Source organism: Aythya fuligula, chromosome 3, assembly GCF_009819795.1.
Source record: "Aythya fuligula isolate bAytFul2 chromosome 3, bAytFul2.pri, whole genome shotgun sequence".
Classification (NCBI taxonomy): Eukaryota; Metazoa; Chordata; class Aves; order Anseriformes; family Anatidae; genus Aythya; species Aythya fuligula.
This window is the reverse complement of record NC_045561.1, coordinates 13,183,768-13,250,065: the sequence shown is the minus strand read 5'-3', so window position 1 is coordinate 13,250,065 and position 66,298 is coordinate 13,183,768. Positions and strand designations below refer to the sequence as shown.

The following is a 66,298-nucleotide window of genomic DNA, read 5'->3' as shown; positions in this document are numbered from 1 at the left end:
AATAAAATCTTTATTTTTATTTTTTGAGAGCTCTTCTTTTTCAACTTTTTATCATTGCTCCAGTCTCACTTTGTCTCTTGTTTTGTTTCCCAACTCTGAGTTGGGAATTGAGTTCTGAGCTGTGAATTTCACAGAATCACAGAATGGTTGAGGTTGGGAGGAACCTCTGGAGATCATCTGGTCCAACCCCTGTGCCGAGCAGGGTCACCTAATTTCATCCTGAATCTCTTCTGGTTCATGCTTCTTACCCTTTGGGCTTTCATGTTTCTGTCTGGAGACTTGCATTTGGTTTGATGTTCACTTTGGGTTTGGTGTTTTCTTCCTTTCCTTATTTTAGCTTCTTCATCCTGTCTGTCACTTTCCAGCTTTGTTTTGAGCTGGTGCTGGAAAATTCCACCTTGAGCAGTAGTGGTGGTGCACCTGGATATTGCCTTTTATCGGCTAAGCACGTGATATTTTTGAGTGCAGTGCAGCTCAAAGTCATATTTGAGCTCATCTTCTCATGACTGGGGAAGTTAGTGACTTGTTTTTTTTTTTTTTTTTTTTTTTTCCAGAGATGACTGAATTTTTGGTGAACGGCACACACGTTGCAGGAATTCATGGAGATGGAGGTTGAGTTCTCCAAGCAGAACTGGCCCTGAAGGTCTGTAGGGGGCTGCACAGCTGAGAAAGCTGTTGGATGGTGTGAGGAGTTGGAGGATGAAAAACAAGGAGATCCTTCTCTCTCTGATCCCCTACTTGCATGACATGGGAGTAATGACTGTAAATCTTCATCTGTGTTGCAGCTGATAGTGCAGGTTGTTCTTGCACACCATTCCTGGAGCTAAAAGATCATTTCAAGCTGAGATGCTTGGCCCCAGGCATGGTGCTTTCTGAAATTTGGAAGATGCAGGTGTAAACATGCTTGCTGCAAGCCTATGATCTTGCTTCTGGGAGCTGACTGAATTTGGCACAGCCCAGTCACTGCAGCTAACCTAAGCCTGGTTCTTCCAGCATAGGTATTTCACGCCCAAGCCGTGGTCACCTTTGCAGCCTGTAATGAGAACAGAAACCCTGCTGTGTCCAGGGCTTAACCCTGCCCATTATCTTGCAGAAGAGGTTTCGTTTCTGACCCTCCTGACTGACTCCGAATTTCATATGGGGAAATGTATTCCCTATTTGCAGTATGAAAATAAAGGGTCTGCAAAGCACTGCTTGTTGGAGTCCCAAGGAACAGCAGTGGAATGAATGTGACAAACACAGGAAGCTCATGGCAGGAGAATTGGGGAAATCCTGGCCCAGGGAAGGTGAGGAACCAGCGTGTAGCATTGTCCAAGGCTCACAGCCCATCTGAAGAGGATCCTGAGGTGCGTATGGCTGCTGTGAGTGCAGGAACAAAAGAAAGAGAAGATGAAGTTTTGTCTCTCAACAAAAGAAAGAGAAGATGAAGTTAGTTATCTCTGCATCGCCCATCTGCACACGACATGGTTTCTTTGAAGCCAGTACAGCTACCAGCTCTTGTCCAGAGACCACTGTCCTGCTCCAAAACCATCTGTTTTGGAAAGGGTATGGTTTCTCTCCTAGACTGTGGGAGGCAGATTGCTGCCCATGTGTCTGCATTTCGGGACAAAACCAGGGGTGGGAGGTAGCACTTCCACCCAGTATTGAACTCTGTGACTTGCTGACTGCTGCCTCTCAGCATCCGCAAGCAGTCAGGCTCCATTTAGGACTATTTCCTCCTGGGAGGATGTGGTGCCACCAGGCTTTCTGTGACTTCTGTCAGTACCTTCCAGCAGCTCTCAGCTGAAACTGCTTGGCTCAGACAGGCAGGGTAAGGTAGAGGTCAGCATGGCCAACTGCTAAGCTGCCGTGCTTAAAAAAAATAAATATCTTCAAATTTCAATTAGAAATGGTTAAAAAATTATTCTTTTCAGCCTTTCCAAAACCAGGCTCTCATCCCTTTCTGTGTCATGATAAATATTACATTTTTTTTTCCTACTTCGATGAGAAGCATTTTAAAAAACTTGTTTGTATTTATTTGCACCTCTATATATGGAAACTTTGTTTTGGGAAAAATGATTCTCTTGTTGTATGTCTTTAAGTTAACTGCACATACAAACATCCATAGGTGAAATGAATTTTTTAGACCACGACCTTAAAATGTTTAAGGTGAGACAAAGATACTAGTTCTGCTGTGATTTTTCTTTTCCAGATGTCTTTCCCTATTTTGTTAAGGTTAAATATACTCAGAATAAGATCTGCAGCTGTGAGCGTCATACATGAGACAGAACTAAATGTCTGTCACCACACAGGCTTGCTAGAGCTTATTTGTCAGAGTCCTTGTCTTCAGAGCTTGAGTGTCTGTATCTGTCGTCCTGTAGGAGACCCATGGCTGTTCAGGACCTTAAGGCCACGTGGAGGACTAGCAGTGAAGCTCTCTTGCTCAGGCCTTTCCCAGTATTATTAGCCTCAAATGGCCCTGGATGGGCTGGGTGGTGTATATGTGTACGTCAAGGGCCTGCCCATTCATTAAGCAAGGTATACCACAGGCTGCCAGAGGCAGCTTTATTCCCACTGTAAAACGAGAGAGAGCAGTGCCTCCAAGGTTTAACAGCCATAGTAGATGGGACAAGACCCTGAGTAACCTGGTTGAGCTGGATCTGATTCAAGCAGGGAGCTGACCTCCAAAATCTCTTCCAAAACCTATATTACTCCATGATTAAATCATCCCCCTGCATCCTAGGGTAGGCTGAGCTATCCCAGCTCCTCCAGCATCTGCCTAACAAATAAAGAAAAGTACAAGTGGAATAGCTGGGGAGAGAGGTCTGGGGAGAGGCATTCCTTGGAGCTACACCTCAAGTCATACCTCATAGCACAGACTCGCTTATCTGTGTTTGCCAGCCTTCGGTAAGTGGTGTGTGTGCACATTATGGAGGAAGCTGCTTAAATAGTGGCAAATAGTGATTAGAAGCACTTGAGCAGGCAGCAGGAGACACAGAAAGTTAGGGGTGGCATGGCCAGATCTTTGAAGGTGCTGTGGCACGGCTGATCTCCAGAGCAACTGGCTGCCCTCTTATTAAACACTCCTTTCTGAACTGCTGCTTAAAATTCCTAAGCAAGGACTTTGCACAAAGCTTGAGCATAGACTGGGGCTGGTGGGAGTTCACATGCTTGCAGGAGCAAGAGGCACCTTCAGTGGTAGAAAAAAAAACGAAATATCCTAATTTTTATTTTTCTCTACAGGCTTTCTCAGCTTCTCAAACTCCAAAGTGTGCGGCAGTTTGACCATCAGAGCCCAGATATGTGAGCTGTGGTCTGTTCTGATCACGTTAGATCTGAGAGAAGGGGTTTCTGGCAGATCTGATGTTTTCGGAGCTCACTTCTCCTTCCTTCTCCCTGCCCAGATGGGGTGTTGATGCAAGGTGACTCTGGGCCTTTTCAGTGTTATTTTATTTTATTTTATTTTATTTTATTTTATTTTATTTTATTTTATTTTATTTTATTTTATTTGCCTGTGCCTAGTCATGGGGTTCATTTGGGAGCAGCTTGCTGGAATACTCTTATCTGAGAAACATCTCCCATGGGATACTTGTTCTCCATGAGGAGTCTGGTATTTCTTACCCTATTAAAACCAGGTTTGCAGTGTAAGGGCCCGCAGAAAATCTGTATTTTGGCTTTTTTAGGTAATATCTGCTTGCAATTGGCTTGTACTGTAAATCTTCCTGCCAATAAACTTGTGAGAATCAACAGAGAGAGCAAAGTTCTGTCATTTGGTATAGTTAGAAACTTTCTCAACATTTGGGTATAACAAATGCTGTGACATGCTGCCAAGTTCACTGAAGAGAGTATAATGCTGTGAAAAGTTATATTTATGTCCCCGTTACTTGTCTGGGTTGTTTTTTTTTAAGCCCCAGGTTTTGCAAGTTTTGTGTTGTGCAAAAGGAAGGGAGGGTATCACTCCTTCCTAAGGCTAGGAGATGTCTTCCTGTCCTATGTAATACACATAGACCTAACACATTGCCGTGTTTTTCATGATGTCTCCACCACCCTTCCTTCCACCTGTCCTCTACACGCCCCTCTGCTATGTCTTCTGCCCCTTTTCAGTTCAGGAAGCTCAGAGGTAGCCCATGTGTTTTTTTTTCAGAGTATCCTGGGCTGAGAAATGAGTCCTAACCAGTAGGTTTGCTGACAGGTATTGGATGTTCTGGGATTTTGGAGATGGGGGCTGGCTTTGTGCTAGGGACAGCAGGGTGGGAGTAACCTTGACCATGCAAAATCAGGAGGCTGGTGATGTGGAAGATGACAGCTGTGGGTTGCTACTGATGAGGAGACCAAGTGCCACCTGGTGAGCAGGGCCTATACCCCTCAGCAAAAGCAGAAAATAACAGAGGAAGGTGAAGCTACAGCTTTCTGTCTCGTACTAAACACATGTAACACAATGATTTTTACATCCCAGGGTCCTTCTGTTGTCCTTAGATTGGCATCAATAGGTAGGAAGATTGTTCTCAATCTTCTGAAGTCTGAGAAACCTGAGGAAAAACAGGCAGAGGACTGGACTTGTACCAGGAAAGAAAAGAAGTAGAGAAAAACAGTTTGAAATCTATTCCCACCCTCACTTCCAGTAAAAGTCTTCAGGGTGAAGTCTTTTTGGGAAGAGGAGATGGGTCCCTGGCTGTTGTGTCTCCTGGTGGCCCCCAGAGCACTGTGGTTATAGGGCAAATGAGGCTGGAAATGTCAGGGTGGGGGCTGTTTAACAACCCCATGTTGTTAAACATGGGGTTAATGTTAAACAATCCCTTCCACGTCTGTGTTTCTGAGGTGTAGCCTGAAGGAAAAACTCCCCAGCTGAAGAGGAATTGGCTCCGCTTCCTTCCTCACCTCCATCTCAGTCACCAGCTGGATGTCACCTGCCGGGGTCTGGGGAGCTTCCAGGCCAGGCCTCTGCCTTCAGTAGTGTGTGTATTACACACACAAACCCCTACTATTTAAGCGTGGGTGGTAGTGATGGAGAAGACACCCCTTTTTTTATAAGCAAGGGCCTTGGATTAAGCAGGCCGTGTGTTCTCGCAATGGAGATTGCTTTGGTCCTGTGGTATCTGCACTGACTGAATTATTTACTTGCAGTGGTCATTGCATCCCTCTGCCTGGACTTCTGCCACAGGGCGATCATATGGGCCTGCTGTGCCTTTGTTCTCCCAAGAATGTCAGCGAGAGACTCGGAAAACATTGGCCTTGGCATAGCTGTGGCGGGCCTGTGGCTGTGGGGGTGTGCAAGCAATGGGATGATCCTCTCACGACTCACCCCAGATCCCTTTGCAGAATTTGGCATCTTCCTCAGTTACCTTCCCGAACAGCCACGCATTTTATATCTTGTGTCCAAGACATTGTGATCCATTGCTTTGCTTCATGTCGTGACAGAATGACTGTCCTCAGTCCTGTGGGAACTCGAGCAGTGGAGTTCAAAAGAGAGCTCCCTGGCCATGCAGCCTGAGGAAGGGTGGGATTTGTGCCCCAAGTTGATAAACAGAATTAAGGTAGGGATTGAACTGCGAGCTCGGCCAGTGTGTTTTTAGGAAATGAAAGGAAAACACGACTTCCCAGCTTATATCAGGTATGTGTGCTTGCAAGCAAATGTGGGATGTCTGCAAAGTTTTATAGGACTGGTCTGCTCCTATTTATCTCAGGGAGAAGTCTCTGAGTAAAGGTGATGAAATACAAGCGTGGTTCTGTACGCACCCTCACCCCTTCTGTTTTTGTCCACTCTACGTGCTGTATTCCTGCATACGAAGCACGGAGCTTGTGGTAGGCACTATTCATTTGAGTGGCTTAGCAGCTTCTCCTGGCTGTTACAAGGGTTAGATTTGCACAATATCCTTGACAACCATCTTTTGCAGGGTCACTCCTCACAGTACTTTGTATCTCCAAATTGGCATGGATCAGAACAGCTCCCAGGCCTTGCAGCCTGGCTGGGATCCTCTCATCTAGGAAATGGAGGCCAGATCGCCTTACCTCAACCGAGGCCATACGCAGGCTGGTGGCAGTGCTGTGTAGTACAAAATGCACAGGGCTGGGATTTGACAGATCCCAGGTCTCAGCCCTGCCTGAAAGCCCCAGGCAAATCGTCTCACTTCTTTCTTCCGTTTCTCTCCATTTGCTTGTGCTGGGAGCTCCTTGAGCCAAGGATTGTCTCATGAAAACAGCAGCCAGCCAACCACCCTCATCTTAGGGCTCCATTCCCAAATGTCCACATGGTCCGGAACGCCTCACGATACTGAGACCAGCTATTGATTTACTTCTGCTTGTTTCCTTTTTTTTTTCTCTCTTTTTTTTTTTCCACAATCTCTAATGCCAACTGGTCGATGACTGAATGACTCCTAGCGTGGCAGGATGCTTTCACCACTGACATCCAGCGGTGAAGACTTCACAGCAGAGGACAGCTTGTTGTGGGGGCTGGCTGGCCGGCGGCTCTCTTGAGCACGAGTGAGAGGGTTTTGGAGAAAGTGGCTTTCATGTGGGCTCGGGGTCAGAGGCAGGACTGCAGAGGCAATTACTCCCATGTTCAGTGGAACTGCTCCCGCTTGCCGCAGGCTGCAAGTTGGCTCACCCCAGCAGTGAGTCAGGGTGGCAGGAGGAGCTGGTCAGATCCAGGCAGGGAAGGGGGAACAGCAGGGATCAGAGGTGGGGGTGTCCCCATGCCCGTCTGATCACCAGGATGGAGGCAGGAGGGGAGCAGAACGGGGGCACTTAGAGGTACCTCGTGTTTCCTTCATCACGTGGCCTCTCCCTCAGCCTCCTCTCTTCTGTGGAAGAGACTGTGGGGGTGACCTTGAAATGCTGGACCCTTTAACAGCCCAAATCCTTTGGGGTGGGGGAAAGAGAGCCGGCATTCCTGACGTTATTAAACTGGACATGGTTAATTATGTGTGAGGGTGGATTACTGTGTGGCATGCAATGAGTTGTTAATGCTAATCAATCAGAATTACAGGGAATATGCCTTTTTCTTTATTAGCAATGGCCTCCTGGAGGGACTTCCCCCTGCGGATGAAGGGAATTATGCTGAGGGGAGAAAGAAAGAACTAATGATGGAACTAAATGAGTGGTATCGAGGCTTATTTCTGGTCTCCCTCTCCTGAAGCTGGGCCCTGATTCAAAACTCATTCCGTGTATTCAGCTCCTTTGCATGTTCTTGAGCACTAACCTGCAGTTGAACTAGAAGTTTAATAAATGGGCATATTGATGGCTCCCTGAATTCATAGTTTGCTTCTCCAGGAAAGATCTAATCTTCAAGAAGGATGTTGAAGATTACACAGGACAAGTCTTCACTCAGTGCAAGCTGACTTAGCCCATTGAACCCCAAATGATTGGTGGTGTCGTGGGACCTAAGCACTGTGTCAGCAAGCTCTTGCTGCTCAGAGCTTCAAATTGCTGTGTGACATGAATAACTGGACCTACACAGAGGGAAACAGGGGCAAGTAGCTGAAGGACAGAGCTTTAATGCACTGGTTTCCTACCCAGTACTTTTTTTCTTTATTTTTTTTCCCCCCTCATCAAAGCAAAGCAATGTTTTGTCCTGGAATTTGAAGGAAAATAGGGAGGTGGCCTTGGGAGTAGTTTAAATGAGTACTTTTGGAGAAGAAACACATTTTTCCCTAGGGAGCCAACAGTGGGTTCAAGAGACATACCCTTGAAAATTATGGAGAGCTAAGGAGTTGGTCCCCCTTCCACTGTTTGCATCAAGAAAACATTACCCAAACCTGGCAAACTGATGTTATTTGGTTGCCTGTGTGTTTTCAAGCCCAGAACTGGAGTGCTGGGCTGTAGTGCCTGCAGGCTTCTTGCTCTGTACAGACTGTGCTGGGCACAGCGGGATTCCTGGGCAGATAATGCTGCTTGATGCTGAAGTGGCCGTGGCATGCCTGTAATGACTGCCTCAAGGCTTGCTTAACCACTCTCTATTTTTGTAGTGCAGTGCAGCCACGGCAAATAAGGCCTGCCTGTTGTCGAGTGATTTCCTAATAGGTAAAGAACTGCTGGGTTGGAGTCCTGAAGCTTAGTGGACAGTAGCTAAGTGGAATACTTTGACCTGACACAAAATGGTTCAGGATGACTGGAAAGAAAATATCAAATGTCAGTGCGGTGAACTAATTCCACGCCAAGCTGCCTCACTTCTCTTTATTCTGTCCCCTCTGATGTTAGAGCTCCCTGGCTTTCAAAAAGAGGAAGTGTTGAAGTCGTAATTTCGGTCAATTCTCCAAATGAGACCGCCTGTTTGATCAGGAAGGAGCTGTTTCAAACATCTCCCTGGCAATTTAGCTTGTTAATTCTTAAAGGTTTTGTCTCCTCCAAGAGATCTCAGAATAATTTGTAGATTTTGTTCGAGCTCCAGCCTCTGGATTGACGTGAACGTATGCAAATCCTGCTACTTCTTATATTGTGTTTGCTTCTGGCTGCCAGTTTCGCAGAGGAAAACCGGAAAATTTAACCCTGATTTATGACTGATATATTTTAAAAAGATTAATAATTAAAATGCAGATATAAAAAGCTTTTAGATTGTGTTGCCTTTAAAACCTGCGATATTTCAGAGGTAATGTCCTAGCTTTGGGGAGCATAATTACTCATTTTTCAACATCTGAGGCTTGCTATCTTGTTGCTTAGAGACAGAAAAAAATGTTGTCCCCTTTGCCAGCCCTGCTTTCCACCCCGAGTGCCTTGCAGAGATTAGAGCTGGTTTTCCAGCCCTGGAGGAACCAGCGCGGGGCTGGGCTAAATGGAATTATCATTAGATAAATGCAGATAGTGGGTTGGAATGGAGGTAGCTAGATAACGTCCAAGGGACTGCAATACCGATGATTATTTTGGGAAGTGCGGCCGAATTCTCTAAGTCTGTGCCCAGAGTTAGGAACAAGTTAGGAACAGCGAAAGCTGAGAGCAGAAGACAAAATCCCCCACGCTTAAGTGTATGATAGCCTTTTCATAAATAAATAAATAAGTAAACACACATAAATAAATGCCCCCGTGGTTTTTTTCCATACTATTAAAGCAAACCTGGGAGCGTGGCCCATAGCAACACAACCTACTGATGTGTGCCATCACAAAGGGGGCACTTTCACCTGCCATTTCACTTGTTGGTGCCTTTATAAGCACGATGTTACAAATCTTACCCTTGAATTAAAGTGGGGACCTTGGCTGGAGGCTAAAGAACATTTATGTGAAAGGTTTTCTGGAAATATGGACGTATTCTAATAGCTACAGTTTCACAGACAAAGCTTTCCTGTTTCAGAAATTTAATTTTGAGTGGTAGAGAATGAAGAAAATGTGAACTAATTTATTACTGAATGCTTGTGAAAGACTTAATACCCATAAAACCAGCGGTGTGCCACAGATGATGCAGGAGATCCTGTGGTGGGTCTCGGCACGTTTCCTTGCAAAGCTATGCCAAAGCCCCTTAATCCTGGTGTTAATTATTTCGGTGGGAGGCATTTGCTGAGCAAAGAACTGCCACTGTGTCAAGTTTGTGCACTGAGCTTTGTGAGGAGGCCAAAACGTCCAGCTAGGTCCATCGGTTGTGGTGGAAGTCTTGTGATTTTAAGTGAAAGGCCTGACACACGTTGCTCTTTCTACAGAAGCCCTGCAGCTTCCACTGCCTCTAACAGTACTTACAGGGCTGGCATGGGTTTTCTGGGCACTTGAGACCTCCTTTTTTTTTTTTTTTTTTTTTTCTTGCAATTCCCTGCACCCTTGTCAAGTTCCTCTTCAAATTTTGTCCTGTTGGTGTTTTCCAGCTCTGTGTCACTGGCTGCTGGCATTCCCCCTCCTTGCTCCGATGACTGGAGCAAACCAACACACAGACAATAGAAGCAGTCTTGCTCACCCTCAAATAACCATTGTCTTGTCTGAATAAAGGCCTCACTCTGAAAGTGAGCCTCTCTGTGCTTGGGCTTCCTGAAACCTGGAGGATGGCTGGCTATAAATGCGGGATGCAACAGGGCCTGAAGATTAAGCTGTGGGGCCTTTCTAGGTATTATTTTTTTAATGGTAACACATGCAGTACTCTTCCTTATGTGTAACAACGCCTACTCTTCAGGCAGGCCATGTGGTATTTCGGAGTGGGCCGGTCCCTTTGCTGGATGTATGTGTGTAGAACAGCACGTGCACGGCTGGCTGGGTGAATTTTGGGGTTGCTCACAATCTCACTTCCCTCTTGGGGAAACCTGAGTGGCCGCGTAGCCCTGTTTGATAGGGGTGACCGCCTGGTTCTGCCGGCGAGCTGCTTTGACTTCCTAAGGATTTCTGTGTTGCCATTGTTAAAACATTACACGTGTCCCTCCCTCCCCTTCTCAGTGGTTCAAATCCTACAGGAACAGTATAGAAGAGCGCTTAAGTCCTTTCTAATGAGAAGCAGCCAGGACTCATGCTGGCAGGCCAGCCCCTTGAGAACAGGCTGTTCTCTGCTCTCTGGTGTTCCACAGACCAGAGTTTTGCTTCCTTATACCAAAAAAACCCTGTAACCAGGAAGAATTTGCTCTTCTCAAATACTGAGTGAGCAGAAACCATAACCACTTCAAGCTCTGAGCAGAGGTCATACATACATGGGGTCTGCGAACGCAGCCAGGCCGTGCACCATCGGTGGTGTGTCCTCTAACGAGAAATGCAGTCACTCGGTGCCACGACCATTGTCTCTGCAAAAATCCAACAACAAACAAACAAAAAAAGAAATCCTGTGGCAGAGGTGGCGTCTGTCTGCACAGAACCACGAGGCCCAAGACGGGGTCTGGCATCTGGCTGCAGACCTGAGGTTCTGCATGGCCCTTCGGTTTGTGTGAGTGTTAGGGGGCTCTGCCTTGCTCCCCATGAAGGTCCTTGGTCATAAATATGCATAAATATGCATTTATGTATTCAAGAGGGGATGTCCCCAGATTTGTGCCATCTAGTGCTAAGCCCTTGGCCCGTGAAACCCTAGGGCACGATCTCCAGTCTTTGCAGGCCTCTGCACTTCGTTCCTCTGCTGTGTGCAGTCTGGGGACCTGGAGGAACAGCCTTTCTTTATGGCCCGGCTCCTCCACTAAGCCAAATTCTGCTCACACGCTTGACAGTCTCACTCCAGCATAAGAGCCTCCTGCTGGAAGAGATGGGAGTGGACAGTGCAACACACCCCAGCAGGCTGGAGGGCCAGCTTCTGGATAGCACGCAATCATATCCTTCATTTTAGGCTTATTTTTAGCCCTCTGAAGTCACTGGTACTCTTCAGGGGCTTAACTTAAACACATGGTTTATGCTTCCGGTTGGATTGGAGAGAACTAATTTTCTTGGTAAGCTCTGAAGTTTACCAAGGGAAAGAAAAGGGGAAGAAAACAAAATCTACTATAAATTAACAAATACAAATCTAAAGCAGGCAACCTATTTCTCCTGTAGGCTGTCATGAACAAATACAGAAGAAAAGGGGATGGATGAATTACTCTCAGCAAATACAAGCTGTCAAAGACACCAGGTTGCATAAAATCTCTGATGATTATTTTGAATATATGCTATCACTGTACCAGCATTTATGTTTTTCACAATAAAGAAGGATGATGGTGTAGGTGTTTATTTATTTTTTTATTTTTTCTTCTAATGTCCCAAACGCATCAGTACTTCACTGAAATCAGCAATCACTACCAGTAATGTGGCTTCACTGCTTCTTTTGCACAATCTGACCATAACTGATTGCTTGCAGATACCTGAAATGCAGCTTTTCTGCTGGCAATTGCTTTATTTACTGCTTGCCCATGAAATAATAATGCCGTCAGGCAGATTAACATCAGCAATTACTTAGCAGATGTTTGTATGCAAATACCTATTTCTTAGAAGCAGATTATCTTCTGCGTTGCATAAGAGAAAGGGATTCACATCAGGCAATGCTGATGTGAGCTGCCTGGGACTTGGAGAGAGAGGTGGGTAGCTCCCCCCACCTTCCCTCCATCTCACAGGAATCAAGAATATGTGTACATGAAGAAGAGATGTGGCCAACATCCCAGTTCCTTGAGGACTTGCAAGTCAGCTGCCAAGATTTCAGAGACCCCCTCTGGAAGCTGAGAGAGAAGGCAGGGCCACAATTTTCCTTGTGTGGGCAAGTCATGGCATTTCCTCCATTAGTCTCTTAAAAAAAAAAGAAATTATGAAATGCTTCTGCGTACCAGCAGCAGGGAGTGGGCAGAGGTGGTCATCGCCTCTAAGGAAGGCAGAGGCTCCCTACGTCGCCCAGCATGATGGAGATGGGTTCATCCCCATAAGCACAAGGCACTCTTCAGCAGCAATGGCTTTGCATTTGCCACTGAATCACTCTCAGCCCCGTCTCATAAACTGCTGACTGCCTTGCTCAAGGGGCTTTCAGTCTCTGAAAGATACCCTTTTATGAAACATCTCCCATCCATTACCCTGTGAGAGTTACGCAGCACGGTGGGAGGAGATGGGGGAACCATGCCAGCACCCCACTCGTCAGGGCTCTCGATCCACCGAGCAGGATGCAAAGCACTGGCCGCAGCATAGGCTTGGCCAGCACTTTTTGCTGATCCCGATGTTATGAGGAATTTAAACCAGATTTTAGTGTTTGAGCACGCTTTTCTTACTGTTCCTGCCGCTATCGCAGTAATTACCCTCTCGTGAGGGTCACTCAGAGTTCAGTTCTACAGAGAAACTATTATTTTTGATTATAGGACTGGCTGCTTTTTCAAACATCCTTGTCTAACTGTACTTTGAAAGATACGCCACAGTGTTTCAGAGCTTTTCAGTTAGATACTGGGTAGGCATCTACAATTGTTCCTTCGGATGTTAAAAGAGAGATAGGGATGTCCTCAACAGCAAGGGCAAGGAATGTAGCAGTTGTTCGGAGTGTGCCTGGTGCTCTAAAAACCTCAGCAGTCCTGAGTGGACTGTGTGGAAACATCGACAAAAAGAAAGATGAAAATATCTTGGATATTGCACAATTTATGCTGAACCAACTGTGTGGTCTGATGTAAGAGGACAAGGAAACTCTGTTTTTCTGGTTTCTGGTAATAGTGACAGCACACGGTATCAAAAACTTTTCCAATATTACACCAGGAGTCTCCTGCTTCTTCGTATATTCCTTAAATTACTGTCTCCTAGGGTCATCTGATTATTGGAAAATTTATGTGTTATTTGTTAAAAACAAAACAAAACAAAAAACAAATAAGCTTGTGATAGACAAAAGTGGTGGCACCCTTCAGAAACAGAAGGACAAGTGCAGTTTTATTTCATGAACTAGGTCCCCTTTATTCATTGGTTGTAAAACATCATTTTTTTGCCAATTCTTTTTTTCTCGGAATTGCTTTGGTTGAAGTCCTGATTTTCTAAGGCTTGGACTAGCAACCATAAACAGATGCAGCTTGCTGCTGGCTCACAAGCAGGGCCAGGTCGAGAGAACAACCACCCTCAAAGCCTCTGGTCCAGGAGAACCAGGACCTGCAAAGGGCAAGCTTCCCTTTGCATTCTGCATAGTGGTGTCAGAGGACTCTGTCAGGCACCCTTTTGCAGAATAAATATTAGCGCATCTGTTAGGAAAGACAAAGAGAAACCCTGGCACAAAAGAAACTCCATGAGCTGACACTTCTGACCAAAGCCCAGCTCTGCTTTCTGCAATTATATGTGTTCAATTGAGTGTGGTGTCAATGACCAGGGAAGAGGACAACTTGATGTCAACCAACAGGCCGACTGTGATTCTGTGGACAGGCATCTGTGGTGCCAAAGCAGAGGTGAGAGGGAATGAATCTGTGTTGTCCTGGACGTTGCACAACTTCTGCTTGCAGAAATAATGTTGAGGTCTTTGGGACTGTGCTGTGAGCTGACATACCGCCTTGAAGTATTGAAGGGAGGGCTGCTGTAACTCAGAAGGACACAGGCCAAGTATGTCTTTGTGTGATATTTTAACTCCAACGAGGTGGCTTCAGCAGGGCCAAGACTTTGCTTGCTTGTTTGGCAAAGCATTTAGCTCTTAACTAGAGCCATTCCTCCCTGCCTCTCCCCTGATCCAGCCTGGATCCAAGGCCAATGAGGGAAAAGACAAATTGGAGACAGATTCCTGCAGCCTTTTAGCAGCTCTGGCTCATGCCCTGATACCCATGTTCCAGTCCCTCTCCAACACACTGTACAGCTTCAGTGTTGCTCCTGTCTTTCTTTAGTAGTAAAAACTGACATAATGTCCGGTGGCTGTAGCATTAGTTGCACAGCCTGTTGCCAGCTGCGGGGGCTTTTCCTGTGGTAATTCTCAAGCTGGATATTGCTGGCACTTGCAGGCTACAAACAACTTTTCCAGTCAGTGCATAAGTCCCTTCCTTTTCATTATGGGGGGTGTTGCAGATAATCAGACGTAAAACATCACCCTCTCTTAGCACAACGACCGCACAAAGCCTTAAATCTCACTTGAGCTATTTCTCTAGAGCTATACTAGGTCCTGTCTTGCCAAACTTAGGGTTCCTGACAGGAGGGAAAGACAGTCTTGTGGTTATGAGATGACACTAGAAATTAAGTGATCTGTCTGGGAAGCCAACCCTGCCACCGATGCCCCTCTGACCTTAGGCATTTAATGTAGATGAGGTAACACCAATGCTGTGGAGGCAGATATAGGAAATGACACATGGTGTTTTGTGCTGGAAGCCATATTTGTAACTTAAAATGCTCTGTGGTTTTGTTTTCCCTCCACAGTAGAGGGGAATGAGTGCTAGAATAACCCATGAAGAGGCAGAGCCTGGAAAAATCTCCAAGTTCCCGGACCCATGTGGGAAAACAGCCTCCTCCATCCGTACCCGAAAGGAGGGCTGTGGGCAGTGTAATTCCAGATAGGACAGGGCTGCTTCAGCATTGCTCCTGCTGTGCCAAGCTCCCACCTACATCCTGTCCTCTCTCAAGGGAGAGGGGCATAGGTGTGTTTCCATGAACAAGATGGTGTTTCCACAAACAAGATGGTTTTAGGGCAGAGGCAAAAACATCCTTAGCTTTTCCCCAGTAGAGAAATTTCATGGGTTATTGAAACCCTCTCCTCCTCAAACACTGACTTTTTTTGAGGAGAAAACAGAGCAGCACAGTGAAACAGCAGGGCTCTCCAGGTTCTGTCTACAGGCCCTTGGCAGCTCCCATGAGAGGAGAGAATAACACATGCCAGGCACGTGTGATGCTGTCACACAACAGAATTATGTACGGAGGGAGAGGTGGCACTGACAAAGCTCCAAGTAGCAGACATCTGCCTGCCCTGCTCCAAACTCTCTTAGGACCCACAGAGGCTCCTCAATCCTAAGTGGTGACTATTTGACTGGTCTGGGGCTTTAAAAGAAGAATGTTTCCTTGCATACTCTTTACTGCAGTAACTTAGATGTATTTGTTCTCTCTCTAAATGCCTGTTCCTCTTCTGAGTCTTGCTGAGCTGAGGGACACATTGGCTCTGTCCCTGATGAACAACAGCCCGATTTACACAGCGCTGACTGTGCATTAAGGTGACTCCAGGCCCTCTGGGTCTGGCACTCATGCTACTTGTTGCAGCACCTGTGGGCACGCCAGGAACTGCTACCCAGCCCAGAGCTTACAACAGCTAGCAGTCTGGTGAGTAACCTTCATCCTGCTAGCAATCGTGGCCTTCAGTCAACACCTTCACTGACGTTAGGCATGGGGGAAAAAAAAAATACAAAAGCTCGAGCTGTGCTCTGGGTCCAGCTGAGCCCTGTGCTATTGCACATTCACTCTGCCTTTCCAGGAATGCCACCGATGGCAAGATGTGGCAGTACTCAGCATGAGGCCCCAGACTCACTAGATGTTAAAATCTGCCTTCCTTGGAAAAGAAAACAGCTTGGGGCAGCTCGCAGCTAGCAGGCGGTGTGCATCCCTCGCCTGCCCGCTGTCTTTGTGGGAAGCGTGCGCCAGCCTCGGGCACGGTTACGGAGGGACACCACAACCCCAAAAAACATCCCCCGACTCTTATTTTCGGTGACACGGGGGAAAACCGGCTGGCGAAACCCCACACGAGCCCCCGCTGGGTGCCTCCCGGGCCGGGGAGGAGCGGGGAGGGCCGGGGCCGCGTCCCGCCCAGCCCCGGCGGCCTTAAAATGGCGGCGGCGGCGGCGGGGCCGGGGTAGGGCGAAGGCATGGCGGGCGCTCGGGCTCTGGTGGCGCTGCTGGCAGCCGCCCTGCTGCTGGCCCAAGCCGTCCTGGGCAGCGAGGAGCGCGGGCGGCTCCTGGGGGCTCCCGAGGATGTTGCGGAGAACAATAAGGGCTTGCAGCAAGCCCTGCAGTTCGCCATGGCGCAGTACAACAGGGCGAGCAACGACAAGTACTCCAGCAGGGTGGTGCGGGTCATCAGCGCCAAGCGGCAGGTGGGTGCCACAGAAGCAGATTTCTTGTTTTTAAAGCCCTGTCTTGGGGCTCCTACGTCTGAATGCCGGGGATGAAATTACAGGATAAGTTAATAACTTCCTTATATCGTGGATGAGCTAACATGCATCTTCCTTCACTGATGAAGGAGGCTATGGCACAACTTGTTTACATGGATGTTGTTTCCTGTTTTTCAAAGGACCTCAAGTGTTTCTTCTGTGAAGGTTGCCACATGCTGCTGTCTGTAACTCTTGGTTCTGGCTACAGGAATGTGACAACAAAGCTATCTTTCTTTCTGTCAGGGCCCTCTGTTTGGAGAGCTTTTGCGTATGTGTTGCGAATAAAGCTGTTTCTGCCCCTTGTCTTGTTGCAGCTTGTGTCTGGACTCAAGTACACCATAGAAGTGGAGATTGGCCGGACAACTTGCACAAAGGCAGAAGCTGATCCCCAGAGCTGCGCTCTTCATGACACTCCGGAGATGGCTAAGGTAGGCTTCAGAACAGGGTGTGTTGTTCCCTGGGTTCTTGATGCCTTTTCTCCAGCTGGTGTGCTGTGGAGAGGTATGGGCAGTGTCACCTGTCGGCCTCTAAGAAAATCAGATGTCAGTCTTTTAGGCTGCATGAGATGATGCCACCCTTGTAGGACTTGTCTTGCCAGATCTTCCTGACAGAGGAAGCCAGGCCTCTTACAGCATATTTACACGGAGACCTGAGGCTGTGGTACACAGGAGCATGCCTCAATCCTCTGAGAGTGCTCATGGCTCTGATCTCAGGGATACGCAGAGGAAACTGCCAAGCAGGGGTTGCTTACAGGTCTCCTGGTGCTCAGTCTGGTGCCCTGAGTGTCCATACCCTTTTCTGCTCCTTTTATCCCATGCTGATGGGACAGCTTGACTTAATGCCCTTTCATGAGGGACTCCCATTACTGTGGATTGTGCTATGGGCTAAGCACCGGTCACAACTGACAGATTACCCCTGTTCTCCAAGTAACCACCAAGCTGAGTTGCACAGCAGTCTGTATCACAATGCTATTTAAGCAATAATTTAGCTTTTCAGGTGAGAGCACTGATTTATCTACCTTATTTTGGTCAGTGCTTGGTCTTGTTTTCTATTTCATTGCTGGTATTAATCAGGGATAGGTTGTACTTTGCATGAATGTGCAACTTATGCCTGCATGTATGAGAACTGTCACTACACACGAATAATCCACTAAGCACCACTGACAGAGCTGCAATAATTAGACAAGCATTCACAAACAGATTGATTAGCTGTGTGGGCGTACTTGCCTGTACATGAGAGCTGCTGTTGAAGTACTGCCCAGGCTGAAAGGCTTCTGCCAGTGGGAACTAGTATATGACTGGGATAAGCAAGTAACTTGATCTTCAGAAATGCTGACTGCTTGGCTTCTGTGTTAGTATTTGAGAGCAATGATTGGTCCTGAGCAAGTACTAACCGGAGCAGTGTTCCAGAATACTTGCCAGGGGAGTGCAAATGCAGAGAGCCAGAAGTGGTATATGTTCGAGGATCACATTATAGGGTAAATCTGTATAAAGTGATAGCAAAGGACACTGTTATATGCTTTTGAACTGATGATTGCTTTTTTTCCTCTCTCCTTAGTACACCACTTGCAACTTTGTAGTGTACACTATTCCTTGGCTAAACCAAATTAAACTACTGAAAAGTAGCTGCGAGTAAACTTCCTTGGCTCCAGCAGAGACCAGCAACCAGCATTAAAAAAGTAATAACATTGAGATGGGATGCATCAATACCTGTTAACTCAAATACTTCTGTGTGTGTTATGCAAGTAAAACTATGTAACCTTCCTCTAAAGCACAGTAGGATCTCAACTCTGTTTTTCCTCATTGTAATTATACTTTTGGTGTAGCTGTTTGTTTTCTCAATTTTCCCAATAAAGTAATTCCAGCATCAAAACTCTGAGGAAAAAGTTGGTGTCCCTGTGAAGTGACTACTGTAAACATTAAAACATAATGCCATGTTGCTGTGATGTGTGGTTGTCTTTGTAATGGGTTGCTCGCCTCTTGGAGGGTGGGGGTGCCTTTATTTGTCACCCAGTCTCCTGTCCCCAAAGGCTGGGGTGAGAAGGAATGTGGGGTCCTAATTACAGGAGGTAAGTCATGTCTCCTATCCAGCTTTGAGTAAGGGACAAAGGTCAGTAGCTGTTCTGACAGAAGAAATGTTCTGGTTTTGGAAACACTGGGGTTTGCAACACTGTCTTTTGGGAAAGTTTTGGGAAGGTTAACTGGAACTCATGGTGTGTGGGAAATCTCATTCTGTTTAACTTCTACATCAGCTGCATGGGCTTATGTAGCTGTGCTGTGTAAGAACTAACTGCTCTGTCCTTTTACACTGCATTTGAGGTCTCTTGTAAACCTCTGCTTCCTCTGGCATGGCATCTTCACAAGTTACCCTGCTGTATCCCTGGTGTTTCTGGAACAGAATTGCTGAGTAGAAAGCCTGAGGGCCTTCCTTGTAGTCTAAGCAGTAACATGGCCAACTTCATTCATAGCCTTTATTGTGGCCAGTAGAGCTGGAGGAACAGCTGATTCCACTTTCATTTGCAAACCTGTGGGTGCAGGGAAGCCTGGAAGGTGGTGAATGAGAAGCCTGGCTTGTGGGGAGGCAGAACTGTAGTCTGGCGGTGTATTAAGCAGTGAGAATTTGAATCATGTCTAACTAGGGCAAATACCTTTAAATCAGCAGGTTGAGAGGATCAGTGCCTAAGAACTATTAAGAGAACTGGCTGAGGTGTTTCCTGTTAAATTAATTAAATTGTACTGCAGGGGAACACAGGATACTGTGCCTGCATTGAAAAGGATGGATGAGGTGACCCTGATACCAGTAGCCTACTTAGGCTTGAGTATAGTCTAGTGCAAAAACAATAGGAATGTTAATAAGTGGTGTTGAGTGAGTAACTGGTAAGTAAGAATCATTATCAGCAAGTCTTATATAGGTGGTTTTATAGCAAATAAATCATGGACACAAAACCTCTGGGGATGGATATTCCCCAGAAGCAACCCTCTAAATCCAAGCATGTATGTAAACTGGTGGGGTCTTTTCGCTCAATCAAGCACATTGCTGCTGGTTTTGGTGTGGAAGACACCGTGTTTGGAGTTGGTGCAAGTGTCACAGGGAAAGACAGCTCTAGATCTAGGAAAAAAATCTACTTGTTCAATGTCTTGTGATGTCAAGCAAAAGAAGCTTTCCTGAGCAGGTGGTAAGTGAGAAAGGAGAACAAAAAAGGGGGGATTTTGTTTTTAACTTTGTGGAAGGTTGGAAAGAAGGAGCAGGATATTCTTGAAAGAAATTTCATCTCTATGTGGTAGGGGAAGCTGCCAGGTTAAGAGGAGTTACGGGAGTGAGTGAACTCCAGTTTTTAACCCCAAGGAAGACCTTTGCAAAGAGCTGATTTTTGGGTGGGGATGGGCATGGTGGTGGTGTCCTCCCTGTACCCAAATAGGGGCCTCTGAGAAAGCTGGAGAGGGACAACATCTCAGGGAGTGTAGTGACAGGACAAAGAGTAATGCGGGCAATTACAGGCCTGTCAGTCTGCCCTTGGGGTCAGGTGCTCCTGGGGAGGTCCTGGAGCAGATCATGCTGAGCGTCATGGCACAGCACATCCAGGACACCCCGGGGATCAGCCCCAGTGAGCAGGGGTGCATGAAAGGCAGGTCCTGCCTTGCTAAGCTGATATCATTCCATGGCAAGATGAGACACTCAGTGTATGACAGAAGGGCTGTAGCTGCTGTCTCATTGGGCTTTTGGAAGGCATTCAGTGTTTTTTCTTACAAAGTTTTCCAGGAGAACCTGGCTGTTCATGGCTTGGACAAATGTCCTATTCACTGGTTAAAAAAAAAAAAAACACAAAAAACCCAGCAAATGCTAAAAAACTAGATCTAGTTTAAGCACCTTTCTCTGGGCTATGTTACTTCCCATTTGCAATGGGTTAAGAGCATTAGTGTAGCCCACCTTAGCAGTGCCTGTACCTGCAGACTCATACTCAAATGAGCTTTCTATCTCCTAGCTCTGCAAAGCAGAGCCGGGACACAGAGTTGTGGAAAGCCACTGTTTTTTTGAGCCTGTGGGCATTGTTGGTGTGCCACTGGCACACTCAGCTGAAGATAACGGGGGTGTATCCTTGTCAGCATGAGCAAGCAGAGGTATTGATCCCAGCCAGCCAGGTGGGCAGCATTCAGTTTAGCTGAATTTTAAAAGCATCTTTGCATGTGAGAGAGAGAGTTTGATAAAAAAGAGTCTGTGATAAAAAGCAGGTTTACCAAGAGAAGCACAGAGCCTGAACAGTATTGAGAAATGGGGTACAGGCTGCATTTCTTTTTTGCCTTGTCTGACACCCTCACCACACGCTTCCTGTGCCCATTTAAGCTCAGGCCTAGATCCCCCATCCCCATCTGAACCACATTAGATGTGCCCCTGCCTCCAGTCCTGGCCCTTGGACCTGCCTTATAGCTTTGTGCTGCAGACTGGGCTCTCTGGACGGACTCAGGTTCCAGCTCATCTTCTCACTGTGTCTGGGGCTGATGGACCTCGCTCCCACCCCTGTCTCCCCGTGGGACTGTGCCCTGATGGTGAGGACGTGACCAACTTGGACCTTTGGCTCCTGACTCATCTCCTTCTCGTGCTGCTGCCTGACACGTGGTCCTCTGGGGTCTTACTGAGGTCCTTGAAGCTCTCAGTGCTCCTGCCAGGCATGGAGACTTCCCTCTACACAGCCTAAATGGCAATTTCCTGCAATTACGAAAGCAAATGACCATGTAAGAATTCAGGTCACCTTGGGGCACTGCAGACCTAAAGCTGCGCTGCCCAGCACTGTTGTCAGTGTGTATATGCTCAGGATGTATAATAGTTCTTAGCTAAAGGCATGGAGATTTCTTTCAAGAGTGTTTGAAGATTCCAGGCTGTTTGTATTAAGCATTAATGTGCAATGCCTTAAAATCACTCTAATATTGATCCTGCAGGAGATCAAACTTTCAGGTCGAATCCACCTAACATTTCGCCTCTTGGTGCTCTATCTCTTGCTGATGACACCAGAGGTAAGACTTCAGATCCCTTTCCCTGCAGGGCACAGTGTTAATCTGGTGCTTGTTTCTGTAGGGCTATGCATGGAAGTTCCTGAGTTAGATCCTTGCTAATGATGCTGAGCTCTTCCCTCACTCGCAGCCCAGCTTTGGCGGTACTCTGTTGGTGAGAAGCTGAGAGGGCACGTGCCAGCTTCTCCTATTCATCCCACTGCTCGAGGGCTATGTGCATCCTAGTGCTGAGGTTGCAGGAACTATTCTCTGTTTTCACCAGGGACTTATGACATTGTGCCATGCCCTCTTCCCCACCAGCTGAGAAATGTAGTACCTCATGTCATGTTGTCTCCACCCTTTCTCTTTAAACACCCCAGAGAGATCTGGCTCTAGCAGGGTCAAGGCTACTGTTAGCAAGCAAAGGCTCTTCCTCCCTGTGTTTATCTCCTCTCCTGCCAATGTCTGCAGGTGGGTAGTTTGCCGCTTGCCTTGCAAACAGTCTCCCTGGTTTCCTAATCTTGGCCATTCACAGCAGCAGTCTGTAGGGGGCACTGTGCGGCAGTATCATTTCATCCTCTCTCCTCAACTTGGAGAATGAAAGGGGAAAAACAAGATTAAAATAAAATCTCAGCAGGTCAACACAATATTAATAACATTAATATTAATATTACAATAACAATAATAATAATGTCATGTGAGATAGGAACCAGCTTGAATGCTGAAAAATGAAAATTTCTGCCTGAAGGACTATTGTGAAATAAACCTGTGTGATCCCTCTCCGTCCTCCACTGAGTACAGGTGTCGCAAAGGGCAATCCCCCAGCTGGAGAAGAAGTTGGGTCTGAGGCGTGGCCATGGAATTGCTTTCATGCCTTGAATATAAAAGTTAGCAAGAAAAGCATAATTTCAAGTGAAATAGTGATATTTACACTGAGCATCCTCCTCCCTGCCCAGACTTGCTGGGGGAAGCTGTGAAGCTGCGTGGGAACTGGAGCACACACCCATGCCAACCCTGCCTCCAGTGCTACTGAAGATACCCCCTGACTTCTGCATCCCATATGGTCTGGGAGCAAAGGTGAAGCCCCTCCATCTGTACAGATAAGCAGTGGTTTCCTTCCCTTCTCGTGGGGCTGGGGAGAAGCCCTGACATCCCAGGAGAAAATGTACCAGCAGCGGCTAAGAGTGGAGGAGGCTGAAGAAAAGTCAGGGTGGGCCTTTTGGGTGACTTCAATTTGCAAAAGTAGCCAAGCTTGTTCTGAGCACACCTTCTCTGGAAGAAAGGGGGCACCAAAGCCATTCGAAAGGATGCTGCTTGGTGGCCTCATGGGTCACAGGGCCAGTTACAGAAGGGCTCCTCTCCAGAAGAGTGGTAGCCTACAAAACGAAATTAGCTTCCGCCCTCTGAGCATGGCTAGGCTGGGCAGGTCGTCTAATTGCACAGATCTCCCTCTGTTAAAACTCACGGGACTTGTTGACATGAGTACAGATTTTTAATCGCCTATTTTCCCTCCCGGAATAACAGGTCTTTTTGCTGCTTTTTGCGTTGGATATCGTAGTCAGAAGTGTTTTTCCTATTCAGTCTGACACTTTGTCCATCTCCTGCATACCCCTGGTGGTTCAGTGAAAATTATTTCTCCTGCAGAATGCTGAGAGAATAGCAAATGCATCATTTCCACAACTCCGACGTGCTTTTTCACCCAGCCAGCTTACTCGGAGGCTTTTGAACAAAAAGCTCTGGGATTTCAGTTTGATGGAGATTTGGAGAACCAGCAAAAGACTTTTTGCTCTGTGCTGTTTTAAACTACTGTCTCCCAAATAGAGTAAATGCTTCCTGCAGATATTTGTGCTGGGAAAGCAAGGTGCAGCAGAGCTCAGCAGATATTAGAGGAGCACAAGCATGCTTTCAGTCATACTTAGCCAGCACACATCAAGAACTCTCAGAAAAATCTTGCCTTGACCCTGTGATTACCATCTCTAATGATAACAGCACAAGTCCAAGAAACATCTGGAAAACAGCTTTTTTCACCTCATCCCAAAGACTGTCAGCTAAGTATTAACTGCAGAGCTTCTCAGTTGATGGTGGTAAGGAAGGCAGGAAGGAAAAGGCCTGATGGATTTTCAGACCCTCTGCTGAGTTTGCAAACAGAAAAAAAAAAAAAAAGACAAACCCACAGCATCCTCTGAGTATCATCAAAGCCAATTTGATTGGGAAGTAATTGAGTGAGAAATTAAATGCTGACCCCAGATTATTTGTCCCCAGGAAGGGGAAAGCGCTTAGTATCTGGGGAGGAGAGAAAGGAAGACAACAGAGTCACCTCTGTGTGCGTTGTCAGTCTGGAGAGCTTGCAGTCAGGGCTAATGCCCTCTGTGCTTGGATGAGCCAGGGAGCCCCAGGCTGGTGCAAATCCACGGTTCAGGGATGGGTCCCTAGTATCATGGTATGGCACAGGGGGACGTACGCTGTTGTGGTAGGCTTGAGTTGGGAGCTGCTGATCCCCTTCTCCTCCTGGGGTGGATAACCCCCACCACTTCCACAGCCTTCAGAAGGGACGAATGAATTCATGCCAGTCCATCAAGTGCTGGTCCTCTGCCTGACCGCATGGTCTAACTAATCGGGGAGCCACAAATATTTTCCTCAAACTTTAATTGACTCATCTGGCCCAAAAACATGGGATCCCAACCCAGACTATATTTGCAACATGAAAGTGGAAAATAATATAATTAAGGTATGATTGGTGAGTAATATTCTTGTGGTGCTCCCTCTCTAAGTCACTCGGGCACAACTAGCACTGCTCCTGGCCAAGGAGCATTGATCAGGGTGCTTCTAGTCGCTGACGTGCCCCCACATCCCCTGGCACCTCCACCTCTGCAGACCCTAGGCCCCACTGGTGGTCAGGGATTCACTCAGAAGCGGTTGCAGACAAAAATGGGATGAGTAGGGACAAAAGTGGAACAGCTGATGAGATCAGCCTTTTAGAAATTGGAGAGAAAATACGATAATGTTCTCTGGAGTGTTGTGCCACTCATGGTGTGGAAGATGATTTTCGATCCAAGGCAAACGGCGTGCCAAAGTGGCTTGCCTGGAGAAGAGCCTGCCTCTGGGCCTGTGCTACAAGCTGCATGCCAGCCTCAGCATTTCTTTTGGTTTCTTTGTTTTTTCTTGTCTCTAAAGGGGATTGCAGAGGTCTTTAGAACTTCAATTTCCCTCTCCCAAGGAGGAGGCCATGCCCAGCCATGTCTCTCCTCATGGTGCTGGTGGGGCCACACGGACCTGACTGAGCAAGAGAGCCTGGAGCTGGGGACGGGTCCTTCCAGTGGCCCTGGTGTCACTGCCCAAAGCCCATGCAGGAGCTGTGACCAGACACCTTGCTGCCTGTGGGGGCTCCCAAATCCAACTGGAGTCACGGAGGATTCCTTGGTGATGGCCTTTCACTAAATCCTGTGTTTTCTGCTCACCAGCAGGTGGTGAAGCTGGCCAGGGGGTGCCATGTGCAAGGGGCTGTGTATCACCTGGTGGGCTCTGCTGTTCAGCAGAGTTGCTCATGCACCTTCAAAACCTTCCTGTGGTGCTGAAGTCCCGTGTGAAGGGAACACGGCTCTGCAGACACATTCTTTAGCCAGAGTCAGAGAGGAGTGCACTGGGCCTTGCTCTGAAGTTCCCTTGGGGAAACACCTCCACTCCCTGTTTTCCAGACATCTGGAAAGTCTGGGGAGCTTCTCTTGGCTGCAGACACCCTTTTGGGCTGTCTGTGGCCCTACCCACTGGTGGTTGCTCAGATATGCCTGACATTGGGGTGCTAAGGTTGCTGAATGCCAGGGTGCAGGGAGCCTGCCATGAGGCTTGCTGGGTGGCTCTTGCCTCCAGGTGAGACGGGCACAGGATGCCGTGGTCTTTCCCTTCTCATGTCTGTGGTCATCTCCCAGAGCTTCTTAGAGGAGGTGATATGGCATGGTAAGCAGGGAGGAGCAGGCTGAGTGAGGGAATGGGTGAATTTCCAGTCTGGAAAACTGGTCCCAGCTGTAAACTCTACTCCCAATGCTCAGCTCTCACCTCTTGCAGCCTTTCACGTGTAACCTAAAAGCTTTCCACAGGGGGTCACCATCTCACAGTGGATGTAGGACCAGGCTGGAGACACAAGCAAGGCTGGTTTCTTGTCTTTCACAAAAGCATGGCAGAGCCAGGCATGTGCCACAGTCCTGCCCCTTATCACAGCAGGTACATGACCACCTCCTCCCAGGTGCCTCCTGGAAGGTCTGATGCAGAGCCACATTTTGCTTTGATCATTCAGGCATAAGGGCATGAAAGCAAATGATGCTGCCTCAATAATGCCCTCAAAATCCTGGATACTCCAAATGGACATTCTTCTTTAGGGTCAACACCCATTTTTTGCAGCTGTTTGCCTGGATATTTCCATTGTCAGCAGATAAAGAGCTACAAGACAGCTCCCAGCATCTTGCGCCCAGGTGGTCCTTAAACTGGAAGAGATTATTTACTCTAAGACATTAGATTACTGCACCTCACCTTCTTGCCCTACTTCTGAGGATAACTAAGCTGTTTGTTTAAATGCATAGGGCAAAATCACACTTAACTACCCCTAGGTGGGGATGGGGAGCTCATCACATTCCCTGAGATTAAGATAAACTGTTGCTTGAGTCTCTGGTGCCTCTGAGCTTTCTCACCATCTTTTGAGGAACACTGATGTGAATATTCTTATTTTCCACAGCTGTTGCCACATGTGCCCAAAAACATGTTCTGCACTTGTAATTTGGGGCCTAGCACACAGCAGCCCTCAAAAAGACCTGGTGTGCTATGAGGACATGCTTGTTTGTTGACTCAGAACGAAGCAAGGAGAAAACATCTCCTCATCTGCATTCCAGACAGATGCAAACAGCCACGCTCCCCAGTTCAGAGACATGATTTATCTGAGGAATAGCAAATGCCAATGCAGCCAGCAAACTCCTCCTCCGCCATGCGTTAAGACTGCAGAAGCAGCCCAGTAGCGAGCACAGGGCCTCCCTGTTCTGCCAAAAATCCTCAGGTGGCTCCTGCAGCTGTGCCAGCATACGGAGTCTTTACTGGGCAGAGGGCTGCAGGTCGTCAGCCCCTATTTTCCCCCGATTCTGTGGCTGGGTCAGGCTGGGAGGTGAGAAATGGAGCAGGGAAGTGCCTTGCCCCACACTAGCCCACTGCTCAGTGCACTTGTTTTTTGGTGCAGGGTCATTGAGTGATTGGACATTTGCTTATTCCCTTGGCCTTGTGACTTCTGTTCATTCTGCAATGAGAAATGTGCTTTGCTGGGTCCCCCAGACATGACAAAAATAGCTACAGAGCTTCAACCCTGCCTCTGTGAGCACAGGTCTATTAGCACAGTCTGCATATGCAAGAGGACTGGGATACTGAAATCTGCATCTCCCATACAACCCCAGCCCCTGCAGGGCTTCAGAAGCGGTCAGACACGAAGACGGACAAATCCCATTTGTGGCTGTTACAAGCTGTGTGTAAATACCAACATAAATGTTTGTGGGAAAGGGTTGTGAGCTTTCCCAAGTCCTGCTCTAAAGGTTACACTGGAGTTGTCCCCGTGCAATTAGTTCTTCCAGAAAGCCAGAGGCAATATTCCCTTCTCTCGGTGAAATAATATTATCTTTTTCAGTATGTTGCCCTACCAGAAGAGGCAGAAACTGGATGTTTCTCCAGCACGCTCAATGAACTTCAGGATTGCAATATATTAATGAAGGATTAAATTAATGTAATGATTAGCTGGATCTCTGGCCTAATTGAAATGCAGTCTATCATGCTTCTGCAACAGTTTGCATCGCTTCTCCAGGAAAAGCTGCTGACACATGTCACCACATTGCCTATAAATATTGGAGCTGCTTCTTCCAAGGGACATCCTGCAATGGGAGGAGGAAAACGCTGCCTCTGGAATGCCCTTTGTTGACTCCAATGACATTTAGCTCTGGCAAAGAAGTGCCAAGTGGGACACTTCCTTTATGCTGCCCCAAATACGTTTCAGGGCTATGTGCGAAGCCAGCCAAAGTTGTATGCACAATTCTGGAATTAGCAGTAAATGTCCTCCCCCTAGGAAATTATCATCTGGAAATTGGATGAGATCTGGAGGATTCAATTTATGTAAATACCTGGGATTGTCCTGTGGATTATTAAAACAGAACAACAAGAGCCTTGCTGTGGTTGGCTCCTGGACCCCTTGGGCTATTAACCTAGATAAATCTTGTTTGCTTCGGAATTGAAATTAGCTCTCTTAACTGTATCAGCATAAAGCAAGTGTCTCTTTTTTTCTGCAGGCCTTTTCTCCTTTTCTTAGAGGTAGGCTGAGATTAAATGGCTTGCAACTCAGGCAGAGATAAAGGGCTGTATGGTGGCAATGCAAATGATGTGATATATAATGAAATTGCAATCATTGTGCAGAAGAAATGAAAATCAGATCTATTTATTTATTTATTTATTTATTTATTTATTTTTGTTTGCTTACTGCTTGCTTCCTTGTTGCCAGGGTTTTATGCCATCAATTAAAACCTCTCTTGTTCCCCGTGCGGGTGAGAGCCCCTGGTCTGAGGCAAGACTGGGAAAACTGCTAATTGCCTTCTATCGAATGGACAAGGCTGTGATGGCACAAACATTAATTAGGAGCGCTCATCTCAGAGTCCTGGGGCGATCCTGGGTGAGCCCAGGTCAGGCATAGCTGAATGCCTCATTTTCTGGTACGGGAGCAACAGCCAGCTGGAGTTTAACGAGGCAGTAAGCGAATGCAAGCTGTAGAGTTTGGTACAAGGGGGACTTGGTAGCGTGGTCTGGGGTATGACAGCAGTGTCTCTGGGAGCCAGGACATCCTCTCCAAGCCCTCCTGTGATCACATAGAAAAGTATTTGCTGTTTTGGAGTTTCCAGGGAGAGCTGGCCCAAGGTTCTGCGTTCCCTGACAGCTGCTTGTGGAGGTGGAGGGCTAAATTACTGACTTCCACTGAAGCAAAACATCTATTTAAACAGCCATTGAAAGTTTCTGCTGAAGGTTGTCTTGTCATCAGCTACATATCAAGCCTAAGTTGCTGGGTGTGAAAAAACATCTTCAATAAGAGCAGACAGACTGATGATTATTGTAGCTGCTCTTCAATTTAGGGAGAAAAAAAAATGAAGTGAGACCAAGGGAAACCTTTTGGCTTCTGCAGTTAGTAACTGAGTTTGTTCTGTGCCTGACACGGGTGACTTCTCCTTTGTGAGATCAGAGTGGTTCAACACCTGTACTCTGAGGCCACCACCAGAGCAGAGAGAAAGCATCTTTCCACATCCTTCTGAAAAAGGAGCAGCAAACAGGAAGGTTTGTTGTCCCATTTAGGATTTGATTACCAGCTACCTGTTTTTGGAGGATTTGGAGATCTGAGACCACACTTAATTCACTAGTCTGAGCTGATCTCAAAAGGAACTTGACTTTACTTGTCTGTTTTGCTATTAATAATTGTAATGTTATCATAGGTCAGTTTTGTTGAAATGTTGTGTTTTCAGTATTATGAAGTATCATAAAAAGAGGGTAAGACCTTCAGACTGCACCATAAACAAGTTGTTCTGGGAATGGTGGACATCTGAGGATGGTTTCTGGTTATTTGGTTCTCTGAAGCTTGTGGCTTTCCCTTGCAAGGTGGAGCCCAACAGAGGTACCAGCGGCTTCCAAGGCAGAATTAAAATGACTTTATGTGCATTAAAATGACAACCTACCTGCAGTGGGATTTCAGATGGTACCTTACATAAAGGCTCGTGCTTACAAATTGGGGCCACCTTGACTGATTGCAGGCCAGGCCTTGCCATTTTACTGCTAGGGATGGAAAGGAGGCAGCTGGGTTTTGGGGACATTCACATAAATGTGGCAGAGCTTGAACTGGGGGTGGCAATGACACTGTTTCTCCATCACTGACTGCCACCACTCTTGCAAGGACACACAAGGCAGTGATGCCTGAACTCTGTTATTTGTGGTCTTTCATAAAATCCTAATAACCCAGCTATCACAAAATGCTATTATTATTGTTAGTACATTTCCACTTGTGTTCATGGTCTTTGCCCTAACTCATACAGAAAAACCTCATCAATAGAAGGTTCATAATGCATGCAAAAGCTTCTCACTGCCTACGCCTTTTCTCTGCTGTCACATTCAGCCTTTCACCTCTGAGTCCTGTGGTTGGGACTTCAGTCTTCCTCATATAGAAGATCTGAGTTTTCACGCTGAGTTATTCTGAGATCTTGGCATGAAGGAGTCTGTAAGTGGTGGTGAAGATCCATTCCTCCTTGACTTTGTGTTCTAATTCTAAATTAAAACTAATTGGTTTTAATTCTAGGCATTTTTGCATACGCCCTGAGGAATGCCCTGAGGTCTGGCACTGTCAGTGTGAAGCCTATGGCCTTTTACTAGCAGTGGCACAAATAACATTTATTGGGCTGTGTTGGAGCTGGAGCATAACCTTTCTCCAAACTCCCTGCCTGGCAGGCCTGAACAAAATGTTTTGAAGCAGGAGCTGCCAGGGAAAGATGAATTGCTCATACTGGAGGAAAACCCATTCCACATTGAACTGGCTGCTGCAGAGTAACTGGGATGGTGGGAGTGGGTGAACCAGAGGATAATGCACCCCACAAAACAGGACAGGACCTTCAGAGACTTGGTTTCACTGCCTGGCTCTGCTGCTGGCCTTGTGGGTGATCTTGGACAGGTCGTTTCATCGTTCTGCTCCTCCATTTCCCCACTGTGTAACATAGTGGGGGTGTAACGGGGTGGTTTCCCCTCCGAAAAAAGTCCAAACCCATTTGAGACTGATTGGTAGATATAAGCATCCACTGCTGCAGTTACACAAGAACTGAGCTCTTACTCTTTGGGGCAATTGAATATTTTCTCTATGCAATTTCTAATCTGTTCTGGCACCCACAGAATAAACAGACTGACCATAATAGAAGCAATTTCCAGTTTTTTGCAGAGGAACATTTTCTAACTGTCTCAATCTGACCCTCATGACACATGCACCAATGTACTACTTGGAGAAATGAATTGTGCTATACAGCATCAGCGCCTTTCTGGTAATACACTTCCATGCTGGTGTAAAAAATGCTATGATTATGTATGAAGTTCTGAAAAGAAACATTGAAATTTAATTATATTAAAATTCTCTGAAGTGAACCCACCTGCAGAGTTGAAATTTTAGGATCATTTTTGTTAGATAGTGCTGCTGGTGCCTGGACAATTTTCAATGAATATTTGACTTTAAATTGCTTGCCTTATTTTCCTGTTCAAGCTCTCCCAATTCACAGTGAATTAAAAAATGATTAGAAGATAGGCTTTATTTGTTCTCATAAAGGAAATGAATAGTTCCAGGCAGGGGAAAGTCTGCATTTTCCACATACTGATGCAAGAATGTCAAACTGTTTTTTTGTTAAGCAATTTTAATTTTGTTTCAAAGTTTTCCGTGGAACAAGTCACCAACTTCTGCTGGGCACATAAGACTGTGCAATTAATTACCCAAAGTAGGGTAAAAACTGCTCCAGAGATGAATAGTGAGGAAGCAATAAGAGCTAGAAGCCATTTGCCTTCCTCCTGATCCCATTTGGATGCTAGTACAATCTCTGGGTGTCCCCCCATGCAGGACATATTAAAACGGCAGCATGGTTTCACTGAGCTCTGACATCGGCTTCTTCCTCCTGAACATGTCCTTGGCACAACAGCTGTGCTTCCTTTTTTGTGGGGAAAACTGTCTTTTTGTGTCAAGGCTCCTGGAAAACACAGCCCAGCCATGCTCCTCCAACCTTGCGTGCTCGCAGGAAAGTATTTCCCTGCCTGAGCTTTTGCAAATGCAGGGGGGTCCATGGCTTTGTGCTGGAGGCACCTACATCCATGTGGAAATGCCACTGGCCTCTAGTAAGACAACTTAGAAAGAAATGGGTCTAAAAGCCAGTTGTGGAAGGAAATGTGTCCGAAAGTTGCAGCTCCATGCCCAGGCTCACCCTGCACTCTCCTGATGGTCCAGGGCCTGTTGGCACCCTGCAGACATCAGCCCTGGAGACCGAAGGTTGTTGGACTTCGGTGTACTTCCCTCCCGTGCCACACACTTCTTCAGCTCCCTTGAGAGCCAACCCCTCCTCTGAAAGGTGTCAGTGTGTTTGTAGGAGGTATTCTAGCTAGGAGCCATGAGGGCAAGGCCCAGGAGTAAAACCATGACCTGAGCAGTGTGGTGGGCCAGTTAGCACCAGTGGGCAGTTTATGTCAAGGTTTCTTTTGCTAAGAAAGTGTCTGGAAGGATCTTGTGTTTCACTTGCAGTTTTTATTGCTAAAGATATTCCTGGTTTATCTAAGGCTGTGCTATTCCTTCCCTCTTGTTTATCCTTCAAGGGTTTTGTCTCTGCAGAGGACACCAGGCAAAGGCAGCAGTATGAGACGAATATGGGTCATTTCTTATTTTCCTGGCTCCCCAAATGGCAGCTGCAGCTCTTTTGTGGTCAAAGTGGTTCTCAGCCTGCAGGTGCTTCGCTTGTCACCACTGCCCTGTTGGGCTTTGGCCTTTTTCTGTTTTTCAGTCTGACCGTCTTTAGATAACTTCCAGCCCAGCAACCATTTTAAGCTTCTTCTCAACCTGTTTTATTAGAAAAAAAGCAGTTACACTTGGGATGCTTTTTCTTAATTTCCTTCATCAAATCTCTGTAGCTGCAGATTCTAGAACATTCCCATCTATTTTTTATGGCAGCATGTTGAGTTCAGAAAATAATGCAAAAGTGCAAAGGGCAATCAGCATCAGCTGAGGAAGATTTGAAAACAAAACAAAACTTTGAGACCTCAGGGGGTTACTCACAGAGCTTGCTAGAGGAAGGCAGGTGGTTTGCAACTGCTTTTTCTGCTGAAGTAAGACACCATAATGAAAAATAACAACAACATTTTAATTGCAAATAAATAATTTAAAGTGATATATGTTTATTTTAAAATGAAAACAATGTCATCCTTAAAAATACTGATTTCAGATGATCATAAACCTAAGATGGCATTTTTGTTACAAACTGGTATATAATTTATAAACTTTTTTTTTTTTTTTTTTTTTTTTTTTTTTTTTTTTTTTTTTTTTTTTTTTTTAAACTTTGGGGAAGGAAGGAAGAGGCGAGGAGTGAAAACACTGTTGGCCAGTTCTGTTTAATTAAGACAGAAGAAGCAATAACCTCTGCTGCTGTAATTGTTCACTTCAGATATTGACCTGGGCTGTAAATTTTCAGTCTTCATAAGTGCTGAGTATTGTGGAGGGGAAAAACTCCTTTGGAAACATTTCGAAGGAGGAGAGCAGAGGGAAAAGCACATCTAGTGAAAGGTCTTACGTTGTTTTATTCTATGGGAAAAAAATAAATTTAAAAAAACATACAGAAGGCCAGGGTTGCTCTCACCATGTAATACCCTCTGGTTATGAATAGTGCTCACAAAATTGAAGATTTTGCCAATGCTGGTCCTGCACTTTCACGCCTGAATGCTGGGCTACTGCAAGCATGTTTTCAGCTGCTCTGCCTCCATGTCCCCGCCATGCAGCTGAGCACTCTGCTCCCCACCACACCTTGGCTTTGATTTCCTTCTCGCATCCTTTCATGATTACCTGAACCAGCATTAGCTCACAGAAAACAGTCCCGTATTGACAAGCAGGGAATGAGAATTTGCTCTGCCTTCAGGCAGTCATGCAAAATTCATCCTTCTGAAGATGTTTTTGCTCTGTCTCCGCAAACGTCATGTATCAATGGCTATATTTTATCATCACAAATCAGGAGGGCTTTTTTTGCAACACTGTCCTTCAGGGCTGTGTTCTGCGGGCTATACCCCACATCGCCATGGTGAACCTGATAAGCTGGGGTCACTGCTGGGGCTACAAAAGCTAAATTTTGAACAACAGTTTTGGCTTTTTGGGTGCCCCTGTGCAAGGTCTGTCACTGATCTCATGTAGGATGGTTATCTCTCCCTACTAGGGCTTATCAAGGCACCTTAGTCTTCTCAAGTCCTTCCTTTGTGGTGGAAAACACATTTTTCATCAACTTTGCAGCCATGTTAGCTATTCCATAAGGGAACAAAGAGCAGAAGAGCCCATAGCCCCATTTCCTTTAGTGGTATGCTTCTTCAGGGGCTCATGATACCTTGTTTCCCTTAGTTTTCTCTTGGTAATAAGAAGCCTTTGTCACTTGTAGGCATGCTGCTGACTTGGCTCAGTTTGGCCCACAGAGTCTTGCAGAAACCAGCCCTGCAGAACTAAGGGCTGAAGGATATCTGGGTTTGGAAAAGTGCCCATGCTTAGAGATAAAGTTAATAGCCATAACCCTTTTTTTTTTTTTTTTTTTTTCCTAGCACCTGGCTTGTGATAAAATATTTCATATGATTTTCAGGTTATTTAACTCTGTCTACAATTTCTTTAAAAATATGAAACTGAAATTAAAGTCTCCTTTCAAAAAGAAGAATGGAAAATATGCACAAAGAAAAGGTGAAATGAAACATCTCAGCTACTCTGAGCTACCCATTTCTATCGAACAAATTTCATGCAGTTTGTAATTCATGTCAGCACCTTCAAAACCGCATTATTTCCAGCAAATTTATTATGCATCCTTTTTTTCTTCCTTTATCTAATCCATTACATTCTCACTGCAAATTGTATCATCCAGCGTCCCACTAAGCTGGCCAACCCTGTGTGTGTGCACAGGCGGTAACATGGCTTAAATGAAGGCACGAAATGTCCTGGTCCTGCAGCTCTCCATGCAGCCCTGAGCTGAGAAAAAGAAAAAAAGAACACTGGGTGTTTTATAGCCTCAGCTATAAGTCCTTGGATCATAAACCCACCTCCCACGGCTGGCTGCGTGCAATCTGATTTTAACGTGCTCCTGTGTTTGTACACACGGCATTACCCATCTTTACACTGTCTAAGGTGTGTTTGTAGCACTGAACCCAGGAGCTGCAGACAGAAACAATACGATACTTTCCACCTGTGGAGGTATAAACCTTACAGCAGCCACCAGCTTCACATGGCACTAGGGTTGTTTTCTGGATGATTTTCCCTCTCAGCAGAGGGATGGGAAGAGTTTTGTTCCCTGCAGCTGGGTGAGTTTTGCTGATCCGTGCCATTAGGGTTGTTACCAGAGCTGCAGCTATGCAGATGCACTTAGCCCTACCGCTGGAAGCCTTTAATCACCAGGGCCCTTCCACACTGGACTGCAGTGGCTGGCTTCAAGCACGCTGGAGTGTGCCTGAATAGCTCAGCTTCCTCTGCTTTCTTCCTGAAAAAAAAAAAAAAAAAAAAAAAAATCAAAGAAATGCAAAAGCTGAATTTCAGCTGAGAACAGCAGCGTTCCTCGTTTGCTCACTTCCCACAAAAACTGCTGGCACACTGGGCTGAATACTTACGAAAAGTCAATTTCAACATGACTGTTTCACAGAAAGCCAGTTGTGAACGATCTGTTTGATTGCCATATTTGCAGTTTATGCTCCGCTGGGTAATTGCGTGCGGCTGAGCAGCGAGCAGGAGCCACGACCGGAGCTGCGCCATGCACGGAGGGTGTTTACAGCAGCCCCTGCTGAAGGTACAAAACATTGCATCACTGAAGATGCTTGAAGATAATTTGGAATGGAGACGTCTTTCCAGCACTATATCACTCCTGCTGCAAAGAGAGATGGTTTTTATTGAGGGGAGAGTTCCCAGCGAGTGATTTTATGGCATGCCTCGCATCATTGCCAGCCTCTGGGAGGTTTCTCTTGTGCCTTCCCTGCCTGTGAGCAGGGCTCTGAGGCTGTGCCTCGCTGCTCTCAGTGGTGGTAGGACCTTGGTACTGTCATGAGGAGGTGCCCAGTGCAGGCTATGGGGAGTCAGGTGAGAGCAGAGCTTGTCCTCTGGCACCTGGTGATCTCTGGGGTAACTTCTCCACCTCCTAGGCATGTCCTGGTCCCTGCAAAGACCACCTGAGCAGCCCCTAGGGCGCGCTTCCTGGGACAAGCAGTGGAAAATTTTCTCCTCTCAAAATGCACAAGTGTGTGTTTAATGTGGCACCTTCAACCAAACCCTGAACTTCTCTGGGATCATCCCCTCCTGGCATACCCATCATTAAGGGGCTGATTTTCCTACCTCATCTCTTCAGTTTTGTCACAGTAGAACGAGTTATTTTCCATCTCATCCATCTTCCCCCTTTCACATGAGCCAAGCACTTTGGAAGATCAGCGGTATACAGTTTGCCTTTGCTGCAAGTCGTAACACCCTGGACTAGGCATAGGATGAGGAGGTGTCTGTGATGCACATTCTCATTAGGAAACCATCTCACTTTTATAGCAGAGTTCGTCAACCCATCAATCACAACCCTAATTACTTTACTGGGGGGGAAATAAGCAGTTACTGCTGTGACTTTCAGCAGCATTCCTATCTGGATTTACACCACACTCCAAAATGAAGTCCTCACCACTTTAAAATTGATATTTTCTCTTCTGCTTGGATTTGGAGTGATGTCTTTAACTTTTAAACAGCACTGTGCCTCCCAGCAGCAGATAGCCATAGGATTTGAGTCCTGTTGGTGCAAACCCATTTGGTGGTAACTTGCTCACCAGCTGGCCAGTTTATATACCTGGTACAGAAGTTCCACTTCTTAAATTAGCAATGAGAGATGAAGCTGTTCCCATGTAATTTCAGCTAGAACAACAATAAGCAAATATTTCTTCTTCTGTCTGCATGCAGTGGTCAGCCAGCTCTTGGCCTGTAAAGCTCATCCTCTAGAAGCCTGAAAACAGGCAGAGAAAAGAGAGCAGACATGACCAAAAAAAAAAAAAATAAACAGGAAAAACAGCCTTTCTAGCCAGGAGAGCAGACTTGATTAAAATCATAGGATCATTCAGACTCATAGAGGCCTCAGAAGGTCTGTAGGCCGAGATGGGCCAACAGTGAATTCATACCAGGGTGCTTTGGGCTATGTCGTGTTTGGTGTTGAAATTCTCTAAGGATGGAGACTCCACCACTTCCCTGGGCAACCCATTGCAGGGCTTGACTATCCATATAGAAAAGTCTTCCTCCTGATATCCATCTGGAAACTCTCGTGTCAATGTACACCTTTTGCCTCCACAGACCAGCATGAAGCATTGGGTTCCATCTCCTCGAAAGCCCCCATGTAGGTTCTGGGGAGTGCTGTTTGATCCCCCTGAAGCTATCTCCTCACCAGGCTGAAAAAAATCAGCTCCTCCAGTGTCTCCTCATGGGGCAGGTGCATTAGCCCTAGGCAATCTTCATGACTGGAGGAAAATACAGTTTGAACCCCCTGCAGACTTGCTACAGGCTTGTTGAGATTGAATTCTTTGACACTCCTAGTAGCACAGGTTGCTTTGACATACAATTTTGCTGCTCTTTTTCATGTCTATTTTTTTTTTTTTCTGGGTTTAGTTTCCTTACTTTTTTCCTCTCAAGAGTACTGGTCTCTGAGGTTTTGGGGTCTCTGTGTTCTTTCTGTCTCTGTGATGCCAGCAGGACTTTTTGGAGCACAGGATGAAGGTTGATGGCAAGGCAGAGGCAGCAACAACCATGCTTTTTCTCTTGGTCCTGCTGCTGAACTGCTTAATGGTTTTGGGCAGCTGGACACAGAGTTGGCAAGTAATCCACCATCCCTCCATTTCCCCTTTGACTGATATTATAACAGTGGATTGAGCAACCAGATACAGCCCCAGAGCAGTGTGCCTGGCTTCTGGATTTTTAAAATTATTTTGGGAATAAATTAGATTTCATATGGTGGGGATTGAGGCAGAGAGGTCCAAGCTAGAGGTGGGGACAAAAATTATTCATCATAATTCAACTTCAGATGGCTCAGTGTTAAAGGAAGAAAATAATTGTATGGAGTTTTTAAATATAACATGAGATTTTGTAAGAGAAAGGAATATGGCGAAATGCTACCTCACTACCTCAATCAATAATTCATTTATTCCTGCTTTCCCTAAGGATTAGGGATGAAGAGTGTTTTTTTTTTTTTTTTTTTTTTTTTAATATATATTCGTAAACTCTATAAGAAATTGATATATTTCTTGCACTCTATTTAATTTAGTCTTCCTGCAAATATTTAAACTTCCCACAGTTCCCTTCTGGGCCTGTCCCCTGGTAAATCCAGACAGACTTTTCTCACCTCCATAGGTCAATAATAACGGTGTTGCTTGTTGAACATGAAAGATTTAAGAGTTGGCTTGGGAAAAAAAAAAGATGGTTTGTTTTGTTCACGTGCGGATATAATGGCTGAAAGTCTTTATGCAACGTAATTGTTCTGTGTCAAGTACCAATAAATGCATTTTGAAAAGGGCCAGTATGGGATGTCACTGTATGCATGTGCATTGCAACCATGCTATGGGCAGGTACTGGCAACACCCACACCAGTGGGTCAGCGCTGCTTCTCTTGCTCCCAACACCTGGTACTAAATACATAGACAGAAGAAGATCCAGACAGAAGCAGTGTTAGGATATGATGAGAATCTTAAACATACAGATTGTGCTGCTTGCCTGTTCCTCAGAAGCTCTAGAGAATAGGAATGTCTTAGATTTCTTTCTAAACCTTGCCCTGAGGAGGATGGCAGGTTTTGCCTTTTATTCTCCAAGGTATTGGAGGCAAAGCATTCCTTTTGAGGATGAACGATTCTACAGGGAGTTGTGCACTGGCACCAGAATGCTGATTACACTCTCTGGAAAAGTCATTTAATTTTAAATCCAACAGGTACAGAAGAGATGCAAGCAACCCTGGCCGTTGGCTAGCCCCGAACACCACGTCTGCAAACACATACTCTGCATGCAGGTTACTCCATGAGAGTTAGCTGCTGAACATCTCCTGCCTTTCTTCTGGGGACTTCTGGACACATCAGGGGACTGATGGAGACAGGATGAGGGACTTAGTGCCTGGCTCTGATGCAACTGAAAGCCCCTCTACCCTAATCTGCATTATCCCTATACGCTTTTTTTTTTTTTCATATACTTTTTATTTATAACTCATATTAATAATTTACAAACTGATTTCTGGACTCTCCGCACATGTAGCAATCATCAGGCATGGCAGCCAAGTTACAGAGATGGGCTCTGAAATGTCTGTTCAGTTGTCCCATATAAGGCATATTTTGATGACCATTTTTTTCCCCCAGATTCATTGGCTTGAGAGTAGTTCAAGAATTTAATTCTCAAAACTCATGTTTGTATAAATGCACCTGTAAATTGTAAATGATACCAAGCAGCAAGGAAAAACTGTGAACAGGTAGTCTTATGCTGACTTACTGCCACTCCTCGATAGTCTTCCTAGTATTTTATGATAGGCAGAAGCCTTCCTGTCTGTGGGTGCCATAATTCAGGTTTCTGTTGGCAAGTATTTGTCTTCTTTGCACTGAAGTCAAGGATGAGAAGAGTCTTTTAGCAACACAAGCAATGGCTGCGGGTGGGGGTTCACCCCTATGCATGCAGCTCCCTCAGCTGGGAAGTCCACGTTCAGGGGGGTCACGGATCTGCTCCTGCATGTCTTCAGCTCTCTCCTAGGATAGCTGCCTTTTCTTCTTCAAACCATGTTTTGCCACATGGTTTGCAACTCAGAGTTGTTTCCCCAGAGACTTATTAACCTCTTTTTTCATACCCTCATATCCCCAACCTATCTGATGCCAGAGGGAGACCCTAAGAGACCAAAGAGCATCGTGAGCCACTAGACACTGAGAAGGAGCTCAGACTCCTGCTCGGTGTGTGTTTCTCAGCAGCAGTGAGGTCTAATTTTAGACATGAGCACTGCACCTCGAAGGCAGCGTGGGCAGGGAGGCTTTGAGAGATGGAGAGAGGCAGCGCTGCTCCCGACTGATGTTTGCTACATGACTGCAGGAGCTGGTTCACTGCAGCAGCAGCCCAGCCATGGCACTTGGCATGGGGCTCAGCACCAGGGCAGAGTGAAAACTGAGAAAATTTTCTGTCCAGAGGCTGGGGACACAGGTGCCACCAAAAAGGGGATGTCAGCCAGCCATGACAAGGGAGCAAGGGCTGAGCCTGAGTCAGGGAGGTGAAGAGGCACTTGCTGAAAAGAGAGACTTGGAGGAGAGGGGACTTCTGATGGGTGTTGTTTGGCTGAACCTGAAATACTTCGAGAGGAAGATTTAAATGTGGATGAGGATGACTTCAGGAAGCCCATCACAACTGCTGTGTGAGATTGGTCTCTGTGGTTACTCCTCTCAGGTAGTACTGGTATTGGACACAGGTCTTCAGCTGGACTAAGCCACCAGCGAAGTGGTAGTCTTCATCTCAGTGTTTCCATGTTTGGCTTAATGGCTGGAATGGCTGGGACTTTTTTGTCTTTACCAAGACAGCTCATGGTTTCAGGAAGAGAATAGGGTGAGGTATCTCAGTTTGTGTGGAGCAGGGGGTCAGACAATGCCTGACTGTGGCCTGGAACGGTATAAACACACGTGGTGCTCCTTCAGCCTCAAAAGCCCTTCTTGCTGCTCTTCATGGCCTGCCTGACCACCCTGAAAAGCAGAATTGCCAAAAAACTTTGCTACCTCGCTGCTTATGTCCTTTCCAGGCCATTCCTGAGTGTGCTGACCAGCCCCACTCCATACCTCCACACTGTCCTCACTGCAGCTGTGATTCCCTTTTCTTCTCCACATTGCTGAAAAAGAAACACAACAGTGTCCAAGCATCCCACCATGCCACGACAATTAGCATTTCCACCTGGCCTCCTACAAGCTTCTCTAAGCGAACCCATCCATCATCCTCTGTATGGGAGGGAGGAGGGCTGCTCAGGAGCTAGCCTGAGGTACAGCAACGCTGATTTACGGATCGGGAGGGTTATTCATCACCCTGGACGGGCAGGCTGTAACTCGGAGATCAAATCTGGTGCTACGGGGCAGGAGAGCAGGCCATCTGCAGATGACCTCTTCCTCCCTGCCTTTTGCTGAGGTGTTTCCATATGGGTTGGAGAGCTGCTCTGCGGAGTGGCAGGACTAAATGTGCACTGGGAAAAGCTGCCTCTCTCCTCACCAAGAGGGAACAGAGTGAATGTTCCCTTCAAAGGGAAGTTTGGATGGTAAGAAATATTCCCAGGCTACCAATTTTACCCTCCTTCCCCAGCCAACTGTAATTAAGCTGACCCAAATGAGGCAGGGTTCATATTTTCATCTTGAAATTGTCCGGAGGCTTTGCTGAGTTTTCCACACTCTTTAAAGACCCAAGGAGCGGTTTCTGATAATTGAATCTGATGAGCCACATAACGAGCCCTGACGATACCCAAGACATGACTGTAGCAAGCAGGCTCTTGTCTCTTGGCCAGGGTTGTTATTTTGCTGATGACTTTTGATGCGTTTCTGGTCACATCACTTCACCTCCTTGTATCGTGGTTTCTCCTCTCTAAAGGATGATGAAGCTTCACATGTTAATATTTTTAATTCAGTGCCATTGTGGTTTAACCTGCCAGGCAGCTGGGCATCACACAGCTGTTTGCACACATTTTTTTGTATGGTAACATACCAGCTATTAGGAGGAAATTAACTCTATCTGAGCCCAAACCAGGACAAATGCCCTGTTTCTTGTAAGGTCTTCAAAGCAGGAAAATCTTTCATAGCTTCACAACAACTACCAGCCATGCCAGGCTCTCAACTAACACACACAATTGCTACCTGCATATAAATTGTTAGTTTTACCTTATTTCAAGTAGAGCCCCAGCCACAGAGTTCTTTCTAGGGCTGATTATATATATACACACACACACACACACACACACACATACATATATATATAAATTAATAATAAAATATAAATATTATATATATATAATGTATATATATTATCTATATATATCTACTTAAAATAACTATATCTATATAGTATATATATACTGTATAGTATATATATACTATATGTATAGTATATATATACTATATACTAAATATATAGTATATATACTATATATACACTATGTAGTATATACTATATACTATATATACACTATATAGGTTATATATATTATAGTATATATATGCTATATTATATATATAGTGTATATATATACATATATAAATTATATATAGTGTGTATATAAATATAATATATATATATACACACACATATATATATACATGTATATACACACACTATATATATAGTTCTTTTTTAGTAGGTTGTTATGACCTTATGAATTTATGTGGTCACTGGGCACGTTCCCCCAGAGACATGTCATTTCTCCAGTTAACTTAAAAACCAAGAACTTCTTACCTGGAGCTCCTCGGAACTGGCAATATTTCCTGCTTATCATAGGTTTTCACATGTCTTTCTTGCTCTGTTTCTCAGGCACTGCTCAAAAATTTCTTGTTTGCCTTGACTGTAGAAATAGTCCTTTTGTTTTATTTTTTTTTCTGTAATGGAAACTGTCATATAGAAAATTGTACAGAAATGGAAAATGATAGTAAAAGTTTTTTTTTTTTTTTATATGGTAGGATATGGGAATATAATTATTTGGTCAAGTTGCTGGTGTGACACATGGAAGTAGTTGCTTAGAGAACATATCTCATTTCCCACATAAGTAAGACCAAGTGACAAAATAAAAAAACAAAACAAAACAAAACACAACAACAGAAAAAAACATCAACAAGACACAGGGAACAACATTTCCTCAGAAAGTAGGTATTGGCAAAAGCCTCAAACCAATAAATAAGAAATTCAAGTCTTGAGAAACATTTTAGATTAAAAAAAAAGAAAAAGAAAAACAACCCCCTAACCCCCCTCCCAGTTAATTTACTTCCAGAAAGTTTTGTGCCCATTTGCTTCCAAGTTTAGGAGTAAAGGCTCTCGAGAGGGGCAACTCTGTGGGAAAAAAAAATAAAAGCAGTTTCTGGGTAAGTATTGAAAAATACCCTGTAATGTGCTCAGATGACTGAGCTTCAGAACTATCAAATATTTGTATCAAATCAATTATGAAGAATGTATAGATCCCAACTTATTTCCCATGCTATTTCACTTCATTTGAAGCAAGAAATAAGTTTATGAAAAGGATGATCAATCAGCGCATCGCAGGGGAACAGGACAAGCAACAAAACCTCACGGCGTAAGCCTTTGGAACAAATTGCACAGACAAACCAGAGATTTTTGTAAAAAGGGATGCTGAATTCAGAGGGGGGGGCAATTCAGAAGCACCTAATGCAGTGATATAAGGAAGACATGCACTGAAATTTAGAAATGCTAAGCAACAACAACAGCAAAAGGTAGGAGGGAGGGGAGAGCTTGATTCTCCATATTCTATCAGCATCTTTGAGCTAACTGGAAAACGCATCTCCAGGCAGCGATATAATTTAACCTTCATTGCAAAACCAATAAGTCCAGGGCTAAAGCAAAGATAAAAGGCTGCCCTGGCTTTACTGCAAAGCCTGCAGTTTGGTCAGCTGGTAATGTGGGCTGGATGGTAGCTGTGAGCTACCTGGGGGCAGATGAGCTTCCCAAGAAGGAGACCATGTCCCCCTAAGGTCTGAGTCTTCCTCCAGTCTCTGGGTTATCCCTTCCCATGCTCACACTGCCGTCTGCCAAAGATATACCTCTCAGGACTCTTCCTGGCAAACCCTTCCATGCCTGCTCTTGCAGAGGAAGAAGAAGAAAGACTCTCTGGCAATTTAACCACGACTTCATTTTTTCTCTGCTTGCCCCCTTAGTGACTAGGTACGTCACTGTCATACAGATGATCATTAATGTTGGTGCTGTTTACCACCAGCAGACAAACACCAGAAAGCAGAGCTGGCAGGAATCCAGGAGGTCGCTCCCAGTCACCCTGCCTCCCAGCGGCATCAGCTCTCTTTAATCCATTCCAGCTAAATCGCTCTTAAAAGCCAGCAATGATGGGTGTTAAACACTGTCTCGAGGCAGTCTTGGTCTTCTTTACTGTTAGAAAGCACTCTGTAACCTAAGATGTGTAAATCTTATGTTTATTTATCTTTTTAAAAATAGGCACAAAGAGGCTTGCAAGGATTGCTCTTCGTGCAGAAGCTCAGGCTGCAGGCTGAGGGTGCTTCTGTACTCAGCATAGCAGCCACTGCCTGTGCAGAGCAGCTCCCTGAAAACTGAAGATCAATGGAGCTTTAGCAGTTGAGAATCCAGCCTTGTCTCTTTGGCATTACATTATTTATGAAGGACTCTGTTATTTAATACATTTTGGCCGCCACTGAATTGATCTACTGGCTGATTCAGCAAAAAGAAAAAAAAAAAAAAGAAAAAAAAAAAAGAGTCAGTTGACCCTTCTGTTGCTCTTTGTATGAGAGAGTCGGGCTGGCAAAGTATGCAAAAATCTCAAAATTTTAGCAGGCAGCCACCCCATCACAACTGATTTCTCCCCAGAGCAGTACTCCAGCATAGGGGATTTTTGTCTTCTTCCTTGGACATTGCAGGGCCCATTGCCCTGCTTCTCATGGGGGACTGATTTACCACTGGCTATTGCTGCAGTGGGAATAGCTCTCAGCCCGCATCCCTCATCTCTGTGTGTGATGGATAGGACAGGTGAGGTTTTGGGGGATGCGATTTACGGCTTTCCCTCTTCTCGCAGCACTTTGTGGAGATAGAAAATTGTTCACCACTTGCTGCTGTTGCCTGCTGGATAAGCAGCCCTTCAGTGTTAGCACATGCTTAAAGGGAGGTGGTTCAGAGGAAAGGAAATCATCGTGTTAGGAGAGGCAGCCCCCCAGATCTCTGAGGTGCAGAGGGGGCTGCAGGCACAGAGAGCTGGCGGTGGCCAAGGGCCGCAGCGGAGCAGGGGAGGGCAGGAGAGGCTGCAGACTGACTGCTTCCCATGGCACTGGACAGATGGAAATTAGGAATAAATGAGTGTTGTTGCTGAATTGAAGGGCTCCCTGCTTCGACGAGGAGAGCCCTACCCCAGGGAAGACGTTTATGTCTCGGCAAAGCAATCAGGAAAGAAATAACTCTGACAGCCACAGATCGCTTCTTCCGTGTGTTATCACTGCTGCAGGACACCTGAAAGTATCGGTTCCCTCAGAAGAAATTCAGGTGTCCCCAATTGGAGTGAGGCTCTTCTCTGCAGCCAGCACTGTTTTAGCAGCAGGCGGAATTGCTTCCTTAGCAGCAATTATTTTCTCGGGTTATTTTCCTCCACATCCCTAAGGCCACACTAATGTTTCGTTTTATGCTCAGCTAAGCAGCTGATTGATTCTTCCTGGAGCTTTTCCCTGTATTGGCACAGGCAGGGACTGAGCAGCACCCAGTAAGACAGCAGAAGTCGATTAGCATTGCAAGACACTCAGCTGCCTACAGTCGGAAAATTTGCTTTTCCAGCCATTCCACCCGAGGCCCCGTCAGTCTGGCAGCAAGAGGATGGTGCCTCATTGCCTCCAAGGTAGGAGCCCTGAAAGAGGAGAGGATAGAGATCCTTTATCCAGCATCAGTTCTTCAGCTTTTTCATCCATCTGTGCGCTGGACAGCCCGAGGAAAAACATGTCCCTTATCCTGTGGCTCCCAGGGGTTGAGGGATCATTCATTTCAATGCTAGTGTGTGTTCATGTGTTGGGAAACGTCTCCTGAGCAGTTACAACCTTTCTGAACATACATAACATTTATACACACGTTGCCGTGTTTATCAGCAGTGTACAGTTACGAAAGCAGATGGTTTGTTAAAAACATAATAACACATCACTCACGTAGCCAGGGAGAAGCAGCTTGACAGCCCGACTGAGCAGCCTGTAGGAGCTCACAGTTCCACAAAGATGCTTTTCGTGGGACACAGCAGAGCCACCCTGCCTCTGGCTGGGACATCAGACTTAATAATCTTCGACGGGATTTTCAGAAGCGCCTCAGGTTTGTTAGAAGGACATTTCTTATCCTTAATGACTCGTGATTCTAAATTATTTAGGTGTCTTTGACAATCTCACCACTAATCCTAGGGAGAACCAAGCCAGGATCCTTAATAAGCACAACGCTGCAGTCTGCACCATTTATATCCCAAGAGCAGCGGTGCTGCGTGGCTGGTGGGAGTTAATTAAATCTGCATCACTCACCTGCCCAGAGATAACCACCCTGCATGCTTCCCATTGCTTTTCCTTCTGCCAGAATATATAAAACCTGCTCAGTGAATACACAGCCATGGAAGATGAAAATTTTGTGCATGGACACACATCAGCAATTCTCACAGCACAATCCCACCAGTTTAGTAATACTTTGTCCCAGCATAAATTGGAGTCAAGTTTTTTCAGCATATGACCTGGTCGAGCATCTCAGTATGTATCTTTTAATGCACAGTCTTCTCCCTAAAGACCTGATGAAAACCTGTCTTGCCCATGCACTCTGCAGTGTTCACACCTGGGAGCAAATTTAGCTGCAAACCAGCAAATGCAAAATTTTGGCTCAAGCACAAAGAGAAATTACATACTTTCTGAACAGTGAAGTGCACACATTTTTGCAACATTTGTGCCCCTTAAGTGTGAACAGAGAACTTCCCAGAGAAAAGTTGCATGCACTCCACCAACCTTTCCTGAAAAGCATTGACTCTGCAGCCCAGGTGTTACTGTGCCTGCTAAAACTACCTGGTGGTATTGATTGAGTGGTATCACATACCTCTCTCACTATTCTTAAATGAATAGCTGAGCCCTACTCCCTGACTTGGCAAAATCAATAAAAAGATCATGATTCCCATGGCTCTAGAAAGGGGTCAAACACAAATCAGTATGTGGAGTGCTTACCTTTTCTATAGGAGGAACAGAGCAGATGTGAGGTTATTTTCTGACTGCGCTTCCAGACCCCAGCATCCCATCCTCAATTTCAGCTGTAGAAAAATAGGTAGCTATGATTTGGTGATGCACAGTGTGGCTGTGCTGTGGAACCTCTTGCTGCTTGGTGTGGTAGCCAAAAGATGCAAAAAAGTGTGTGCTTGGGTTCGAAAAGTGCTTTGACAATTTGAAGGAAGAGAAGGTAATAGTGGGCTATTAAATTTAGAGATACTCTGGTTCAAAATCAGGAGTCAAAATCACTAAAAGTGGCTGGAGACAGGGAGTGCAAATAGATTTGCCATGATCTTGTAATCTTTGTGCACCTGTGGGTTATTGGTCTAGCTCAATATTTAGTTGCTTCCATTGCTCTGGACGTTAGAGGTTATGGGGGCATGGGGTGCACAAAATTGCAAGCCCTCTCTGCCCTAGTCAGCTTGGGTTGGAGGCAGTTTGTCTTATTTACACGTGTTCAGGTCTGATCTGATAAATGTGTTGGGGATATCTGCACTGTGATTTGGGCTGCTACAAAAGCATGCTTTTTCTGAGCATCTTGAAACTAAGCTCTGTGCTGTTTGCCACCTGCAGTGCCCTGTTAGCTCTCTTTGTACTAGTTTGGCTTGCAAAGAGGTTACTGCACCAGGGATGTTCCTGGAAGAATTTCCACTGTGAATATCTCAGCAGGTTACACCCTGGCCTGAAGGTCTTGCAAGCCCCTGAGAAAAACCCTCTTAGAAAGAGAGGAATTCAATCACTGCTGAAAATGGGTAGAAGAGATTTGGTGGGAGACAAGGCATGTCTGAAGAGGAGACAGCTGGCTAAGTTCTCCTGTTGCCACTTAAAATTCCATCCACTTTCTGGCTGATGCTTCTGTCCATCATCAAAGTGGAATGGGATCAGAGAGCCATGAAGAGGAAATTTATTATATTGATTTTTTTTCATCTCTCTCTCTCTCTTTTTTTTTTTTGTCCTGTATCTGAGCATGACATGTAATGGAGAAGCTATCATACACCTGCTTTCTCTCCCTCTGCTAGATGAGAATAGCTTTCTTTCAATTATACATTTGCTGTTTGGGTTGCTCCTTGCAAAGACGACCCTGCATCAGTTAGGTCAGCAGGAGATTGCTTGTTCCTTTCCTAAGGTATCCATTTAGAGGCCTGCACATCAGATGGTGTATATGATCTCAATGATACTATGGTCAAGTTTATATGTCCCTGTCTTCCAAGGACAGAGCTGAACTCCAGTGCTTTGCTCTGTAGAGTTTTAGCTTAGTTTTCTGTGAAATGATGTCTAGCAGATGATGTGTATATACTTGTACAAGTGGAGTTGTGCATCTCGACCCTATAACTTTGAGCCTCATTTCAGTAGAATTAGTAAAATAGTACAAAACAAAACAGTAGGGAATCTCAAGATGTTGGGTTAAAAAGAGCAACCCTTCTAAAATTCTCTGAAGGAAAGGATGCATCATCTGACTGGGGAATCAAGCAGTCACACAAGTGAGAGTTGTTACAGAAGCATCCATGGCAAGAAGCTTCCACACAGTAGCAGTTAATCCCCCAGGCTGGATTCTCCCTCATGGCTTTTCTGATGCCTTTAGGAACTAGCTGCAGGGCTGATGATGACAAGGTGATGATGACAAGGTGATGATGAGATTCGCTGTCTCTCCACCAGTAATAAAAACCAAGTATCTCAGATGGAGAAAGTGGCTCTCAAGATGCCTAAAATCAGGGGAGATTTTGAGACAGAGATTCTCTTGGTCCAGGTATGTTGTCATTCTCACTGCCGCAGTGTTGGAGAGGATGAGCAGGGAAGAGGCATGGAGAAATGTTACCTGAGGACAGGTTGTGATGGTGCACAGAGAGATCCATTGGTGGCTTGATTACAGTAGGTAATTACATTATGGAGAGACAATGTCATCTGGCAGATGACTTAAAACCATCTGAGAAAGATGTGATACTTTTTTTTTAATGCAGTCTTTCTCCATCTGTTAAAGTTAATTTCTTATCTGCATTGTTTTTAAAACACCTATCAGTAGTCTGCTCAGACACTGGACTTGGCCCTGCAGCACAGGACTCAGCAGGTACCAGCTGGAAAGCAAAATAGAGCTAACAGACAGGAAAGAGAATTGCTGCCTGAAGTCTGTTTCCATCACCCTCAGCTGGAGAAGCATGTTTCTGTGCAGGGATTGCACAGAATCCTGTTGGTTACATCCAACTTTGCAGCCCCATCAGATTTAGCAGGTTGTGTGTGCTCTTTGTCATTATTCATGACTCTCAAACCAGCAGTGGAATAATGTTACTTCTGGAGTACAAGCCTATTGATGTCATGGTACTCCCAATCACATTACAGCTTGGACAAAAGACCTTCATTTCCCCCCCCCAAAAAAAGGTTCTGTCTTGCCCCCATTCATCCCAGTGTCTGCTTTTCAAATTTAGCAACATAACCTGAATTATTGAAAATCAAGTTATTTCATGTCTCACATTTCTCTGGCAGAGCATGATGGCTATTGACAATGGGCCATCAATCATGTTTTAAAAAGAGCCATCAGCAGTAGGCAGAAGAAAGAATGATTCAAGGATTTCCAGCAAAAGCTGAAAATATCACTAATGAAAGGCCAAGTGAAATCTTTTCCTAATGAAAGAAAGCCCTAACCAGAAGCTGTGTGCTTTCAGTGTCTTATCCTGGCATTGTTCTGATTGTCCCCAGCTCAGAGAAGATGATATATCTTGGACCCGTATTGCGGTTTAATTGGTGTCCAGATGGTTTTGTGCACAGTCTTGTAGAGGTTGCATTTGAATAAGTAGATTCCTTGTGCCTGAAAGTGCTTTATGTAAAGCACATATGCAACGTATGAAAATGGCATTGGCTTCTGATCAGTCCATGCCATGTAAATTCATGTTTTAAGTGTTCAGCCAAGGTCAGAATGAACGAAGGGAGATAAATATTGGCATGGGCTCCTTTGAGCCATAGTCATTTTTAAGTATTTAAAGGTTATCTAATAATCCCCCAGTCTATCTTTTAGCATTGATTTTCATGAAATAGCTTTCAAGGCAAGGAAAGTAGCCAGGATGGGGAGAAGAGACAGTATTTGGCCCCTGGCTAAAATGGAAATACTATGTACAAAACCTAGGGCTGCTAATCAGCTGTCTGGGAACAGGTTAGGCCCTAAAGCATTAATGTATTGAAATACGCTACAGATCTTGTTTGTGCTTTTCACCATTTTGCTGTCTTGGCAGGTCCCTCTTGCCATCCGAGGGATGCTTTGCCAAGACACTGAGCTTCTGTTCATCTGGTGCCAGGGAGACTGCAGTGATTTACATGTCTCTCTTCCTTGCTTGCAATTAAGTGTGGACTGGGTTCAAAATGGATGCACGTTCAGTATCCCGAGGTGATTTGGGTGCAGCTAATTAGGCAGCAGAACCCAAGAAGGCATGAAATACTCATGGAGTATTTCGTCTGCTACCTCTCATATAAAATGACATTGGAGTGTCTTTGGGTGTTGCTCAGACTTCACAGTTGCATTCAACTTTTTTATACTATATTATTCCAAGACTTCATGTTTTCAAGCATAAATTAAGCACTTAAGAAATAATTTGGAAGAAGGACTTTTCAGCCATCATGTGAAAGGTCTGGAGTGATCTGTATTTGTTGATATGCATTTTGCTGTAAGGAGATGTAAATCAGTTTGGAATATGAGAATCAGAGGAGATTCTGATTTCTCCCACCACATTTGGCAAACTGAAAGGAATCCACTCACAAAGAAAATAATTTTGGGCCAAGTAAAACATTTTACTCAGAATAGAAGATAATAGTTTGTGTCATAAGAACAACAGATGAAAATAAAAGCTAGAAGAGAATTGAAGGAGCTTTTAAAAAGTTCAAGGGAAATGAACAAAATGTTTAAATTTTAGAAAGCCCTGTTTTTCTCACTTCTATTTTCTATCACAAAAGTTTTGGCTTTAAAATGTTGTTGTAACATTGACGCTGTTGGGGGCAAGAATTTGAATGAGATATCAAGGATCTGATTCAGTGTGCTCATAAGGATGGATTGATCTGCAGTGGTTTGCCCCAAGATTTTGTGCATCAGTTCAGTGGGAGCATAACGAGGAATTGCTGTTGTGCTTGTGGATGACGCTGTGGCCAGCTGCAGGAATCCAGCTCTATGCTGTTAGATTTTGGCAGAGCTATCGGGAGTCCCTCATAGCCCTGGGAAGCTATGCCTGGCGTGCGATGTTGGAGTTACAGGAAATGGTTGTATAAATCTTCCACGGTCTCCCCTTGCTTTAAGAAAAGACATAAATCTAGTTCTGATATATGGCAGATATATCAATTTGTACAGGTGGTTCCCATGTCAAAATCCTTTCCAAGGTGTGTTGGTGTCTTGTGAAAGCAGTCCAGCCAGTCTTACTTTGTTCCTTTCAATTTTATATTTCCAAGACCTTGTCAGAAAGAGCCTCTTGTTTTTGCAGTTACAAAGAAGCAGAGAAGTACATAAGAATAGGGGTAATATCAAAAAACAGCTGGTAAATGCTGGAGAGAGACCTCAAGCAGTAGAACCAGTGCCAAACAAAATTACGTAAGACAATATTTACCTGTCTCCAAGAATTTGTTACAGACAGTGCTAGGGGAAAAAAAAAAAAAAAAAGTCCTGTAGATTGTTAGAGGGCTCCTAGAGCAGAAGGACATGAAAATGAATGTCAAGACTTTAAAGAATAAAAGATGGACCAAAGCTGCAGTCAGCCTGGGATCTTTCTGTGTTAGAGTGTCTTAATAAACTGGAGGTTTGGGAGGTTGTTTTCCAAGTTGAGGTAATTAAATGACACACCACAGTGGGTTAAGTGGCTTAGAAATGAATCCGATGCAGCTGTCGTGGAGCAGGTATAATGCCAGTTGGATGTGCTTTGAATTTGGGTGGATATGTTGCTGCTGTGCCAGTTGGTGGGGGCACTGGCGTGCTGTCTCGAGCACCGTGGTGTGCAAGTGGCATGCAGCTGAACTGCGAGATATGCAACAGTGTGCCTGTTTGTGCTAAGAGTGGTGAAATGTTTGCTTTTGTGCCTTCTCTACAAGCCCCACTGTGGCTCTGACAGCACTGCTTTCACCTGCAGCTTTTTCCATCATCCAGCTAGTGACAGATGAATACACACACACTTGTCCATGACACTTTGTGGGGCTCTGCAAGCCCAGTGTCTTGTTACGTGGAGCACAGCCCTCTGACACTTCCCCTGCAGTGCCCAGTCTTTGAAAGGGACCCACATGTGGCATCCTGTGCTGTCCTAGCAGCAGCTGAGCGGAGCTTGTGCGGTTCTTGAGAAGAAAGATGCCACTACCCTTAATGAGAGGAGCATGACTTGCCAGTTATTACATTCAGCTGGAGTTTGCCCAGGCTAATACTCAGAAGGTATGTCATCCTGTCCCCCAGAGCATGGGAATAACGGGCAGAGAAAAAAAGCAGGGGATGGCAGCTTACAAATTAAAGTATAATTTTTTTTTTCCTTTCCTTTATTTTTTTTTTTTTTTTCTTTCTCTCTCTCTCTCTTTTTTTTTTTTTTCTTTTTTTTTTTCCTTTTTTTCCCCCTCCTTAAAAAACATAGCCAATTCACTGCTGTAAGATCTGAGGGAAACTGCCTATTTTCTGTTTCCTATGTTTTTGAACATATTTGACTATGTCTGGGTTTGGGGCAGGACAAAAATCCACCTGCTGTGGGGCTAGACTGAAGGCTGGAAGAAACTTTCTCTGAAGACATTATCCTGATCTGCTCCCCAGACGTTGCTGTTGCTGTAGGTTTTCTTGTTCTGCTCACCACTGACAGTAGCCAACATTTGAACTTTGTTTGCCAAAACACACACCCATGTAAAATAGGCATATATGAGAGCACCACAACTCCTTGTCCTTGGCTCACTCCTTGCACTTTTAGTCACAGGACCATTCCCAAAGCACCAGCTGCCCTTCCTGCTTCCCCAGAGCAGGGCTGGTGGCTGCCTTTGGACAAGGCTCATTGAAAAAGAGCCAGGCTGAATCGAAGTCAAGCAGCGTGCAGGGGAAAAGTCCCGCTTCACTAACCCAGGCAGGATAACTCCAGTAGAGACACGCATTTCAGTTTCCTGGCTCTCTGGGGGAAGGATGAATGGCAGACACTGGAAAGAGCTTGTATCATTGAATTTTTAAAATGTACTTTCTTTCACCTTAGCAGCGTCAGGCTTGCGAGTTCAAGGAGGAGGAGACAATGTCCCAGATTTTTAAGACAGGCACAAAGCTCATTCTCTTGTAAAAGATGATAAATCAGGGGGTCCTCTTATTTTCCCTCTGGGTTTTGAGGCTGGAAATATAGTATAGCCAGCTCTCGGCTAGCAGAGATTTTGCACAGATCAGTTGGCATGAGCAGAAGAGAGCTCACTGCTGCAAAGAGAATCGATGTTCAGTACGGATTTTGAACATATGCAGATATGATTTATGCTTTGCAGTGGTCTATAAGTACTGTCTTACACATCACAAGAGATCAAACACTCTTTAACAGTGAAAACCTTCTACACAGACCACAGGAAAGCTCTTTAGATACCCCAATATAATGCCCAGTCCAGCATGGGATGTGGTAACTAAAGATTTTCTAAACACCGGTCCCTGAAACATGTTCCTCCTCTCGCCTGACTGTGGCTGAAAGTCAAGCACAGCGATATCTCTCATGAGATGACAGGAGAGGAATAAAACCTAAGCCAGTGAATTAAGGGGAGACAGCAGGGCCTGGAGCAGGCATCAGAGTAATGAGGCTTGTCAGAGTCTTGCTCTGACTGGAAAAGTTTCGGCTCTAAATGGGGACAGCTTTGCCCAGAAGGGCTGGAGGGGCTGGGACAGCAGCTGTATGGTGTGCTCCAGCTGCATGTGCACCCCTGCTTCATGCACAGTTTAGTTCTGTGCACGCTTCTGCACACCCAGCCACATCCTTGGGTTCCCTGCAGCCCCCGAGAGATGACCACTGCTCATTCACCTCCATATTTCTTTCTTCTAGGGTTTGGGAAACAGAAACACCATGGCACAGCAGTTCCCACCTTGCAGCAGGAAACTTCTGCCCCTCTCCTCTTTTAGTCCTCAGGAGGCAGCCCTGGGGCAGTTCAGCCTTTCCCCTTCCAGGATCAGGGGCAGCTGGAGCAGCCTGTGGCTGTGGCACTGCTCTGCAAGGGGATGGGATGCAGGGCTGTAGGAGCAACTGCTGTGCCTTTCACATGGATCTTGGCAAAGCAGAGCCTACAAAGAGAGAAGTGAAGCAAACAATAATTAACATCATCTGCCTCCTGCTCCTCTTGAGCATTACCAAAGACACAAACCCCACTAGTAAATACATAATGAACAAGGAAACATAGTGCGAACCCTGGAAATTCTCTGCTTTGCTTTTCAGGGATTGAAGTTTCATTGACTGGTTAGCATTGGTTTTTATTTTTCTATTTTAAATAACATCTACAACCCTCACAACAGGAGCCAAGGAAGGTGCTTATTTAAATGCATCCCCTAAGATTTTAAATAGTAGCCCTGGTACCTCAGTGATCTCGAGCGAAATCAAACATGTTGGGAGTTTGCATGATGCACATAAGCTAGCAGTGGCCAGCGGTCAGCCTTGCTCTGATTAATCGCATTAATGAAGAACTGAAGCACCACAATAGCTGCTTTATTGTCTGGAAGTGTCCCAGTACTTTCCAGCTGGCATGTTCATCTACCTCTCTGTAGCCAGCTATGGGACTTCGGACAGTCAGACCTTGGCCCATCAGTTGTAGGTCACCCTGATCCAAGTCAGGGTGCATTTAGAAAGTGCCAGGTTTGGAGCCTCTCAGGAGGTTAAATTTGTACGGCTCCATCTTTTGTTTAACACTGTTTTCTGTGAGACAGGCTGTACTTTGAGAACAAAGAGCAGGGCTGAAATTAATTCTTGGTCTCCTAGTTGCTGTAGCTGTTACTGTCCCAAGTAAAGCTGGGTCTCTGCCTGCTGTTTGCTTTGCCTGGCAATCGCTAGGCAGTAACTGGAAGTGAGGAGAGTAACCCTTTTTTCTCTTAAAAACAAATCAAATTATGTGGCCTTTTTTTTTTTTTTTTTTTTTTTTTTTTTTTTTTCCTGGTTTGGTTTGTTTGTATGAAAGCAAGTGATGTGATGCAGAAGCTTACATTCCCTTGAATGGCAAGTTAAACTTCTGTACAGCCTTCTGGCAAACACGATGTTCTCCAAGCTCAGCCTCTCATTTTCACTCTGTCTCTCCCCAAAGTGAAAGGAGCTGTTGCAAAGTGCCTGTTTCTGCGGGCTACACGTCCTGGGCTCTGGCTCTTTGTCATCGTCACACTCACACAGTATGGAAAAAGTGTGTTCCAGTCTCTTCTCCTTCCCCAGTAATCAGGAAGCACAGAGTATGCTTCTTTGGCAAAGCTGCCTGGATGTTTGCCTCTGTATGGTGTGTTGATTAATTGCATTTCTGTTTAATTTCACTTTTGGGATGGCTTGCATGGTCACTACAGTTATGGGGAAAGCAATGTGCAGACTCAGCTGAAATTCCTCCCTAACCTCTTGGATCAGTGCTGCAGGGGGAGAGAAGGGGAGGAAGTGCCCTGGTTGCCATAGTAATAAGCCGCTCTGCAAAAAAAAAAAACAAACCAAAACCAAAAACAAACAGGCTTCTTTCATTTTGTCTCCCTCATGAAAAAGATTTCACCTCCCAGTTCTCTCTGAGCTGGGTGGGCATTAGAGCAATGCCTTTAAAATCAGTGTTACTTGTGCCCCAACCAGACTCATCAGCTGGAGTGATGGGAACACTACAGGCTCAATTTAGGAAAGTGAATGCTTGAACAAGCACGGGCTTCCTTTAAGCACCTCCTAAATGCCCTGCAAATATGCACCTTTGTAACGATTCCTTCTCTAACACGATCCCAGAATGGTAAACTCCAGACTTCTGTATTCATATTTAAAATCTAATATCAGATAATTATTTTTTTCACCTGGGAAGTGGGTGAAAGGAAGAACGGGGCACCTGGAAATAGAGTGAGGCAGTTTCTCTGCTGGTGTCTCTCTGGGATGCTCCAAAAGATAAAAGTTCTCTGATGCCAATTAACTCTAGCAGAGGATCTGCTGATGATTTTAAGTGGAACATCAAATATCGTTGAGATAGAAATAACTCTTTTATTCCTACCTCAGTTCTCAACACTTTATCAAATTCTGCTCCTGGACTCATGCCAGGCCTTTTCAGAAATAATGAAATGATTGTTCTTTGTTCCAAGCTGGGAAGACTTTATCCTGAAAAAAAAAAAAGAGCCTTGCATTTATTACAGTTTTACCCCTCGTTTTCATTAGTGACTCATTCCTGGATTAGCCTGGCAAATCTGTTTACTATTGTAGAGTTCATTGTATTTTTTCACCTTATATTTATTTTTCTTCTGTCCTACAGGGCAGTAAATTGCATGAAGGTGAAGGGAAAATGAGTTGAAAGCAAGCCAAGGAGGAGCAGAAGAGCAAGGCAAGTATCACGAAGATGAGGGACCCATGGGAACTGGTAACACCAAGGAGAAGGTAAAGAAGCAGCAAATTTATGACCAGCTGGTGAGAAGGCAGGTGGAGCATGGTCTGGAAAGCTTCTGGAGGAATGTCCTGTGGGTTATAAATGAAGGTGAGGGAGATGGGAGACCTGGACAGAAAACGAGGGTAACAGAAGCCAGTGGGGCTACTTGGAGTGAAGGTCGGTGATGGGTTTGCAGCTGGAACCTTTTTCTCCAGCATACAAAATCCATCAGTGCCACCATACTTTGTAAACATTTCTTGGCTTTGCCAAGTTGTTTATATGAGAAGTGAAGCAAAGAAGCTAAGAAGAGAAAAAGTTTTCTCAGTATTTTGAAATGCAACGTTAGTTCCAAATGTCTACCCTTGGATGCTCCCTTCACTCGTTAAAAAGAAAGAGAGAGAGAAATGTTCATGCAAAGCAAAATCTGTTCCTTGTTGATTCGATGTTTCATTATTATAAAAATATTTTGCTGTTTTTTGGAAATATTAAGACTATTCTGGTGTCTTTATTTTGGATTCAGGCACTGCCAGCAAGGCAAGAGGAAATGTTAAGGCCTTCTGGAAATACCCCCTTAGTCTGAGGCTGGGCCTAAAAGCAAAAATTCTGGGATGGGCTTTGGGGGTGGGTGGTTTGGTAGTCTGGATAAAATGTGGTATGTGTAGGTTCAAAATGGGGTTGAACCTGAGGGTGGTCAAGCATGGAGACAACACTTGTGGCTCAGGCAGGGTGTCAGCTGCAGGCCTAGAGGCCAGGAGGAATTTGTGGGAAGCATTGCTCTGTGTGTGTCCTATTTTTATACTTTTCCTGAGTCATCTGTATTCCTAGTGCCGGAGAGTGTACTGGATTAGATGCACTTTTGGTCTGACCAAGAGGTCACACTCACATTCTTGTTTCAAGCTTTTATGAAGACAGAGGAAACAGGTAGGGAATGACAAGTAACCCAGGCAGTCTTTCTACTTGTGCAGTTTATTTTTCCACACACACACACTCTTCTGCCTTGAGCATCTTTCCAGAGAAGACATTAAGCCAGTTTATGAGGTGAGTGAGACTGGTGAGAATATTAGAATGGTGCAATTAGAGTTAATTAGATGTGCTGAAATGAAGTAATGAATCTGGATTTCCAACACCACATAAGCACACCGCAGATGAAAAGAAAAGGGAGAAATCCTGTGATAAGGAGTTCTGAGAGGCATCATTAAGATATACCAACTACTGAGCCTTTTCAGGCAGAATGGGTTCAATATGTAATGCGGGTAAGCAAAACACTGGGTAATTTAGACTAGAAGGAACTTTTGGAGGTCCACCCTCCAGGCGCAAAGCAGGTCCAGCTGAAGAAGGTTGCTCAGGGCTATGCCTGGTCAAGTTCTGAATTTATCTCCAGAGGTGGAGTTTCCTCACTTCTCTTAACATCTGTTTCAGCGTTTGACCACCAACATGATGAGAAAAATAACCTAGCAAGAGAAATAAAATGAGATACAAGCAAGATGTTGGTGCTATGGTATGCAAAGTGTGGTGCTGAGGATCCCAGATCTATGGCAGTCACTCTGAATGACGCCCCCTTTGTCACCATGTGGTATGTTCCTGGAACACATCTTACTGTCTGGTTTTGTCTTAAAAAGTCTGCTTTGCAGGCTCCTAAAGCTCTGTGAGAGGAGCAGCTGGGGAATTTTTCAAATGTGGACTCCTGCCTTGGATTAACATCCCAGTGTGCATGTTCAACATCAGCTGTACTATGCCCTCCGAGGCAGTGTTACTCAACATGCTTTATAGCTGAGCAAATTCCTGAGTGCTTTTTAGGGCTAGGCCTGCAGGGGCTTGTAAATCTTTCCTTGGACTCTCGTTATCGCTTCCCTCTCTGCCCTTGCTTGCTCCCACAGGGGCCGTGACGAGAAGGCCGTGTGAGATAAGCATTACACACTGGGACACTCTGCTGCATCTTTTCACGAGAGCAGCTCCACACAGGAGCTCACTGAGTTCAGATGAAGGCAATGAAGGGTGTCTGAAGACTATTTATTTTTTAATTTTATTTTTAATAATTGTTTTTAATTCCATGGCTCAGCTGTTTCTCCTGGGAAGAGTAAGCCTCTGTGTGAGATTACATCAGCTGAACTTTCCAAATGATATTTTAATAACACTTTACAATAAAAAAAAAAAAAAGGAAAGGAAAGAAGAAAGAGTCCCCAGACAGCCCACTGTTTTGCCCTTTTGGATCTATACAGGCTAGTTGTTTTTTTCCCCATCTTATTGCTAAGTTTCTAACAGAAAGTGCCTCTGTTGCAGCAGAGACTGGAGGTAGTTCAGCATCACTTGTGAACCAAGGACATCCCACCACATATAACCTCATAGATGTAACCTAATGACCACAAAGAGGGAAATTTCCATCCCTTGACCATCCCAGGACCATCCCACATGCTAGATCTTCTAAGACACTTCTTGCAAGAAAAATATAGATGCTTCCATCTACAAGCACAACAATTTCCCCTGCAGAGAGATTTCTGGGAGTGTTATTTCCCTAATGCTTTAAAGAAACATGCACCTGCACAGAAACATGGAAGTTTTCTTAGGAAATATTATGTGGAGATTAGGATTCTTAAATATCAGTGGTCACTTGTCACCATAAAAGACTTTGAAGCAGCCCACAGAGAGGATCTGATCTCTGTGTGTCCCTCCTTTTCCTGTGCTACAACAGCTGAGGGTTGCTTCATGACAGCCAGGTGCATGAATTGTTATCTCCACTACACAGATGTGGCAATGAAGGACAGACTGCTAGGAACGAAGCACTTTTAGGGCAGCACACACCATTAATGCTGTCCTGCCCAACACTGAAATATTTCAACATTTTCATAAATGAAAGGAATGAGACCAGTTTATTCACATGGTTTCCTGCAGAAGCAAGGATAATGTGATTTTGGTGGTGTCTGTCTCCCTTGCTCTTCTCTCCATCACTTTTTTTTTTTTTCTACTAGTTTCCACCAGATTTAGCAGTAAGGGGGAGACCTCAAAGGTTATATGTTCAAATGGGGTTTTGCCCCCTCAAAGAGATGGCCATGTAGGGGAGATGTTGCAAGAGTGGTCATTGCATCAGTGAAACAACTGAAATGTGAGGTTCAGACTTATTAAGCACCACAGAATCCCCAGATGAGAGATGAAGCTTGCAAGCAAAGCATTCAGATCCCTCTTTTAAAGGTCTTTTTTTTTTTTTTTTTAAAGTTAAAAAAAAAAAGAAGTTAAAAAAGTTAAAAAAAAAACAAAAACAAAAAACTCCTCTTTACACTTCTTGGGGACATAATTCTGCCTCATGAAGCTGAGGAGATGTTGGGAAGGGAGCAGTAGGGGGCTTGGTGCTTTGGAACCAGCCTCTGTCACTGGATTTTCCTGTGGGTTGCTCAGCCGGTGGAACAGCAGTGATAAACCACCAAAAACAGTGTGTATAAATTACATTTTAAAATTAATCATCCCATTTCCTGCAAGTGATAAGAAAATTTGCCTTGTCTGCGAGTAATTTGCAGTCATTCATGGCAATTTCTAATATTTAAATACTAAGTAAATTAATTATTTGCCATTATTTTTAGTTAACTGCATTACTGTAATTGCAAGGACTAAATAAATCAATTACTTAAAAAAAAGAAAGCCTCGGATAAACATGGTAAATCAATTACTTACTATTTAATGGGAATTACTTGATGTTACAGAAAACAACAGAGGAACAAATCCTTTTATGACATCAGCAAAATTCAATCACTGTCTGGGGAAAGGGATTTCAGTGCAATGTTACATCTTTATTTAACTTACCAGATAACGTAATGAAATAGTGAGAACGCATGGGAACCACGAGCCCAGCCTGACCACCACACACTGTGTAGAGGGAGGCTGGGACATGATCTCCTGAACCATTTCAGAGGCAAGAAAAACACCCTTTGGTGGACAGCACTAGTGCCAGGAAAGCTGTGACAACAGATACGGTTAGTAGCTGCCTGGATAAATGCCACCTGTTCTGGGAAACAAATCCATTGTTAGAAGTTTTCTGAGGAGGAATGAAGACTACATCGGAGAACATCATTGCTATGGCACTGGGAGGGAGTTGCAGCTAGCCTGCATCTGTGATGCCTCTCCTCTCCTCTTGGGAGGGTCTGTTATCAGTTCAGCAAATACCCACCACCTTGAGCCTTACCTCACCAAGGCAATAATGTCAGCAATAACCTGCTCTGCTGACAAGAGGCTCATACTGAGCACCATGTGTGCTGCTGGCCAGCAGGAGCCTTTGTGTCCATGGACCTGCCAGCAATAAAAATAACTGCTGAGCTCTTCCTGGTAATTTTCCCTCCGAGGACGTGTTCAATTTGCATTCTCTATCCAGCCAGCAACTTTCACACAACTTGAAGGAGTTTAATTATCTTCAGGAGCTCAAATTATGTCTGATGAGCTTTAAATTGAGCAAGAGCTTCAGTATTAGTCATAAGAAGGAAGACAAGCAGATAAGGTATGCAGTATGCAAACCCTGTCTCATTATGAAAGTGGGGTTAGAGCCCACCAGAGCTCAGCTTAAATAGGTTCTTTATTATTTCTGGTCTCTAGTCTACTCTTCTCATTGCCTGTTATGACTGACATTTAAGCTTGCTTGGGGTGATGAGAAACCTGGCTAGAACCACAAAATATGAGATCTTTACCAAGTTAAATATCACCCCTGTATTTTTGGATACTTTGTGAACTAGGTTAGTATGAAAATAGCCCCCTTGGTGATTCAGGAATCATCCCAAAACACGAAGGAAAGAGGATTACACATAGTCTATCACAAGAATGTCCAAAACATCATTATTTGTATTAAGGTTACATGTTTTAAATACAATTACTCAGGGGGGAAAAGTACATTTAAAATGGGATATTTTCAGAAGAAAACCCCATGCTGCACCTGTGTGTGCTGCTCCTGGTGGTGTCCCTTGACCTGGCAATCCTGCTCACACAACTTCTGTCCACTCCAGCTGACTCAGGAACTTGGACAAAGTAGGACAGGCTCCACGCTTTCTTCCTCAGCACCCATAACCAATGGGGCTTCCTCCAGGTAGAAATCCACGTGAGTTAACAGAAGTGCCAGCACAAAATGTGCCCAGTGGGGACCTCATCTTCACTGGATGGATTTAATTCCAGACCTAAATTGCCACTGGAGTATCCATGAGGTCCACAAGTAAGACCAAGAGGAAGTCTGAAGACAGAGGTTGAAAGTGGCACTGGCTGGTAAAAGTTGGCACTGGTTGAAAGTTGCTACTGGCACTGGGTACAAGAATCTCCTCATGCCCATTCTTACACCTACCTAGGAAGGGGTCTCTCCAGCCTCTAGATGTAGGCAGGTAGATGACCATAGCTATTCACAGCTCAAACCTAGCTTCATTTTTAATGCAGCCTGCTGGGAACTCTCACAACATGCCTGAGAAGCTCCCCCCTCTGCAAGGTCTTTCCCAGCAAACAGGGCTTACTCTTGCCACTCTGACTAAAGTACTGTCAGAAATTATTGCATTACAATTGCTAAGCATTTAATGTGCCTCAGCTGCATCCCTGATTGCATCAATTAACAACAAATCAACTGAGGAGCCAATTTGGGTCCAAAATAGACTTAATGAGATGCCTCCGTTGCCTTTTTTTGTTTGTTTGTTTTAATATACCACACCTGGAAGGTGGACATAAGTTTATTGTTATTGGTTTAGTCTTTGTCTTATAACAGTCCACTTTACAACCATGCTACGTGCTGTCCATGCAGTGAGTGTGCTACAAAGAGTTTAACTGTGATGTGTAGCACTGGGATTATTTTTCTTTTACAGAAATGAAGGCCTACAGTCACCTGCAGAAAACACAGCATGCTGGAGCATAAAACCACTGATGATAGTAAAGTTCTCTAATAATATGCTAACAATGAGTATAAATTAGTATTTAATAAAATGTCTTTGAGCTGATAAGTAACAAAGAGATCCAGCAGCAGCATGTCCTGCCACTGGTGGTGGCAGGCCTAGTTTTGTGCTGAGGTATGGATCACCTTGAAGAGTCCTGTACTCTAATGGTGATTGTGTAAGTGGTACCACAGCCAGTGTTGGTTGTGTTGTTTTGCTCTGTTTTTAAAAAAACAGAAAGCTTTTCTTGTTTCTGACAAATGCCACCGATCATGAGATGCAAGTGGTGGTGCTGATGGAAGGAGTTCATCTCCCATCTCACCTGCTGAATGCCTTTGGAAGGCTTCATTACCATGCAAATAGAGATTGCACACAGCCTAATAAAAATACATCTGTCAGACTGCACACATTTATAACAGTAAATGTTAGCATAACTAGGATTTATAGAGCAAGAGAATTTCATCTGTGGCTGGTTAAACTTGGCCTACCACTGGAAACAATAAGGGTTAATTATGCTTCAGTAATTCTGACACCTTTCTGATGAACAATTCATCTCTGTTGGACCAAAAAACTGCCATGATACTAGGAAACTTTTGACCTTGAAATGACGGAGGAGGATTTTGACAAAGAAATTGCAAAGGTGACAAATGAGAAGGCGACCAACATAGGTACGAGCAGCAATAAAAAATACAGTCAAGTAAAGGTGGGAAATGATCATCTAACTCAACCATCATTTTGCAAGCGATCAAGTTGTCATCTGACTTATTTGGGGGCAAGCCTTCAAGAAGACAACATGTCTGTGATGATTTATGCACTGAGATTAAAGATTTAAAGGAGGTTACTGCTGTGTCCTGCTTTGGGAAAGCATTGGGGGATGAAGGGACATCCCTCCCTGAGCCACTGGGCCCCAGGCTATGGAGGGTGATGATAGGGGCACCAAGCTGGAAGCCCGCAGTGAGCAGCTATGTAGGTGGGGATACAGGGAGGGCTTTCTGCCTAGGAATATCAGGGGACCTCAGGAAGCATCTGTACTAAACATATGGTGTTGGTCTTTACTTTCTCCCCATGGAGAGCCTGCTCTTAGGCATAACTAGCCACTAACTGAGCAGAGTTTCTGAAGAAAGAAGTCTCTGCCTTACCAGAGCCACCTAATACAGAAGATAGTCTAACTAAAAATGTATTCTGCTCTTTATAGCCGTGCTGGGACATCACCACCATATTCACCTGCTTTTGGTGGTACTTAAAATTAGCATATTGCAGCTACCTTCTGAATCTCAGTAAGCACCCTGCTCTCTGAAACAGTCCCAAACTAGAGAGAGTACAGCTGTCTCATCTACATCAACCAGCTTTCAATGAATGTATCTTAGATTGGCGATTACAGTCAAATAACTTATTGACATATTAAAATTGTTGTGTGCACAGTGCAAAGCATTTGCCAATGTCCGTTTATTGTATTTGCTGTGGCAATACTGGCATGAAGCCAGGGAAAATGAGTTTGGGCCTGATTAATTTTTCAAAGGCCATGAAGGAAAAAAAGAAGAAAACAAGTTTTTAATTCGTACTGGAAATCACATGCAGAGCCTGTGTGTTCAATCTTAACTCTGGGATGTGCACTTTTCTGGAAAATTATAAATGTGTTACTGGATTTTACATCTAGATATGTTGTAATAAAAATACCTTGAAATGCAGTTTTTTATTATGCTTTTCAAAGTGTTTGTAAGGGATTAACTCAGAGCATCTCTGCCTTGCATGGCAAGGATTATTTAGATTGCTGCACTACTGATTTTCACAGTTTTTACCTTTACCACAAAATACAGGTGTTGGTCCAATGAACAAAAAAGTCTTTATTGGCTAACATTGAAATGAACCCTGTAGAGCTCATGGGAAAGCTCCTTAGTCGAGGTGTTGGTGCCTGTTCAAAAAATTAGTTGATTTCCGCCCTCCCCCCCCTCCCCCGGAAAATGGCTTTGGATTTAATTTTGTTTTCTTATTTGTTTATTTTATTTTATTTTATTTTATTTTATTTTATTTTATTTTATTTTATTTTATTTTATTTTATTTTATTTTATTTTTTTAATGCCAGAAAGGAGTGTAGACCCAACACCAAACAATGGGTTTTAATTTTTTTCCCCAATATGTTTTCCCTTCCCTTCCCTGCTCTGTAGTGGAAAAAAAAAAAAAAAAAAAAAAAAAAGTGGTTTTCATCTAAGTATTTCCTTAAAAAGTATAGTTCTCAAATCAATTCTATTTGTTATCTTCCGTGTTTGTAAACAGCAGTCAAGTATTCCTGTGCAAGTTACGCCATTTTAGATTAAAAGTGAGAAAAAGGAAAGCAGGTGTAAATTTTGAAATAGAAAGACAGTTGTAGATACTTGAAAAATATGAGGCTTATTCCCAAGATGGCAACTGGATCTGCAGGCAGCAAGCCCCAAATCCAGGGGCACAGACAGGTGAGAGTCATATTTACAGGATGTGGTTCACCATCTCCTTTTTTTTTCTCCACCCTTTGTATTCTGCAGGCATTTCCCCGGGATGTTAATAAATTAGAGACACTTTCTTTTTCCTTCAGCTGCAATGCTGGTTTGTCCCCATTATACAGTGATAACCCAAATGCTGTAGAAATCACTTTATAATTGATTATCTTCCAGACAAATTATCTGCTGTAGGATTTAGTTTTTATAGATTTTTTCATAGATGTTCTAAGCCCTTGTAGCACATTTTAGTGAGAGTTTATACAGCTTTGTTAGCAGCTCAGTGTTTTCAGTATTTAAAGTCTTTGACATACACTATTCCTAGCCAAGGAATTTGTTACTGGCTGATGTAGCTATTTTTCACAATGTCCTGTTTTTTAGCAGTAAAGTCCAGCTCCATCCTTCCAAAATGAATAGGGTACAGGTAATATCTATAGAAATAAAAAGCAACAACAAAAAAACAACAACAACAAAAAACAAGACTCCACAGCAATGCTTTTTCCTCCACTTTTTGACCAGAAGTGAGGGCTCTTGGCACTGAAGAGAGTCCCTGATAATAAACTGGTTACTCTTCAAGATTCATCCCAAGCCAACACCCTTTCTGCTGTCATGAGAGACCTTGGTTTTGTCAGTGATACTCTTTTCCACGAACATTACCTAGATGAAAAATGACAGAGACAAAAGTTTAAAGCGTTAGCTAGACTAAGAATTGGTGGTTAGTTAGGGGCTGGAATAATTGTGGAGAGGAACAGGTGAGCATGGAGAATTTCATTCCTTTTTAAGCATTCCTTGGGAGCCTTAAATATGTGATTGAAGAAGATGTGACAGAGGCAGGGAAGAGATGTCAGAACTGCTAACATGCATAGCTACAGAAAATCAGTTTATGTGAGCCCAGAAGCCGAGCAGATAATGGCCCAAGAAGTGATTTCCTGCTTACTTGACAAACATAAGCAGTCTCATATTTTATAAGTACACGAGCTATCCTTGCAACTTACAGCCATCTCTTTACAATGGTCTGGAGCATCAACTTGTTTCTGTATTGCAATTCCAGCCACGTCACTTTCAATACAGAGGTGCACGCTGGTCAGAAGAGCAATTTAATCAACTCTAAAAGCTACAACATGAATTCAGAGTTCTGCCACAAAATGCCTTGCAAGACTTTTTTTAAAAAAAACTGTGTGGGTTAATTTTTGCCTGCCAACTGGCTTTTAAGCCTTTAGAGTTAGCCTTGTCAGTCTTTAGTTTTGACCAGTGTCCCCATGCAGAAGCTGGGAATTAAATACAGGGAGAATGCAGACGCTTTGCTGAACACTGTTCCCCTGTCCTGAGTGATTCCACCTAATGTTAATCCAATGTTTAGTCACTGTCTATTCACCACCTGCTCTCCCTCTGTTCACTGTTCATTTTCACGTTTGTAAGCAGCAAAGAGCTCCTTACAGGAAAGGCTTCTTTCCACCCACACGGAAAAAAGAGGAACACAATTCTCAGTTATTCTTTCCAATTGACTAACCACATCGATGTACAGGGCAACCTGAAAAGTTAAAGTAGAAATAAGAAAGAAAATTAGAAATAGGCGATTTAATAGGCATTAGAAATAAGACAACTTTAGAAAGCATGTATTAAAGCATGTCTGGAAATAAAAAAAGACCTAGATGAAGATTCTTGTCTGTGTTTTCAAAGACTTTACTAACTTCTAAAGTTCTCTTTAATAATTCTGAGTATTTCACACATCACAGACTTGAAACATCGAAAGACATCCCATCCTTTTAATTATTGTGTCTCTTTCTTTCAAGAAGATGTCGCTATGGAAAAACTATTAAAAAAAGAGAAGGGGAAATAATGAATATCATTATGATAGGGAGAAAAAATAATAATAGGTAGTACTCAAAAGGCAAACAAGGTTATTATGATCTGAAAGTTGGGAGAGGAATAATTTCAGCACCAATAAAGTTGTCATCATAAAAGCATTTTATAGAAAGGGCAAAGAAAGTGTGTGATATGAAGGTATTTTATAAAATCTGAATGGAGAAATAAATATATGTAGGAACTCCAGCAAGTTCTGAATCCATCCATCAAATTCAGATGAATTTTATTGTCATGCATTTTTGGTTTTTAGATATTTGTGGAAATTAATTTGAGCATTGTTTCATATTGTCTGCTAAATAGAATAAACTTCAGATTAGAGCCCAGTGCCAAGTTGTTTGACAGTAATTAATGAAACAAGAGATTCTCTCAGTATTGACAATATCCCTTGCATGAGAAATAAACCAACAAGGCATTTATGGGAGGCTATCTTATGGTTTAATAATAATGCTGACAAT

General features: G+C 44.6%; 1 protein-coding gene across 1 annotated transcript; it reads left to right on the top strand.

Annotated features, from left to right (window-relative positions):
* The first annotated feature begins 16,071 nt into the window (after positions 1–16,071).
* On the top strand, positions 16,072–18,336 carry LOC116487603 (cystatin-like). The gene is made up of 3 exons (XM_032184641.1): positions 16,072–16,334; positions 16,706–16,819; positions 17,949–18,336. Exons 1-3 carry the CDS (start codon positions 16,107–16,109, stop codon positions 18,024–18,026), a joined length of 420 nt encoding a protein of 139 aa, XP_032040532.1. The 5' UTR covers positions 16,072–16,106; the 3' UTR covers positions 18,027–18,336.
* The last annotated feature ends 47,962 nt before the right edge of the window (positions 18,337–66,298 follow it).

Excerpts from the sequence above, each read along its gene's own strand:
- LOC116487603 (XM_032184641.1), top strand. The coding sequence starts at position 16,107 with ATGGCGGGCGCTCGGGCTCTGGTGGCGCTGCTGGCAGCCGCCCTGCTG. Across the intron at positions 16,335-16,705 it reads TCATCAGCGCCAAGCGGCAG|CTTGTGTCTGGACTCAAGTA; the intron begins GTGGGTGCCACA and ends GTCTTGTTGCAG. Across the intron at positions 16,820-17,948 it reads ACACTCCGGAGATGGCTAAG|TACACCACTTGCAACTTTGT; the intron begins GTAGGCTTCAGA and ends CTCTCTCCTTAG.